At 41.2% G+C, this 72089-nt stretch overlaps 1 protein-coding gene across 4 annotated transcripts; it reads left to right on the plus strand.

Moving 5' to 3' along the window:
- The first annotated feature begins 22632 nt into the window (after positions 1–22632).
- PSKH1 (protein serine kinase H1) lies at positions 22633–56542 on the plus strand. 4 transcript variants are annotated; one of them, XM_073659302.1, is made up of 4 exons: positions 22633–22926; positions 40852–41001; positions 42456–43465; positions 54962–56542. In XM_073659302.1, the coding sequence occupies exons 3-4, from the start codon at positions 42530–42532 to the stop codon at positions 55277–55279; spliced, it is 1254 nt and encodes a 417-aa protein (XP_073515403.1). In that variant the 5' UTR covers positions 22633–22926; positions 40852–41001; positions 42456–42529; the 3' UTR covers positions 55280–56542. The 4 variants fall into 4 exon arrangements, with proteins under 4 accessions (XP_073515403.1, XP_073515402.1, XP_073515404.1 ...); XM_073659301.1 differs by lacking the exon at positions 40852–41001; XM_073659303.1 differs by lacking the exon at positions 40852–41001 and having other exon boundaries at positions 22633–22849.
- The last annotated feature ends 15547 nt before the right edge of the window (positions 56543–72089 follow it).

The raw sequence follows: 72089 nt of genomic DNA on the forward strand, positions 1-72089 counted from the left end.
ATATACACTATGTACTATATATGCCCCTTCTATCCCGGCCCTGTGTATTATATACACTATGTACTGTATATGCCTCTTCTACCTCTGCCCTGTGTGTTATATACACTATGTACTGTATATGCCCCTTCTATCTCTGCCCTGTGTATTATATACACTATGTACAGTATACGCCCCTTCTGTGTATTATATGCACTATGTACTGTATGTGCCCCTTCTATCTCTGCCCTATGTATTATATACACTATGTACTGTATATGCCCCTTCTATCTCTGCCCTGTGTTATATACACTACTATCTCTGCCCTGTGTATTATATACACTATGTACTATATATGCCCCTTCTATCCCGGCCCTGTGTATTATATACACTATGTACTGTATATGCCTCTTCTACCTCTGCCCTGTGTGTTATATACACTATGTACTGTATATGCCCCTTCTATCTCTGCCCTGTGTATTATACACACTATGTACTGTATATGCCCCTTCTATCTCTGCCCTGTGTATTATATACACTATGTACTGTATATGCCCCTTCTACCTCTGCCCTGTGTGTTATATACACTATGTACTGTATATGCCCCTTCTATCTCTGCCCTATGTGTTATATACACTATGTACTGTATATGCCCCTTCTACCTCTGCCCTGTGTATTATATACACTATGTACTGTATATGCCCCTTCTATCTCTGCCGTGTGTATTATATACACTATGTACTGTATATGCCCCTTCTATCTCTGCCCTGTGTGTTATATACACTATGTACTGTATATGCCCCTTCTATCTCTGCCCTGTGTGTTATATACACTATGTACTGTATATGCCCCTTCTATCTCTGCCCTGTGTGTTATATACACTATGTACTGTATATGCCCCTTCTATCTCTGCCCTGTGTGTTATATACACTATGTACTGTATATGCCCCTTCTATCTCTGCCCTGTGTATTATATACACTATGTACTGTATATGCCCCTTCTATCTCTGCCCTGTGTATTATATACACTATGTACTGTATGTGCCCCTTCTATCTCTGCCCTGTGTGTTATATACACTATGTACTGTATATGCCTCTTCTATCTCTGCCCTGTGTATTATATACACTATGTACTGTATATGCCCCTTCTATCTCTGCCCTGTGTATTATATACACTATGTACTGTATATGCCCCTTCTATCTCTGCCCTGTGTATTATATACACTATGTACTGTATGTGCCCCTTCTATCTCTGCCCTGTGTATTATATACACTATGTACTGTATATGCCCCTTCTATCCCTGCCCTGTGTATTATATACACTATGTACTGTATATGCCCCTTCTATCTCTGCCCTGTGTATTATATACACTATGTGCTGTATATGCCTCTTCTATCTCTGCCCTGTGTATAATATACACTATGTACTGTATATGCCCCTTCTATCTCTGCCCTGTGTATTATATACACTATGTACTGTATATGCCCCTTCTATCCCTGCCCTGTGTATTATATACACTATGTACTGTATATGCCCCTTCTATCTCTGCCCTGTGTATTATATACACTATGTACTGTATATGCCCCTTCTATCTCTGCCCTGTGTATTATATACACTATGTACTGTATATGCCCCTTCTATCCCTGCCCTGTGTATTATATACACTATGTACTGTATATGCCCCTTCTATCCCTGCCCTGTGTATTATATACACTATGTACTGTATATGCCCCTTCTATCTCTGCCCTGTGTATTATATACACTATGTGCTGTATATGCCTCTTCTATCTCTGCCCTGTGTATAATATACACTATGTACTGTATATGCCCCTTCTATCTCTGCCCTGTGTATTATATACACTATGTACTGTATATGCCCCTTCTATCCCTGCCCTGTGTATTATATACACTATGTACTGTATATGCCCCTTCTATCTCTGCCCTGTGTATTATATACACTATGTACTTTATATGCCCCTTCTATCTCTGCCCTGTGTATTATATACACTATGTACTGTATATGCCCCTTCTATCCCTGCCCTGTGTATTATATACACTATGTACTGTATATGCCCCTTCTATCTCTGCCATGTGTGTTATATACACTATGTACTGTATATGCCCCTTCTATCTCTGCCCTGTGTATAATATACACTATGTACTGTATATGCCCCTTCTATCTCTGCCCTGTGTATTATATACACTATGTACTGTATATGCCCCTTCTATCTCTGCCCTGTGTGTTATTTACACTATGTACTGTATATGCCCCTTCTATCTCTGCCCTGTGTATAATATACACTATGTACTGTATATGCCCCTTCTATCTCTGCCCTGTGTATTATATACACTATGTACTGTATATGCCCCTTCTATCCCTGCCCTGTGTATTATATACACTATGTACTGTATATGCCCCTTCTATCTCTGCCCTGTGTATTATATACACTATGTACTGTATATGCCCCTTCTATCTCTGCCCTGTGTATTATATACACTATGTACTGTATATGCCCCTTCTATCTCTGCCCTGTGTGTTATATACACTATGTACTGTATATGCCCCTTCTATCCCTGCCCTGTGTATTATATACACTATGTACTGTATATGCCCCTTCTACCTCTGCCCTGTGTATTATATACACTATGTGCTGTATATGCCCCTTCTATCTCTGCCCTGTGTGTTATATACACTATGTACTGTATATGCCCCTTCTATCTCTGCCCTGTGTGTTATATACACTATGTACTGTATATGCCCCTTCTATCCCTGCCCTGTGTGTTATATACACTATGTACTGTATATGCCCCTTCTATCTCTGCCCTATGTATTATATACACTATGTACTGTATATGCCCCTTCTATCTCTGCTCTGTGTATTATATACACTATGTACTGTATATGCCCCTTCTATCTCTGCCCTGTGTATTATATACACTATGTACTGTATATGCCCCTTCTACCTCTGCCCTGTGTATTATATACACTATGTACTGTATATGCCCCTTCTACCTCTGCCCTGTGTATTATATACACTATGTACTGTATATGCCCCTTCTATCTCTGCCCTGTGTATTATATACACTATGTACTGTATATGCCCCTTCTATCTCTGCCCTGTGTATTATATACACTATGTACTGTATATGCCCCTTCTATCTCTGCCCTGTGTATTATATACACTATGTACTGTATATGCCCCTTCTATCTCTGCCCTGTGTGTTATATACACTATGTACTGTATATGCCCCTTCTATCCCTGCCCTGTGTATTATATACACTATGTACTGTATATGCCCCTTCTACCTCTGCCCTGTGTATTATATACACTATGTGCTGTATATGCCCCTTCTATCTCTGCCCTGTGTGTTATATACACTATGTACTGTATATGGCCCTTCTATCTCTGCCCTGTGTATTATATACACTATGTACTGTATATGCCCCTTCTACCTCTGCCCTGTGTATTATATACACTATGTACTGTATATGCCCCTTCTATCTCTGCCCTGTGTATTATATACACTATGTACTGTACATGTCCCTTCTACCTCTGCCCTGTGTATTATATACACTATGTACTGTATATGCCCCTTCTATCTCTGCCCTGTGTATTATATACACTATGTACTGTATATGCCCCTTCTATCTCTGCCCTGTGTATTATATACAGTATGTGCTGTATATGCCCCTTCTATCTCTGCCCTGTGTGTTATATACACTATGTACTGTATATGCCCCTTCTATCTCTGCCCTATGTATTATATACACTATGTACTGTATATGCCCCTTCTATCTCTGCCCTGTGTATTATATACACTATGTACTGTATATGCCCCTTCTATCTCTGCCCTGTGTATTATATACACTATGTACTGTATATGCCCCTTCTATCCCTGCCCTGTGTATTATATACACTATGTACTGTATATGCCCCTTCTATCTCTGCCCTGTGTATTATATACACTATGTACTGTATATGCCCCTTCTATCTCTGCCCTGTGTGTTATATACACTATGTACTGTATATGCCCCTTCTATCCCTGCCCTGTGCATTATATACACTATGTACTGTATATGCCCCTTCTACCTCTGCCCTGTGTATTATATACACTATGTGCTGTATATGCCCCTTCTATCTCTGCCCTGTGTGTTATATACACTATGTACTGTATATGCCCCTTCTATCTCTACCGTGTGTTATATACACTATGTACTGTATATGCCCCTTCTATCTCTGCCCTATGTATTATATACACTATGTACTGTATATGCCCCTTCTATCTCTGCTCTGTGTATTATATACACTATGTACTGTATATGCCCCTTCTACCTCTGCCCTGTGTGTTATATACACTATGTACTGTATATGCCCCTTCTACCTCTGCCCTGTGTGTTATATACACTATGTACTGTATATGCCCCTTCTACCTCTGCCCTGTGTGTTATATACACTATGTACTGTATATGCCCCTTCTATCTCTGCCCTGTGTATTATATACACTATGTACTGTATATGCCCCTTCTATCTCTGCCCTGTGTGTTATATACACTATGTACTGTATATGCCCCTTCTATCTCTGCCCTGTGTGTTATATACACTATGTACTGTATATGCCCCTTCTATCTCTGCCCTGTGTATTATATACACTATGTACTGTATATGCCCCTTCTATCTCTGCTCTGTGTATTATATACACTATGTACTGTATATGCCCCTTCTATCTCTGCCCTGTGTATTATATACACTATGTACTGTATATGCCCCTTCTATCTCTGCCCTGTGTATTATATACACTATGTACTGTATATGCCCCTTCTATCTCTGCCCTATGTGTTATATACACTATGTACTGTATATGCCCCTTCTACCTCTGCCCTGTGTGTTATATACACTATGTACTGTATATGCCCCTTCTATCTCTGCCCTGTGTGTTATATACACTATGTACTGTATATGCCCCTTCTATCCCTGCCCTGTGTATTATATACACTATGTGCTGTATATGCCAATTCTATCTCTGCCCTGTGTGTTATATACACTATGTGCTGTATATGCCAATTCTATCTCTGCCCTGTGTGTTATATACACTATGTACTGTATATGCCTCTTCTATCTCTGCCCTGTGTATTATATACACTATGTACTGTATATGCCTCTTCTACCTCTGCCCTGTGTATTATATACACTATGTACTGTATATGCCCCTTCTATCTCTGCCCTGTGTGTTATATACACTATGTACTGTATATGCCCCTTCTATCTCTGCCCTGTGTGTTATATACACTATGTACTGTATATGCCCCTTCTACCTCTGCCCTGTGTGTTATATACACTATGTACTGTATATGCCCCTTCTACCTCTGCCCTGTGTATTATATACACTATGTACTGTATATGCCCCTTCTATCTCTGCCCTGTGTATTATATACACTATGTACTGTATATGCCCCTTCTATCTCTGCCCTGTGTATTATATACACTATGTACTGTATATGCCCCTTCTATCTCTGCCCTGTGTGTTATATACACTATGTACTGTATATGCCCCTTCTATCTCTGCCCCGTGTATTATATACACTATGTACTGTATATGCCCCTTCTATCTCTGCCCTGTGTATTATATACACTATGTGCTGTATATGCCCCTTCTATCTCTGCCCTGTGTATTATATACACTATGTACTGTATATGGCCCTTCTATCTCTGCCCTGGTATTATATACACTGTGTACTGTATATGCCCCTTCTATCTCTGCCCTGTGTGTTATATACACTATGTACTGTATATGCCCCTTCTATCTCTGCCCTGTGTTATATACACTATGTACTGTATATGCCCCTTCTATCTCTGCCCTGTGTATTATATACACTATGTACTGTATATGCCCCTTCTATCTCTGCCCTGTGTGTTATATACACTATGTACTGTATATGCCCCTTCTATCTCTGCCCTGTGTATTATATACACTATGTACTGTATATGCCCCTTCTATCCCTGCCCTGTGTATTATATACACTATGTACTGTATATGCCCCTTCTATCTCTGCCCTGTGTATTATATACACTATGTACTGTATATGCCCCTTCTATCTCTGCCCTGTGTATTATATACACTATGTACTGTATATGCCCCTTCTATCTCTGCCCTGTGTATTATATACACTATGTACTGTATATGCCCCTTCTATCTCTGCCCTGTGTGTTATATACACTATGTACTGTATATGCCCCTTTTATCTCTGCCCTGTGTGTTATATACACTATGTACTGTATATGCCCCTTCTATCTCTGCCCTGTGTATTATATACACTATGTACTGTATATGCCCCTTCTATCCCTGCCCTGTGTATTATATACACTATGTACTGTATATGCCCCTTCTATCTCTGCCCTGTGTGTTATATACACTATGTACTGTATATGCCCCTTCTATCTCTGCTCTGTGTATTATATACACTATGTACTGTATATGCCCCTTCTATCTCTGCCCTGTGTATTATATACACTATGTACTGTATATGCCCCTTCTATCTCTGCCCTGTGTATTATATACACTATGTACTGTATATGCCCCTTCTATCTCTGCCCTGTGTATTATATACACTATGTACTGTATATGCCCCTTCTATCTCTGCCCTGTGTATTATATACACTATGTACTGTATATGCCCCTTCTATCTCTGCCCTATGTATTATATACACTATGTACTGTATATGCCCCTTCTATCCCTGCCCTGTGTATTATATACACTATGTACTGTATATGCCCCTTCTACCTCTGCCCTGTGTATTATATACACTATGTACTGTATATGCCCCTTCTATCTCTGCCCTGTGTATTATATACACTATGTACTGTATATGCCCCTTCTATCCCTGCCCTGTGTATTATATACACTATGTACTGTATATGCCCCTTCTATCTCTGCCCTGTGTATTATATACACTATGTACTGTATATGCCCCTTCTATCTCTGCCCTGTGTATTATATACACTATGTACTGTATATGCCCCTTCTATCTCTGCCCTGTGTATTATATACACTATGTACTGTATATGCCCCTTCTATCTCTGCCCTGTGTGTTATATACACTATGTACTGTATATGCCCCTTTTATCTCTGCCCTGTGTGTTATATACACTATGTACTGTATATGCCCCTTCTATCTCTGCCCTGTGTATTATATACACTATGTACTGTATATGCCCCTTCTATCCCTGCCCTGTGTGTTATATACACTATGTACTGTATATGCCCCTTCTATCTCTGCTCTGTGTATTATATACACTATGTACTGTATATGCCCCTTCTATCTCTGCCCTGTGTATTATATACACTATGTACTGTATATGCCCCTTCTATCTCTGCCCTGTGTATTATATACACTATGTACTGTATATGCCCCTTCTATCTCTGCCCTGTGTATTATATACACTATGTACTGTATATGCCCCTTCTATCTCTGCCCTGTGTATTATATACACTATGTACTGTATATGCCTCTTCTATCTCTGCCCTGTGTTATATACACTATGTACTGTATATGCCCCTTCTATCTCTGCCCTGTGTGTTATATACACTATGTACTGTATATGCCCCTTCTATCTCTGCCCTGTGTATTATATACACTATGTACTATATATGCCCCTTCTATCTCTGCCCTGTGTATTATATACACTATGTACTGTATATGCCCCTTCTATCTCTGCCCTGTGTATTATATACACTATGTACTGTATATGCCCCTTCTATCTCTGCCCTGTGTATTATATACACTATGTACTGTATATGCCCCTTCTATCTCTGCCCTGTGTGTTATATACACTATGTACTGTATATGCCCCTTCTACCTCTGCCGTGTATTATATACACTATGTACTGTATATGCCCCTTCTATCTCTGCCCTGTGTATTATATACACTATGTACTGTATATGCCCCTTCTATCTCTGCCCTGTGTATTATATACACTATGTGCTGTATATGCCCCTTCTACCTCTGCCCTGTGTATTATATACACTATGTACTGTATATGCCCCTTCTACCTCTGCCCTGTGTATTATATACACTATGTACTGTATATGCCCCTTCTATCTCTGCCCTGTGTATTATATACACTATGTACTGTATATGCCCCTTCTATCTCTGCCCTGTGTATTATATACACTATGTACTGTATATGCCCCTTCTACCTCTGCCCTGTGTATTATATACACTATGTACTGTATATGCCCCTTCTATCTCTGCCCTGTGTATTATATACACTATGTACTGTATATGCCCCTTCTATCTCTGCCCTGTGTATTATATACACTATGTACTGTATATGCCCCTTCTACCTCTGCCCTGTGTATTATATACACTATGTACTGTATATGCCCCTTCTACCTCTGCCCTGTGTATTATATACACTATGTACTGTATATGCCCCTTCTATCTCTGCCCTGTGTATTATATACACTATGTACTGTATATGCCCCTTCTATCTCTGCCCTGTGTATTATACACTATGTACTGTATATGCCCCTTCTATCTCTGCCCTGTGTATTATATACACTATGTACTGTATATGCCTCTTCTATCTCTGCCCTGTGTATTATATACACTATGTACTGTATATGCCCCTTCTATCTCTGCCCTGTGTGTTATATACACTATGTACTGTATATGCCCCTTCTACCTCTGCCCTGTGTATTATATACACTATGTACTGTATATGCCCCTTCTATCTCTGCCCTGTGTATTATATACACTATGTACTGTATATGCCCCTTCTATCCCTGCCCTGTGTGTTATATACACTATGTGCTGTATATGCCCCTTCTATCTCTGCCCTGTGTATTATATACACTATGTACTGTATGTGCCCCTTGTACCTCTGCCCTATGTATTATATACACTATGTACTGTATATGCCTCTTCTATCTCTGCCCTGTGTATTATATACACTATGTACTGTATATGCCCCTTCTATCTCTGCCCTGTGTGTTATATACACCTATGTACTGTATATGCCCCTTCTATCCCTGCCCTGTGTATTATATACACTATGTACTGTATATGCCCCTTCTATCTCTGCCCTGTGTGTTATATACACTATGTACTGTATATGCCCCTTCTATCTCTGCCCTGTGTATTATATACACTATGTACTGTATATGCCCCTTCTACCTCTGCCCTGTGTATTATATACACTATGTACTGTATATGCCCCTTCTATCTCTGCCCTGTGTATTATATACACTATGTACTGTATATGCCCCTTCTATCTCTGCCCTGTGTGTTATATACACCTATGTACTGTATATGCCCCTTCTATCCCTGCCCTGTGTATTATATACACTATGTACTGTATATGCCCCTTCTATCTCTGCCCTGTGTGTTATATACACTATGTACTGTATATGCCCCTTTTATCTCTGCCCTGTGTTATATACACTATGTGCTGTATATGCCCCTTCTATCTCTGCCCTGTGTATTATATACACTATGTGCTGTATATGCCCCTTCTATCTCTGCCCTGTGTGTTATATACACTATGTACTGTATATGCCCCTTCTATCTCTGCCCTGTGTATTATATACACTATGTACTGTATATGCCCCTTCTACCTCTGCCCTGTGTATTATATACACTATGTACTGTATATGCCCCTTCTATCTCTGCCCTATGTATTATATACACTATGTACTGTATATGCCCCTTCTATCTCTGCCCTGTGTATTATATACACTATGTACTGTATATGCCCCTTCTATCTCTGCCCTGTGTGTTATATACACTATGTACTGTATATGCCCCTTCTATCTCTGCCCTGTGTTATATACACTATGTACTGTATATGCCTCTTCTATCTCTGCTCTGTGTGTTATATACACTATGTACTGTATATGCCCCTTCTATCTCTGCTCTATGTATTATATACACTATGTACTGTATATGCCCCTTCTATCTCTGCCCTGTGTTATATACACTATGTACTGTATATGCCCCTTCTATCTCTGCCCTGTGTATTATATACACTATGTACTGTATATGCCCCTTCTATCTCTGCTCTATGTATTATATACACTATGTACTGTATATGCCCCTTCTATCTCTGCTCTGTGTGTTATATACACTATGTACTGTATATGCCCCTTCTATCTCTGCCCTGTGTATTATATACACTATGTACTGTATATGCCCCTTCTATCTCTGCCCTGTGTGTTATATACACTATGTACTGTATATGCCCCTTCTATCTCTGCCCTGTGTGTTATATACACTATGTACTGTATATGCCCCTTCTATCTCTGCCCTGTGTATTATATACACTATGTACTGTATATGCCCCTTCTATCTCTGCCCTGTGTGTTATATACACTATGTACTGTATATGCCCCTTCTACCTCTGCCCTGTGTATTATATACACTATGTACTGTATATGCCCCTTCTATCTCTGCCCTATGTATTATATACACTATGTACTGTATATGCCCCTTCTATCTCTGCCCTATGTATTATATACACTATGTACTGTATATGCCCCTTCTATCTCTGCCCTGTGTGTTATATACACTATGTACTGTATATGCCCCTTCTATCTCTGCCCTGTGTATTATATACACTATGTACTGTATATGCCCCTTCTATCTCTGCCCTGTGTATTATATACACTATGTACTGTATATGCCCCTTCTATCTCTGCTCTGTGTATTATATACACTATGTACTGTATATGCCCCTTCTATCTCTGCCCTGTGTATTATATACACTATGTACTGTATATGCCCCTTCTATCTCTGCCCTGTGTATTATATACACTATGTACTGTATATGCCCCTTCTATCTCTGCTCTGTGTATTATATACACTATGTACTGTATATGCCCCTTCTATCTCTGCCCTGTGTGTTATATACACTATGTACTGTATATGCCCCTTCTATCTCTGCCCTGTGTATTATATACACTATGTACTGTATATGCCCCTTCTATCTCTGCCCTGTGTATTATATACACTATGTACTGTATATGCCCCTTCTATCTCTGCCCTGTGTATTATATACACTATGTACTGTATATGCCCCTTCTATCTCTGCCCTGTGTATTATATACACTATGTACTGTATATGCCCCTTCTATCTCTGCCCTGTGTATTATATACACTATGTATTCTATATGCCCCTTCTATCCCTGCCCTATGTATTATATACACTATGTACTGTATATGCCCCTTCTACCTCTGCTCTGTGTGTTATATACACTATGTACTGTATATGCCCCTTCTATCTCTGCCCTGTGTGTTATATACACTATGTACTGTATATGCCCCTTCTATCTCTGCTCTGTGTGTTATATACACTATGTACTGTATATGCCCCTTCTATCTCTGCCCTGTGTGTTATATACACTATGTACTGTATATGCCCCTTCTATCTCTGCCCTGTGTATTATATACACTATGTACTGTATATGCCCCTTCTATCTCTGCCCTGTGTATTATATACACTATGTACTGTATATGCCCCTTCTATCTCTGCCCTGTGTATTATATACACTATGTACTGTATATGCCCCTTCTATCTCTGCCCTGTGTATTATATACACTATGTATTCTATATGCCCCTTCTATCCCTGCCCTATGTATTATATACACTATGTACTGTATATGCCCCTTCTACCTCTGCTCTGTGTGTTATATACACTATGTACTGTATATGCCCCTTCTATCTCTGCCCTGTGTGTTATATACACTATGTACTGTATATGCCCCTTCTATCTCTGCTCTGTGTGTTATATACACTATGTACTGTATATGCCCCTTCTATCTCTGCCCTGTGTGTTATATACACTATGTACTGTATATGCCCCTTCTATCTCTGCCCTGTGTATTATATACACTATGTACTGTATATGCCCCTTCTATCTCTGCCCTGTGTATTATATACACTATGTACTGTATATGCCCCTTCTATCTCTGCCCTGTGTATTATATACACTATGTACTGTATATGCCCCTTCTATCTCTGCCCTGTGTATTATATACACTATGTATTCTATATGCCCCTTCTATCCCTGCCCTATGTATTATATACACTATGTACTGTATATGCCCCTTCTACCTCTGCTCTGTGTGTTATATACACTATGTACTGTATATGCCCCTTCTATCTCTGCCCTGTGTGTTATATACACTATGTACTGTATATGCCCCTTCTATCTCTGCTCTGTGTGTTATATACACTATGTACTGTATATGCCCCTTCTATCTCTGCTCTGTGTGTTATATACACTATGTACTGTATATGCCCCTTCTATCTCTGCCCTGTGTGTTATATACACTATGTACTGTATGTGCCCCTTCTATCCCTGCCCTGTGTGTTATATACACTATGTACTGTATATGCCCCTTCTATCTCTGCCTGTGTATTATATACACTATGTACTGTATATGCCCCTTCTATCTCTGCCCTGTGTGTTATATACACTATGTACTGTATATGCCCCTTCTATCTCTGCCCTGTGTATTATATACACTATGTACTGTATATGCCCCTTCTACCTCTGCCCTGTGTATTATATACACTATGTACTGTATATGCCCCTTCTATCTCTGCCCTGTGTATTATATACACTATGTACTGTATATGCCCCTTCTATCTCTGCCCTGTGTATTATATACACTATGTACTGTATATGCCCCTTCTATCTCTGCCCTGTGTATTATATACACTATGTACTGTATATGCCCCTTCTATCTCTGCCCTGTGTGTTATATACACCTATGTACTGTATATGCCCCTTCTATCCCTGCCCTGTGTATTATATACACTATGTACTGTATATGCCCCTTCTATCTCTGCCCTGTGTGTTATATACACTATGTACTGTATATGCCCCTTTTATCTCTGCCCTGTGTTATATACACTATGTGCTGTATATGCCCCTTCTATCTCTGCCCTGTGTATTATATACACTATGTGCTGTATATGCCCCTTCTATCTCTGCCCTGTGTGTTATATACACTATGTACTGTATATGCCCCTTCTATCTCTGCCCTGTGTATTATATACACTATGTACTGTATATGCCCCTTCTACCTCTGCCCTGTGTATTATATACACTATGTACTGTATATGCCCCTTCTATCTCTGCCCTATGTATTATATACACTATGTACTGTATATGCCCCTTCTATCTCTGCCCTGTGTATTATATACACTATGTACTGTATATGCCCCTTCTATCTCTGCCCTGTGTGTTATATACACTATGTACTGTATATGCCCCTTCTATCTCTGCCCTGTGTTATATACACTATGTACTGTATATGCCTCTTCTATCTCTGCTCTGTGTGTTATATACACTATGTACTGTATATGCCCCTTCTATCTCTGCTCTATGTATTATATACACTATGTACTGTATATGCCCCTTCTATCTCTGCCCTGTGTTATATACACTATGTACTGTATATGCCCCTTCTATCTCTGCCCTGTGTATTATATACACTATGTACTGTATATGCCCCTTCTATCTCTGCTCTATGTATTATATACACTATGTACTGTATATGCCCCTTCTATCTCTGCTCTGTGTGTTATATACACTATGTACTGTATATGCCCCTTCTATCTCTGCCCTGTGTATTATATACACTATGTACTGTATATGCCCCTTCTATCTCTGCCCTGTGTGTTATATACACTATGTACTGTATATGCCCCTTCTATCTCTGCCCTGTGTGTTATATACACTATGTACTGTATATGCCCCTTCTATCTCTGCCCTGTGTATTATATACACTATGTACTGTATATGCCCCTTCTATCTCTGCCCTGTGTGTTATATACACTATGTACTGTATATGCCCCTTCTGTCTCTGCTCTGTGTGTTATATACACTATGTACTGTATATGCCCCTTCTATCTCTGCCCTGTGTGTTATATACACTATGTACTGTATGTGCCCCTTCTATCCCTGCCCTGTGTGTTATATACACTATGTACTGTATATGCCCCTTCTATCTCTGCCCTGTGTATTATATACACTATGTACTGTATATGCCCCTTCTATCTCTGCCCTGTGTATTATATACACTATGTACTGTATATGCCCCTTCTATCTCTGCCTGTGTATTATATACACTATGTACTGTATATGCCCCTTCTATCTCTGCCCTGTGTGTTATATACACTATGTACTGTATATGCCCCTTCTATCTCTGCCCTGTGTATTATATACACTATGTACTGTATATGCCCCTTCTACCTCTGCCCTGTGTATTATATACACTATGTACTGTATATGCCCCTTCTATCTCTGCCCTGTGTATTATATACACTATGTACTGTATATGCCCCTTCTATCTCTGCCCTGTGTATTATATACACTATGTACTGTATATGCCCCTTCTATCTCTGCCCTGTGTGTTATATACACCTATGTACTGTATATGCCCCTTCTATCCCTGCCCTGTGTATTATATACACTATGTACTGTATATGCCCCTTCTATCTCTGCCCTGTGTGTTATATACACTATGTACTGTATATGCCCCTTTTATCTCTGCCCTGTGTTATATACACTATTTGCTGTATATGCCCCTTCTATCTCTGCCCTGTGTATTATATACACTATGTGCTGTATATGCCCCTTCTATCTCTGCTCTGTGTGTTATATACACTATGTACTGTATATGCCCCTTCTATCTCTGCCCTGTGTGTTATATACACTATGTACTGTATATGCCCCTTCTATCTCTGCCCTGTGTATTATATACACTATGTACTGTATATGCCCCTTCTACCTCTGCCCTGTGTATTATATACACTATGTACTGTATATGCCCCTTCTATCTCTGCCCTATGTATTATATACACTATGTACTGTATATGCCCCTTCTATCTCTGCCCTGTGTATTATATACACTATGTACTGTATATGCCCCTTCTATCTCTGCCCTGTGTGTTATATACACTATGTACTGTATATGCCCCTTCTATCTCTGCCCTGTGTTATATACACTATGTACTGTATATGCCTCTTCTATCTCTGCTCTGTGTGTTATATACACTATGTACTGTATATGCCCCTTCTATCTCTGCTCTATGTATTATATACACTATGTACTGTATATGCCCCTTCTATCTCTGCCCTGTGTTATATACACTATGTACTGTATATGCCCCTTCTATCTCTGCCCTGTGTATTATATACACTATGTACTGTATATGCCCCTTCTATCTCTGCTCTATGTATTATATACACTATGTACTGTATATGCCCCTTCTATCTCTGCTCTGTGTGTTATATACACTATGTACTGTATATGCCCCTTCTATCTCTGCCCTGTGTATTATATACACTATGTACTGTATATGCCCCTTCTATCTCTGCCCTGTGTGTTATATACACTATGTACTGTATATGCCCCTTCTATCTCTGCCCTGTGTGTTATATACACTATGTACTGTATATGCCCCTTCTATCTCTGCCCTGTGTATTATATACACTATGTACTGTATATGCCCCTTCTATCTCTGCCCTGTGTGTTATATACACTATGTACTGTATATGCCCCTTCTACCTCTGCCCTGTGTATTATATACACTATGTACTGTATATGCCCCTTCTATCTCTGCCCTATGTATTATATACACTATGTACTGTATATGCCCCTTCTATCTCTGCCCTATGTATTATATACACTATGTACTGTATATGCCCCTTCTATCTCTGCCCTGTGTGTTATATACACTATGTACTGTATATGCCCCTTCTATCTCTGCCCTGTGTATTATATACACTATGTACTGTATATGCCCCTTCTATCTCTGCCCTGTGTATTATATACACTATGTACTGTATATGCCCCTTCTATCTCTGCTCTGTGTATTATATACACTATGTACTGTATATGCCCCTTCTATCTCTGCCCTGTGTATTATATACACTATGTACTGTATATGCCCCTTCTATCTCTGCCCTGTGTATTATATACACTATGTACTGTATATGCCCCTTCTATCTCTGCTCTGTGTATTATATACACTATGTACTGTATATGCCCCTTCTATCTCTGCCCTGTGTGTTATATACACTATGTACTGTATATGCCCCTTCTATCTCTGCCCTGTGTATTATATACACTATGTACTGTATATGCCCCTTCTATCTCTGCCCTGTGTATTATATACACTATGTACTGTATATGCCCCTTCTATCTCTGCCCTGTGTATTATATACACTATGTACTGTATATGCCCCTTCTATCTCTGCCCTGTGTATTATATACACTATGTACTGTATATGCCCCTTCTATCTCTGCCCTGTGTATTATATACACTATGTACTGTATATGCCCCTTCTATCCCTGCCCTATGTATTATATACACTATGTACTGTATATGCCCCTTCTACCTCTGCTCTGTGTGTTATATACACTATGTACTGTATATGCCCCTTCTATCTCTGCCCTGTGTGTTATATACACTATGTACTGTATATGCCCCTTCTATCTCTGCTCTGTGTGTTATATACACTATGTACTGTATATGCCCCTTCTATCTCTGCCCTGTGTGTTATATACACTATGTACTGTATATGCCCCTTCTATCTCTGCTCTGTGTGTTATATACACTATGTACTGTATATGCCCCTTCTATCTCTGCCCTGTGTGTTATATACACTATGTACTGTATATGCCCCTTCTACCTCTGCTCTATGTATTATATACACTATGTACTGTATATGCCCCTTCTATCTCTGCCCTGTGTGTTATATACACTATGTACTGTATATGCCCCTTCTATCTCTGCCCTGTGTGTTATATACACTATGTACTGTATATGCCCCTTCTATCTCTGCCCTGTGTATTATATACACTATGTACTGTATATGCCCCTTCTATCTCTGCCCTGTGTGTTATATACACTATGTACTGTATATGCCCCTTCTATCTCTGCTCTATGTATTATATACACTATGTACTGTATATGCCCCTTCTATCTCTGCTCTATGTATTATATACACTATGTACTGTATATGCCCCTTCTATCTCTGCCCTGTGTATTATATACACTATGTACTGTATATGCCCCTTCTATCTCTGCCCTATGTATTATATACACTATGTACTGTATATGCCCCTTCTACCTCTGCCCTGTGTATTATATACACTATGTACTGTATATGCCCCTTCTATCTCTGCTCTGTGTGTTATATACACTATGTACTGTATATGCCCCTTCTATCTCTGCCCTGTGTATTATATACACTATGTACTGTATATGCCCCTTCTACCTCTGCACTGTGTGTTATATACACTATGTACTGTATATGCCCCTTCTATCTCTGCCCTGTGTATTATATACACTATGTACTGTATATGCCCCTTCTATCTCTGCTCTATGTATTATATACACTATGTACTGTATATGCCCCTTCTATCTCTGCTCTGTGTGTTATATACACTATGTACTGTATATGCCCCTTCTATCTCTGCCCTGTGTGTTATATACACTATGTACTGTATATGCACCTTCTATCTCTGCCCTGTGTATTATATACACTATGTACTGTATATGCCCCTTCTATCTCTGCCTGTGTATTATATACACTATGTACTGTATATGCCCCTTCTATCTCTGCCCTGTGTATTATATACACTATGTACTGTATATGCCCCTTCTATCTCTGCCCTGTGTATTATATACACTATGTACTGTATATGCCCCTTCTATCTCTGCTCTATGTATTATATACACTATGTACTGTATATGCCCCTTCTATCTCTGCTCTGTGTATTATATACACTATGTACTGTATATGCCCCTTCTATCTCTGCCCTGTGTGTTATATACACTATGTACTGTATATGCCCCTTCTATCTCTGCCCTGTGTATTATATACACTATGTACTGTATATGCCCCTTCTATCTCTGCCCTGTGTGTTATATACACTATGTACTGTATATGCCCCTTCTATCTCTGCCCTGTGTATTATATACACTATGTACTGTATATGCCCCTTCTATCTCTGCCCTGTGTATTATATACACTATGTACTGTATATGCCCCTTCTATCTCTGCCCTGTGTATTATATACACTATGTACTGTATATGCCCCTTCTATCTCTGCCCTGTGTGTTATGTACACTATGTACTGTATATGCCCCTTCTATCTCTGCCCTGTGTGTTATATACACTATGTACTGTATATGCCCCTTCTATCTCTGCCCTGTGTATTATATACACTATGTACTGTATATGCCCCTTCTATCTCTGCCCTGTGTGTTATATACACTATGTACTGTATATGCCCCTTCTATCTCTGCCCTGTGTGTTATATACACTATGTACTGTATATGCCCCTTCTATCTCTGCCCTGTGTTATATACACTATGTACTGTATATGCCCCTTCTATCTCTGCCCTGTGTATTATATACACTATGTACTGTATATGCCCCTTCTATCTCTGCTCTATGTATTATATACACTATGTACTGTATATGCCCCTTCTATCTCTGCCCTGTGTATTATATACACTATGTACTGTATATGCCCCTTCTATCTCTGCTCTATGTATTATATACACTATGTACTGTATATGCCCCTTCTACCTCTGCCCTGTGTATTATATACACTATGTACTGTATATGCCCCTTCTATCTCTGCTCTGTGTGTTATATACACTATGTACTGTATATGCCCCTTCTATCTCTGCCCTGTGTATTATATACACTATGTACTGTATATGCCCCTTCTACCTCTGCACTGTGTATTATATACACTATGTACTGTATATGCCCCTTCTATCTCTGCCCTGTGTATTATATACACTATGTACTGTATATGCCCCTTCTATCTCTGCTCTATGTATTATATACACTATGTACTGTATATGCCCCTTCTACCTCTGCCCTGTGTATTATATACACTATGTACTGTATATGCCCCTTCTATCTCTGCTCTGTGTGTTATATACACTATGTACTGTATATGCCCCTTCTATCTCTGCCCTGTGTATTATATACACTATGTACTGTATATGCCCCTTCTACCTCTGCACTGTGTATTATATACACTATGTACTGTATATGCCCCTTCTATCTCTGCCCTGTGTATTATATACACTATGTACTGTATATGCCCCTTCTATCTCTGCTCTATGTATTATATACACTATGTACTGTATATGCCCCTTCTATCTCTGCTCTATGTATTATATACACTATGTACTGTATATGCCCCTTCTATCTCTGCCCTGTGTATTATATACACTATGTACTGTATATGCCCCTTCTATCTCTGCTCTATGTATTATATACACTATGTACTGTATATGCCCCTTCTACCTCTGCCCTGTGTATTATATACACTATGTACTGTATATGCCCCTTCTATCTCTGCTCTGTGTGTTATATACACTATGTACTGTATATGCCCCTTCTATCTCTGCCCTGTGTATTATATACACTATGTACTGTATATGCCCCTTCTACCTCTGCACTGTGTGTTATATACACTATGTACTGTATATGCCCCTTCTATCTCTGCCCTGTGTATTATATACACTATGTACTGTATATGCCCCTTCTATCTCTGCTCTATGTATTATATACACTATGTACTGTATATGCCCCTTCTATCTCTGCTCTATGTATTATATACACTATGTACTGTATATGCCCCTTCTATCTCTGCCCTGTGTATTATATACACTATGTACTGTATATGCCCCTTCTATCTCTGCTCTATGTATTATATACACTATGTACTGTATATGCCCCTTCTACCTCTGCCCTGTGTATTATATACACTATGTACTGTATATGCCCCTTCTATCTCTGCTCTGTGTGTTATATACACTATGTACTGTATATGCCCCTTCTATCTCTGCCCTGTGTATTATATACACTATGTACTGTATATGCCCCTTCTACCTCTGCACTGTGTGTTATATACACTATGTACTGTATATGCCCCTTCTATCTCTGCCCTGTGTATTATATACACTATGTACTGTATATGCCCCTTCTATCTCTGCTCTATGTATTATATACACTATGTACTGTATATGCCCCTTCTATCTCTGCTCTGTGTGTTATATACACTATGTACTGTATATGCCCCTTCTATCTCTGCCCTGTGTGTTATATACACTATGTACTGTATATGCACCTTCTATCTCTGCCCTGTGTATTATATACACTATGTACTGTATATGCCCCTTCTATCTCTGCCTGTGTATTATATACACTATGTACTGTATATGCCCCTTCTATCTCTGCCCTGTGTATTATATACACTATGTACTGTATATGCCCCTTCTATCTCTGCCCTGTGTATTATATACACTATGTACTGTATATGCCCCTTCTATCTCTGCTCTATGTATTATATACACTATGTACTGTATATGCCCCTTCTATCTCTGCTCTGTGTATTATATACACTATGTACTGTATATGCCCCTTCTATCTCTGCCCTGTGTGTTATATACACTATGTACTGTATATGCCCCTTCTATCTCTGCCCTGTGTATTATATACACTATGTACTGTATATGCCCCTTCTATCTCTGCCCTGTGTGTTATATACACTATGTACTGTATATGCCCCTTCTATCTCTGCCCTGTGTATTATATACACTATGTACTGTATATGCCCCTTCTATCTCTGCCCTGTGTATTATATACACTATGTACTGTATATGCCCCTTCTATCTCTGCCCTGTGTATTATATACACTATGTACTGTATATGCCCCTTCTATCTCTGCCCTGTGTATTATATACACTATGTACTGTATATGCCCCTTCTATCTCTGCCCTGTGTATTATATACACTATGTACTGTATATGCCCCTTCTATCTCTGCCCTGTGTATTATATACACTATGTACTGTATATGCCCCTTCTATCTCTGCCCTGTGTATTATATACACTATGTACTGTATATGCCCCTTCTATCTCTGCCCTGTGTATTATATACACTATGTACTGTATATGCCCCTTCTATCTCTGCCCTGTGTATTATATACACTATGTACTGTATATGCCCCTTCTATCTCTGCTCTGTGTATTATATACACTATTTACTGTATATGCCCCTTCTATCTCTGCCCTGTGTGTTATGTACACTATGTACTGTATATGCCCCTTCTATCTCTGCCCTGTGTATTATATACACTTTGTACTGTATATGCCCCTTCTATCTCTGCCCTGTGTATTATATACACTATGTACTGTATATGCCCCTTCTATCTCTGCCCTGTGTATTATATACACTATGTACTGTATATGCCCCTTCTATCTCTGCCCTGTGTATTATATACACTATGTACTGTATATGCCCCTTCTATCTCTGCCCTGTGTATAATATACACTATGTACTGTATATGCCCCTTCTATCTCTGCCCTGTGTGTTATATACACCTATGTACTGTATATGCCCCTTCTATCCCTGCCCTGTGTATTATATACACTATGTACTGTATATGCCCCTTCTATCTCTGCCCTGTGTGTTATATACACTATGTACTGTATATGCCCCTTCTACCTCTGCCCTATGTGTTATATACACTATGTACTGTATATGCCCCTTCTATCTCTGCCCTGTGTATTATATACACTATGTACTGTATATGCCCCTTCTATCTCTGCCCTGTGTATTATATACACTATGTACTGTATATGCCCCTTCTACCTCTGCCCTATGTGTTATATACACTATGTACTGTATATGCCCCTTCTATCTCTGCCCTGTGTATTATATACACTATGTACTGTATATGCCCCTTCTATCTCTGCCCTGTGTATTATATACACTATGTACTGTATATGCCCCTTCTATCTCTGCCCTGTGTATTATATACACTATGTACTGTATATGCCCCTTCTATCTCTGCCCTGTGTATTATATACACTATGTACTGTATATGCCCCTTCTATCTCTGCCCTATGTGTTATATACACTATGTACTGTATATGCCCCTTCTATCTCTGCCCTGTGTATTATATACACTATGTACTGTATATGCCCCTTCTATCTCTGCCCTGTGTGTTATATACACTATGTACTGTATATGCCCCTTCTATCTCTGCCCTGTGTATTATATACACTATGTACTGTATATGCCCCTTCTATCTCTGCCCTGTGTATTATATACACTATGTACTGTATATGCCCCTTCTATCTCTGCCCTGTGTATTATATACACTATGTACTGTATATGCCCCTTCTATCTCTGCCCTGTGTGTTATATACACTATGTACTGTATATGCCCCTTCTATCTCTGCCCTGTGTGTTATATACACTATGTACTGTATATGCCCCTTCTATCTCTGCCCTGTGTATTATATACACTATGTACTGTATATGCCCCTTCTATCTCTGCCCTGTGTATTATATACACTATGTACTGTATATGCCCCTTCTATCTCTGCTCTATGTATTATATACACTATGTACTGTATATGCCCCTTCTATCTCTGCCCTGTGTATTATATACACTATGTACTGTATATGCCCCTTCTACCTCTGCTGTCTGCGCTTTCCCGGATGACCCATATACCCATCACGCGCTGATCCTCTATTACAGCGCAGCAGCGCCCTCTCTGGTCACGCACCGCTGACACCGCCCCCTGCACATACGACGCTGGATTCCCGTGACGTCACTGGGCTTTCTTTCGCGCTCCAAAGAACTTTATGGTGTTGTTGCCATGACTCTGCTCAGCTCCGTGGGATAATACCTGACGTCACACAACTTCCGCTTTGAGAAAGTTCACGGCAACTTGTGAGCGCTGCAATGTTTATCATCATCTCTCTGGGCCGCTACCTGGGAGGGCGCAGATGAGAGAGGGCGGCGCGGGGAAGGTAAGGCCGGTGACACTGCGGGACCGGGATGTGACAGGACCGTGGGCTGTACGAGGACACGTACGAGGGCTGGGCAGGTAGGTGCCCCCTGTGTGAGCCTGCCTCCCTGTTGTCTCCTGTCTGCACATCCGCCCTCCCTGTGCCGGCTCCCCTCTCCATAGATTCTTATAAGCACCAGCTGCCATCTCCTCCTCCCCTCTCCATAGATTCTTAGAAACACCAGCTGCCATCTCCTCCTCCCCTCTCCATAGATTCTTAGAATCACCAGCTGCCATCTCCTCCTCCCCTCTCCATAGATTCTTAGAAACACCAGCTGCCATCTCCTCCTCCCCTCTCCATAGATTCTTAGAATCACCAGCTGCCATCTCCTCCTCCCCTCTCCATAGATTCTTAGAAACACCAGCTGTCATCTCCTCCTCCCCTCTCCATAGATTCTTAGAAACACCAGCTGCCATCTCCTCCTCCCCTCTCCATAGATTCTTAGAAACACCAGCTGCCATCTCCTCCTCCCCTCTCCATAGATTCTTAGAAACACCAGCTGCCATCTCCTCCTCCCCTCTCCATAGATTCTTAGAAACACCAGCTGCCATCTCCTCCTCCCCTCTCCATAGATTCTTAGAAACACCAGCTGCCATCTCCTCCTCCTGTCCACAGATACTTATAAGCACCACCTGCCATCTCCTCCTCCCCTCCCCTCTCCATAGATTCTCATAAGCACCAGCTGCCATCTCCTCTCTCAGTAATGTGACAATCTTTTGTCACTGACTACAGCTTGTACGGATGTGACTTCAGAGTGAATGATTGCTCCAGGAGGAGGGAGAAGCAGAGTTCTGTGCTAAGATCTATTACAAAGTTGCTTATTTTTATTTTGTGTTCTATTGATTTATGAAGGAATATAATTGAAGTAATGGTTACTCTTTAAATGGTTTGGACATGGGACATGTTGTCTGCATATGTCATCATTGTCAGGATTAAAGATTTGGTGCTGTGTAGAGATGGCGGCTACCAGAATGTACTGCACCCATGGGACTAAAGATCTGAGAGCAATCGGTGTGTGAAAGATGCGGGTCACAGCGGTGAATGTGGCCGCAGCCAGGATTGGAGAGGTGGCCCGGCTTGCTCTACTCTCCATTGTTTTCAGTAAAGGCTCATTCAGCAGCTGTCAGGTCGCTTATATAGCACCGACCTATTCCACAGCTCATTACAGACATCATCATCACTGTCCCCATTGCGTCTTACAATCTACATTCCCTATCATTATATCTTTGGAGTGTGGGAGGAAATCGCAGTATACGCTGGGAACAGTGCTCTTACACCAGCTGGAGAGCTACTAACCAGAATAAGACTGCGAACTTCACATCAGCATCTGCTGATTGGCTGCAGCTGTCACGTGACATAACGAGCGCTATGTGACTGCTGGCGGACATAAGTATGTGTTTTTGTTTTGTGAGTGATACTCCAGTTCTTAAAGGGGTTGTCCAGGAGTGCTAGCTGCCTGTTCTACCCGGCGCTGGCTCAGAGGGCTTGTGGACTGCTCCTGAAGGTGATTCTGTTGCTCCACATCATCAGAGCTTCTCTTCCTCTTCCTGGATGTGACTGCAGACTTCATGCTGGTTGACAGCTGGCTCCCTGCAGTTGGGCATCCGCTGTCATGCCCTGTCAACGAAGCGGAAGAGGCCACTGCTCTGTCTGTCAATGTGATGCAGCAGGAGCCACTGAATCGCGGGCAGGCACGGTCTGTGACCTCCCTGTGCCGGCAGAGATCGGTGCCAGGCACAACAGGCAAAAAAAATGGAATTGTCCTGGATAACTACTCTTAAAATAGGGTTGTATACTAAAGGGAATCTGTCACCCCTGGGAGATATCAGACCTCTACTATGGGCATACAGGGTATAGAAAGGTAAATCTATACATACCTGTATGGCCCATGGTGGAGGTCTGAATGCAGAGAAATTAAGTTTCATAAAATGTTTTCACATGCTCCCCCGTTTGCTTATCTGTTTTGTCCACAATTATGAGTGGAATTTCTGAAAGACTAGGACACCAGTTGGGGTTCGGACCACCACTCTCCACTGTGGCCACAAATGAGCACTTGAATTTGTGGAAACGGCTGCAACCGCATGTGCTTAGGTATGAGACTTCCATAAATGTGTCTGAAAGACTATAGTCAACAGACACATGAAAACTCCGACCATGGATGACAAAAAGGAGCGAAGGCGTGCAAATAAAGATATTTCATCAAGTGATAATATCTAATTTCAGGAACAAGACAGGTGGGCACAAAAGGGGTCAGTGCATAGCTCACACAAATATACAATCAAATGTATACAGCCATAGGTCCAAAAAATATATATTCAGTATAGTAATTGATTTACAGGACAAAGAGAATGTTGTAATAGTAAAAAGATTGATACAATCCACATCAATTGTATATTACTATAATCACAAATAACCATATTTCTCTACAAACCACAAAGATTGTGAATAATCATGGCACAAAAGGCGATGTAAATCAGTACTCAACGCTCCTCTTCTCGGCTGATTCTTCACAGATACAGATGAGCAAGTCAATTTGCAGGACATTGACCCAGCGATGAGGTCAGTAATGTGGCAGCTGGACAGGAGTCTTGAGAATGGCCTCTGATCTGCTGCCTCTGTGGCTCCTCTTTTGGTTAGCTGGTCTAGTGCTATGTCATCATTGTGGCATAATGTACACATGGCGTGGCATCAGGCTGGCTGCCGGCAGTTAGGCGGTGGATCGCAGAGCTGTTAAGCCATCTTGGCATACTGAGCTGGCCATCGGACCGGGATCCTGCAAATTAATTCATATCCGGGTCTGCCAGCTACAGTAGCATGGTCCAAGAGGCTTCTGTCAGCGTTAAGCCACGGCTCCTCTATCAGTATTTAGTCAGTATTCGGTCAGTATTTTTTCTCAGGAGTGGGAGCCGAAACCAGGAGTGGGTGATAAATACAGAATTGATGACTTGTTTCTATTATACCTTTTCTTTGATTGTTCCTCACCTGGTTTTGGCTCCCAATCCTGAGAAAACATACTGACCGAATACTGATAGTGGGGCCGTGGCCTTACACTGATGGGTATAATGCATGTGCATTGCAATGCATTATATCAGCAATCAAAGTAATAAAAGTTAGAGGGACTAAGTTACAAAGGGAAAAAAATGTAAAAATATAAAATAAAGCTCAAAATAAATGAAAAAAAAAAATACTGTACCAATAAATATGTATATTTATGTAAAAACAAACTAAAAAGGACACATTTGGTATCGTGACGTCGAGAACAACTCTACCTGTAAAAATGTCACACTGGTTAACCCTTTCATTCAACATAGGTTTTTTTAGGTTGGTAAAAAAAAAACCAAGGCAAAAAACTATGCGTTTTCATCATACTGACGAACAAAAAGTGGAATAAAATGTGATCAAAAAGTCTAACGGAAATAAAGATGGTATCACTGGAAACTAGGGCTGTGGAGTCGGTAAGCCAAAACTCCGACTCCTCAGTTTCCATGAGACAGAGTCCACGACTCCGACTCCCTCATACATGGCTCATGTGTAAGTGATAAATTTACTGCAGCACAGATTCATCTCAGCTAAAAGTCTAGACCCTCAGATCAGGAATAGGACAGACATTTATAGGACATTTCATAACTTTCCCAAATTCTTATGAAAAAATATTCCCCACAAACTTCCATCGAACTACTGTACCCAATTTATTATGTATTTTAGGAGTCTGAGTCGGTCCATTTTATACCGACTCCGACTCCACAGCCCTGTTGGAAACTTTATCTTGTGCCGCAAAAAACGAGTCAAATAGCGTTCCTTCTGTTCAGAGTCTCGCCATTTGCCTAAGCAGTTCTGCACACCCACATATGGGGTATTGCCACATTCAGCAGAAATTGTGTGATAAGTTTTTGTGCCGTTTTTACCCATCTTCCCTAGTGAAAATATAAAATCTGGGGCTAAAACAACATTTTTGTGGTGGAAATGTAATTTTTTTTCTTTACTTCCCAATGGTATAAAACTGTGAGTCACGTGGTGTCCATATGATCACTGCACCCCTAGATGAATTCATTGAGAGGTGTAGTTTGTAAAATGGGGTCACTTACAGGCGATTCTGCTGTTCTGGTACCTCAGGGATTCTTCCAGTTGGTCATGGCACCCGCAAACCATGACCGTAAAATCTGCACTATAATATGGCACTCCTTCCTGTCTGAGCTTTGTACTGTGCCTGAAAAGTATTTCCCGATTTATATGTAGGGTATGGGCGCACTCAGGAGAGATTGCACAACAAACTGTGAGATCCATTATTAAGCCCTTATAAAAATTAAAAACTTGGGGCTAAAACAACATTTTAGTGGTAAAAATATAATTATTTTTTCTTCACCGCCCAATGGTATACATTTCTGTAAGGCACATGTGGCTCACTGCACCCCTAGATGAATTCTTTGGCGGGATGTAGTTTGTAAAATGGGGTCTCTTAGGAGGGGTTTCTGCTGTTCTGGCACCTCATGGGCTCTACCAATGTGACATGGCACCCTCAAACCAGTTCAGCGAAATCTGAACTCCAATATTGCTCTTCTTCCCTTCTGTTATTTGCACTGTGCATCGAAAGTTATTTCCGACCTCATATGGAGTATTGGCGTACTCAGGAGAAATTGCACAACAAATTGTACCTTTCATTTTCTCCTATTATCCCTTTTGAAAACAGAATCATAGAATCATAGAATGGTAGAGTTGGAAGGGACCTCCTGGGTCATCTGGTCCAACCCCCTGCTCAAAGCAGGATTCACTAAATCATCTCAGACAGATGTCTGTCCAGCCTCTGTTTGAAGACGTCCATTGAAGGGGAACTCACCACCTCTCGTGGCAGCCTGTTCCACTCATTAATCACCCTAACTGTCAAAAAGTTTTTTCTAATATCTAATCTGTGTCTCCTCCCATTTAGTTTCATCCCATTGCTTCTAGTCTTTCCTTGTGCAAATGAGAATAAAGATGATCCTTCTACAATGTGACAGCCCTTGACATATTTGTAGACAGCTATTAAGTCTCCTCTCAGTCTTCTTTTTTGCAAGCTAAACATTCCCAAATCCTGCAACCGTTCCTCATAGGACATGGTTTGCAGACCAGTCACCATTCTGGTCGCTCTTCTCTGAACTTGCTCCAGTTTGTCGATGTCTTTTTTAAAATGTGGTGCCCAAAACTGTACACAGTATTCCAGATGAGGTCTGACCAAAGAGGAGTAAAGACCGATAATGACTTCACGTGATCTAGACTGTATGCTTCTGTTAATACATCCCAGAATTGTATTTGCCTTTTTTGCTGCTGCATCACACTGTTGACTCATGTTCAGTCTATGATCTATTAGTATACCTAAGTCTTTTTCACATGTACTGTTGCTTAGCTCTATTCCTCCCATTCTGTATATGCTTTTTTCATTTTTATTGCCCAGATGTAGTACTTTGCATTTTTCCCTGTTAAAAACCATTCTGTTGGTTGCTGCCCACTGCTCCAGTTTATTTAGGTCTTTTTGAATCCTCTCTCTCTCTTCTCTAGTATTAGCTATCCCTCCTAGCTTTGTGTCATCAGCAAATTTAATCAGTTTACCCTCAATTCCTTCATCTAAATCATTGATAAAGATGTTGAACAATACAGGTCCCAGGACGGAGCCCTGTGGTACCCCACTTGAGACATTCATCCAGCTGGATGTGAAGCCATTTACAACCACCCTTTGAGTCCGATCACTAAGCCAGTTATGAATCCACCTAACAGTTGCCTGGTCCATTGCATACTTGGTCATTTTTTCAATAAGGATGATGTGAGATACTTTGTCAAATGCTTTGCTGAAGTCAAGATATACTATATCTACAGCATTTCCCTGATCCACCCAGTCAGTGATTCTGTCATAGAAGGAAATTAAGTTAGTCTGACATGACTTGTTAGTTACAAACCCATGCTGACTCTGGTTAATCACTTCATTCTTATCCATGTACTTACATACATGTTGTTTAATAATTTGTTCAAAGATCTTTCCTGGTATAGAAGTCAGACTCACCGGCCTATAGTTCCCTGGGTCCACCTTCTTCCCCTTTTTGAAGATAGGAACAACATTTGCTCTTCTCCAGTCTTCTGGGACTTCTCCTGTTCTCCAAGAATTTTCAAAGATTATGGAGAGTGGTTCTAAAATTTCTTCTACAATCTCCTTCAGTACTCTGGGGTGTAATTCATCTGGACCTGGAGACTTGAACTCATTTATGTTAGCTAAATATTCCCTCACAATCTTTCTGTTTACTGATAACTTGGATTCCTCTATTCCTTTAAAAGGACAGTGAAGATCAGTTGATGTTACATTTTCTTTCTGAGAGAAAACAGATGCAAAATAGGAATTAAAAAGTTCGGCTTTCTCAACATCCTCTCTTACCATTTCTCCATTTTCATCCTGTAAAAATCCTATAGCATCTTTGACTTTTCTTTTACTTTTGACATACCCCCAAAATCCTTTTTTATTGCTTTTGACATCTCTTGCAAGCCTTAATTCATTGTCAGCTTTAGCTAACCTGATACGTGCCCTGCAGGATCTGCAGACTGCATTATAATCTTCTTTAGATATGCCTCCCTCTTTCCATTTAATAAACATTTCTTTCTTTCTTTTTAGCATGTGTTTAAGTTCTGTGTTCATCCATCCTGGTTTCCTTAAATGCTTCCCATTCTTCCTACTTTTCGGGATTGTTAACGATTGTGCTTTGAGAATCTCATTTTTAAAAATTTCCCATCCTTCCTGGACATTTTTGTCCTTAAGGACATCCAGCCATTGGATCCCTCCTATTCTCTTTCTGAGTCTCTTAAAATCTGCCTTTCTAAAATCTAACCTTGAAGTTTGAGTCTTCACATGTCTTCCTCCTCTAGTTATCCAAAATTCTATAATAGCATGATCGCTGCCTCCTAGGGTCCCAGCCACCTTTACCTCCTCAACCATTTCCTCCCTGTTTATAAGGATTAGATCCAAAGTAGCAGATCCCCTTGTTTTCTCCCCTACCTTTTGGAAGATAAAGTTGTCCGCAAGAGAGGATAAGAATTTGCTTGACCTGTTAGTTTTACTTAAGAGAGATTCCCAACAAATGTCTGGATAGTTGAAATCTCCCATGACCACTACGTCATATTTTTTGGAGAACTTGGTCATTTGATACATAAAGAGTTCATCCATATCTTCAGCTTGCCCAGGTGGCCTGTAGTAAATGCCTACAATGGTGTCCTTTCCGTTGTTCTCTCCTTGTATTCTTACCCAAACAGTTTCCACAGAACTCCCAGTCTCTGAAGCTTCAATCTCTGTGCAGATATACGCTTTTCTAACATACAATGCAACACCTCCTCCTCGTTTATCAAGTCTGTTTCTTGCAAATAAGTTGTATCCTTTTAGCCTTTTATTCCAATCATGTGTATCGTCCCACCAAGTTTCAGTGATTCCAAAGACATCATATTCCTTTTCCTGCATTAGTAGTTCCAATTCTCCTTGTTTGTTGCCCATGCTTTGTGCATTTGTATAAAAACATTTTAGTTTGTGATTGGTTTCTCTTCCTCCCATATTTTTATTATTTAGATTTTTTTGTCTTTGTTCTTCTTTTCCACTTCCAGTAGCAGAGATCTCAATAGTATTTGTCAGCTGTATGGCTTTTTCTGGCCTTTTGCTTCCCTTCCCACATTGTTCTAGTTTAAAGCTCTTCTGATGAGTGTAGCAAGGCGACTTCCAAATACATGTTTTCCAGTCTTTGTAAGGTGCACCCCATCTCTAGCAAGTAGTCCATCGTATAGGTAATTCATTCCGTGATCCAGAAATCCAAATCCTTGTTGACGGCACCATCGACGTAGCCAGTTGTTCACCTGTAGAATCTTATTCCACCTCATTGTTCCATGGCCATCCACTGGGAGGATGGATGAGAAGACCACCTGCGCTCCCAATTCTTTCACTTTCTTGCCTAAGTCTTCAAAGTCACTGCAGATGGTTTCCAGGTCCTTTCTTGCGGTGTCATTTGTCCCCACATGTATTAGCAGGAATGGGTAGTGATCTGTAGGTCTGAAGAGTCTTGATATCCTGTCAGACACCTCTTTAATTTTTGCTCCTGGAAGACAGCATATTTCTCTTGAGGTTATGTCTGGTCTGCAGATAGCGGCCTCTGTTCCTCTTAACAGGGAATCCCCCATGACCACCACTCTCCGTTTTTTCTTCACAACATTCTTCTTTCTCCATCCAGGAGGATTCTGAGGGCTTACAAGGTTATTCATTGCTGGCAAAGTCTTATCTTGCTGTATTTCTTCATGGTTCTCCTGTGTGAGAGCCTGGTACTGGTTCCTGAGCAGTATGGGTGCTGACTGCCTCTCGATCCTCCTGCTTCTGTGGGTCACATGCTTCCATTCCTCTGTTTCGTCAGGTGCAGTTCGAATTTCTTCTCTTTCTGAATCATGAAGAGATAATTCTGCTCTGTCTAAGAACTCTTCACCTTCCTTAATGATTTTCAAGGTAGTTAACCTCTCTTCTAGATTTCGCAACTTTTCCTCCAACAGGGACACAAGCTTGCATTTCTGGCATGTGAAGTCTGGCTTTTCCACTGGCAAGTCTGTGAACATGTAGCAGGATATGCAGCTCACCAAATGGCTCCTGGACTCTTCCATGTTCTTGTTGTTAATGTTCTGAAAACAGTGAAAAAAGCTTAAAAAAAAAGCTTCAAAATGCGCGCGCCGGTAGGCGCGCGGTTTACCAATGTCCTCTTTTCAGCTCCAACAGCCAAAATCCAGTGTTCTTTGAGCTCGCGGAGACTCTTCACTTACCCCAAAATGCAGTGGGAATATGCAAATTATCTCCTCAGGACTCCTCCCCTGGTTTACCGATGTCCTCTTTTCAGCTCCAACAGCCAAAATCCAGTGTTCTTTGAGCTCGCGGAGACTCTTCACTGACCCCAAAATGCAGTGGGAATATGCAAATTATCTCCTCAGGACTCCTCCCCTGGTTTACCGATGTCCTCTTTTCAGCTCCAACAGCCAAAATCCAGTGTTCTTTGAGCTCGCGGAGACTCTTCACTTACCCCAAAATGCAGTGGGAATATGCAAATTATCTCCTCAGGACTCCTCCCCTGGTTTACCGATGTCCTCTTTTCAGCTCCAACAGCCAAAATCCAGTGTTCTTTGAGCTCGCGGAGACTCTTCACTTACCCCAAAATGCAGTGGGAATATGCAAATTATCTCCTCAGGACTCCTCCCCTGGTTTACCGATGTCCTCTTTTCAGCTCCAACAGCCAAAATCCAGTGTTCTTTGAGCTCGCGGAGACTCTTCACTGACCCCAAAATGCAGTGGGAATATGCAAATTATCTCCTCAGGACTCCTCCCCTGGTTTACCGATGTCCTCTTTTCAGCTCCAACAGCCAAAATCCAGTGTTCTTTGAGCTCGCGGAGACTCTTCACTTACCCCAAAATGCAGTGGGAATATGCAAATTATCTCCTCAGGACTCCTCCCCTGGTTTACCGATGTCCTCTTTTCAGCTCCAACAGCCAAAATCCAGTGTTCTTTGAGCTCGCGGAGACTCTTCACTGACCCCAAAATGCAGTGGGAATATGCAAATTATCTCCTCAGGACTCCTCCCCTGGTTTACCGATGTCCTCTTTTCAGCTCCAACAGCCAAAATCCAGTGTTCTTTGAGCTCGCGGAGACTCTTCACTTACCCCAAAATGCAGTGGGAATATGCAAATTATCTCCTCAGGACTCCTCCCCTGGTTTACCGATGTCCTCTTTTCAGCTCCAACAGCCAAAATCCAGTGTTCTTTGAGCTCGCGGAGACTCTTCACTTACCCCAAAATGCAGTGGGAATATGCAAATTATCTCCTCAGGACTCCTCCCCTGGTTTACCGATGTCCTCTTTTCAGCTCCAACAGCCAAAATCCAGTGTTCTTTGAGCTCGCGGAGACTCTTCACTGACCCCAAAATGCAGTGGGAATATGCAAATTATCTCCTCAGGACTCCTCCCCTGGTTTACCGATGTCCTCTTTTCAGCTCCAACAGCCAAAATCCAGTGTTCTTTGAGCTCGCGGAGACTCTTCACTTACCCCAAAATGCAGTGGGAATATGCAAATTATCTCCTCAGGACTCCTCCCCTGGTTTACCGATGTCCTCTTTTCAGCTCCAACAGCCAAAATCCAGTGTTCTTTGAGCTCGCGGAGACTCTTCACTTACCCCAAAATGCAGTGGGAATATGCAAATTATCTCCTCAGGACTCCTCCCCTGGTTTACCGATGTCCTCTTTTCAGCTCCAACAGCCAAAATCCAGTGTTCTTTGAGCTCGCGGAGACTCTTCACTTACCCCAAAATGCAGTGAGAATATGCAAATTATCTCCTCAGGACTCCTCCCCTGGTTTACCGATGTCCTCTTTTCAGCTCCAACAGCCAAAATCCAGTGTTCTTTGAGCTCGCGGAGACTCTTCACTTACCCCAAAATGCAGTAGGAATATGCAAATTATCTCCTCAGGACTCCTCCCCTGGTTTTGACGTTTTTTTTTTTTTTACAGGTACTATGGTACCCGGGTCTGGAGGAGAGTCTTCTTTTCTCCAAACCCAGGTACCATCCGCACATTGAATCGCATAATATCCACATGTACAGATGCAGTGATGCGGATATTAAGTGATTCAATGCAAGTCAATGGCGGCAAAAACGCAGCTCTTACGCAAAATAATTGGTAGTGCTGCGTATTTTTCCGCAGTGATAATCCGCACCGGAAATTTCCGCAGCATGTGCACAGCACATGCGGATTATCATTGGGGAACATTGCAGACCTTCTACCAAGCGTTTTGTAAGCGTTTCTGCAATGGAATTGCTGCTGCGGAAACGCTTAAACGCATAGTGGGCACACAGCCTTAAGTGGAAAAACCATGGTAATTTCCATTGACTCAGCCCAATGTTATACAATTCTGTGAATTGCCTCAGGGTTAAAAAATGTTTACTTCTCCCATATATGAATTTCTCAAGAGGTGTAGTTTCCAAAATGGGGTCTCTTGTAGGGGTTTCTGCTGCTTTGGCATGTCAGGGGCTCTTCAAATGTGATTTGGCATCCGCAACCTATTCCAACCGAAATTACGCTCCAGAATTCCTTTTTTACCCCTGACGTGTGCCGGAGTATCGACGTACTCAGGAGACATTGCACAACAAATTTTAAGGTTCATTTTCTTCTGTTACCTTTGTGAAAAGGAAAAATTTGGGGCTAGAGCAACATTTTTGTGGAAAAAATGTATTTTTTCATTTTCATGGCTCAACGTTATTGTGGGTTCAAGGTGCTTACCACACATCTAGATAAGCCTTGAGGGGTGTAGTTTCCAAAATGGGGTCACTTGTGGGGTCTTCCACTGTTTAGGCACATCAGGGGCTCCCCAAACGCGACATGGCATCCGCTATCTATTCTAGCCAATTTTGTGCTCCAAAAGTTGAATGGCGCTGCTTCCCTTTTGATCTCTGCATCCAAGCAGTAGTTTTCCACCACATATGGGGTATCGGTGTAACATAGTAACATAGTTTGTAAAGCCGAATAAAGACTTGCGTCCATCAAGTTCGACCTGTTAGTTCTGTAATTGCTAAAGTTGATCCAGAGGAGGGCAAAAACCCCAAATGATTTGGCCAATCTTCACCTGAGGAAAAATTCCCTCCCGACTCTGAAACCAGCAGTCAGAATAAATCCCTGTATCAACCTACTATTTTATTTTATTTTTAAGTATATGCTGAAATCTGCCTGGTATCTAGAAATGCATCCAGTCCCCGCTTGAACTGGTGTAGTGAATCCGACATTACCGTCTCCTCACTCAGTGAATTCCATATTCTCACTGCTCTTACCGTAAAGAACCCCTTCCTATGCTGGTGCTGAAACCTTTTCTCTTCCAGTCTTAGTGAGTGCCCTCTTGTTACCGTAATATACCTCCTTTTGAACAAATCCCGGGCAAGATCTCTATACTGTCCGCTAACATATTTGTACACATTTATTATGTCCCCCCTCAACCTTCTCTTTTCCAGGCTGAATAGTCCTAGTTTTGCCAACCTCTCTGGGTATTGCAGTCCCCCCATTCCCTTTATTAATTTTGTTGCCCTCCTTTGTACCTTTTCAAGCTTGTTTATATCCTTTCTATATATTGGGGCCCATAACTGAGCACAGTATTCCAAGTGTGGTCTGACCAGTGCTTTGTACAGTGGAAGAACAATGTTCTCATCCTTTGCAGCTATACCTCTTCTGATACATCCCATTACCCTGTTTGCCCTTACAGCAGCGGCCTGACTTTGGGCACTCCAATTTAGTTTGCTATCAATCAAGATGCCCAAGTCCTTCTCCATCTCTGAATTCCCCAATGATTTCCCATTCAGTGAGTACTGGTGACTTTCATTTTTCCTTCCCATATGTATGACCTTACATTTCTCCTCGTTAAACCTCATTTGCCATTTAATGCTCCACCTACCCAGCTTATGCAAATCCCTCTGTAGGTCTGCACTGTCCTCTTTTGTATTAATTGTTTTACATAACTTTGTGTCATCTGCAAATATTGATATTTTACTATTTATCCCGTTGACTATGTCGTTAATAAAGATATTAAATAACATTGGGCCTAGTACAGACCCCTGTGGTACCCCACTAGTGACGCTTACCCAATCTGAGTATATTCCATTTATAACCACCCTCTGCCTTCTATCCTTTAGCCAGTTAGCTACCCACTTGCAGACATTTTCCCCCAGCCCCCATCATTCTCATTTTGTATACCAACCTATTATGTGGCACGCTATCGAACGCTTTTGAGAAGTCGAGATACACGACATCCACTGGTTCCCCCTGATCTACTCAAGAGCTAACCTCCTCGTAGAAGTCAATCAGGTTTGTTTGGCAGGAGCGATTCCTCATGAATCCATGTTGGTTCGGGATTAAAAGATTATTAGCATCAAGATGCTCCGTAATTGCCTCTTTAATGAAGCTTTCAAAAATTTTGCCCACAACGGACGTCAGACTCACCGGCCGATAGTTTCCGGCATCACTTTTCGCTCCCTTTTTGAATATTGGCACTACATTCGCCTGTCGCCAATGAAGTGGTACAGACCCAGTCTCAACAGAGTCCTTAAATATAAGATATAACGGTCTGTCTATCACATTACTTAGTTCCCTTAGTACCCGTGGGTGTATGCCATCAGGTCCTGGTGATTTGTTTATTTTAATGTTACTGAGGCGTTTCTGTACCCCAGCTTGGGTTAGATTTGTCATACTTAGTGGAGGATTAAGTTTGTCACTTCTCATTTCTCCTGTTAGTTCGATTTCCTTTGTGAAAGTTGTCGAAAAAAAATTATTTAATAGATTAGCTTTATCCTCATCTTTCTCTATGATTTTGCCTTCCTCACTTTTTATCGGTCCAATATTATCCGATTTAATCCTTTTACTATTTATATACGTAAAGAACAGTTTGGGATTTGATCTACTTTCCCTAGCAGTACGTCTCTCTGTTTCCTCCTTCGCTATTTTTATTTGTTTTTTACAGGTTCTCGTTTTTTCCTTGTAACACATTAGTGCCTCCTTACTGTTTTCCTGTTTTAATCTCTTGAATGCCTCTTTTTTGCTATTTAACGCCCCTTTTACGTTCTTGTTCAACCATATTGGTTTCCTCTTATTTCTGGCCCTTTTATTCCCATACGGTATATATCTCTCGCACTGAGTATTCAGAATTCTTTTGAAGGTTTCCCACTTACTATTCGTATTCCTTTGATTAAGAACTTTGTCCCAGTGAATAAGTTGAAGGCTTTCTTTCAGCTGATCAAACTTCGCCCTCCTAAAGTTTAATGTTTTTGTTGTTCCCTTATTGATAACCCTACTGAAGGGCATTTTGAAGTCGATAATATTATGGTCGCTATTACCTAGGTGCCCCCCTATGTGTACCTCAGTTATTCTATCAGGCCTATTAGTCAATATTAAGTCCAACACGGCCTTCCCTCTCGTTGGTTCCTGCACTAGTTGGGAGAGATAATTATCCTTAATATTTGTCAAGAACCTTTTTCCTTTCTGAGATCTACAGGTTTCTGTTTCCCAGTCAATATCCGGGTAGTTGAAATCCCCCATTACAATCACTTCATTATGTTTTGCTACTTTGTCTATTTGTCCTAATAGCAGATTCTCATTCTCCTCTGTTATATTGGGTGGCTTATAGCAGACCCCCAGTAATATTTTATTATTATTTTTAGTTCCCTCTATCTCTACCCACATGGACTCGACCCCCTCTTCTCCCTCTCCTATATCTTCCCTTAGTCTGGGTTTTAGACATGACTTTACATATAAGCAGACTCCTCCGCCTTTCCCCTGTTTCCGGTCCCTTCTAAATAAACTATAATCTAATAAATTTACCGCCCAGTCGTAGCTATCGTCTAGCCAAGTCTCTGTTATACCTACGATGTCATACCTCTCCTCCGATATAAGCGCCTGCAGCTCATCCGCCTTATTGGTCAGGCTTCTTGCGTTGGTCAGCATGCAAGATAAAACTTTGGGGTTATTTAGCATCCTATTCTTCTCTAACGATCTAAAGGCCCTGTCACACATAACGAGATCGCTAGCGAGATCGTTATTGCGTCACGGTTTTGGGATCGCTGGGGAGATGTCAAACGTGCAGAACTTACCAACGATCTCGGCCGCCCCAACGATCTAACCAACGATCTCGGCGGTCGTTGGGACGCTTTCACACAGCAGCTATTTCAACGATCCACACCTTGATAGGGACTGTACTGTGTCAGAAAGGCGTACATAAAATTACTTTTCCGCGCCCCCCTCATCTTCAATTGGAGAACGCTACTACATTCTGATTGGGTGGCCTTGGTTTAACACTGCGTCTCCGGTCAGATGGGATCTCCACTTCATGTCCATTAAAAATGGAAACTCATTTGAGACCCCAAACAATACTTACCTCGCTAAAGATGCCTGATTTCTTCAAAGTAGAGTCACAGCCGGAGAACGCTGGTGGGATCTGAAAAAAAACAAGGACGCAGTAGCGACCACCAATCGGAAACGAGGAGCGCATAAAAGTCCAATTTATGCAGCCTATATGTCTCAGTTCTGAATCGCTAACGAGGTCGTTGATAAGGTGTCAAATACAGTGATGCACACTGCCCTGCTGGAGAGCAACGACCCAGGAATGGTCCAGGAAGCTTTGTAACGATCAGCGATCTCACAGCAGGGGCCTGATCGTTGCTACCTGTCACACATGACGAGATCGCTAGCGAGATCGCTATTGCGTCACCAAAACCGTGACTCATTAGCGATCTCGTTATGTGTGACGGGGCCTTAACTGTACTATCCCCACCCCCCTCTCCACCCTCATTATATTCACTTCTCCCCTTCCCCCTTGCTTGCTTCACATCCCACCTATTTCCTTGGTCCCCCCCCCCCCCGTCTCTAGTTTAAAAACTCCTCCAACCTATTAGCCATCTTCTTCCCCAGCACCGTTGCATCCTCCCCATTGAGGTGCAGCCCGTCCCTACGGTAGAGCCTGTAGCCGACCATGAAGTCGGCCCATTTCTCCATGAACCCAAACCCTTCTGCCTTGTACCAACTCTTTAGCCACTTATTCACCTCCCTAACTACTCAGAAGAAATTGCACAACACATTGTATAGTCCATTTTCTCCTGCTACCCTTTTGGAAATGTTCTATATTTTCATAAACAGAAATCATATCCAAAGTTTACCACTAACATGAAGTACAACATGTTACGAAAAAAAGTACATCAGAGTCAGTGGGATCCATTGAAGCGTTCCTGAGTTATTAACACAGAAAGCGACAGTGGTCAGAATTAAAAAATTGGCCTGGTCAGGAAGGTGAAAACAGGCTTTGGGGGTGAAGGGGTTAATTTCACTTAAAGTACAGAATGGATCACTATTCGCTATTCTTTGAATCTGACGAGAGCAAGTGGGCAACTCCTTGCAGAGGCCTTTACAAGGGAACGTTACACCAGTCCAACTCCTGGGAATATGGTGTGTGTGTGTGTGTGGGGGATGGAGTGGCCTAATCTATGGTAACTGGACCCTCTAGTCTTCATTCCATGTCCACTAACAGCTCGGCGGTACATTGATTTGGTGGTAGAACCAGTGGTACAGACATTTCTCCAAGGTGCTGTGTTTCAACATTGCAGCGCCAGGCGTATGTTGCTACTTTGGGCAGCCTGTGTGGCCCCAACAATCTACCAGTGGTGCCTGCCACCTAATGAATTTGCTGCATTTTATATCTGGCATGCGCCAGTGACTGGAGTAACATTTCTGGTGTAAGCTAAGTTGCAACTTTTGATGAATTTATCAGGCTGACTGGCATTCTTCACAATGGTGGAGCTGACCAAAACTGTCATGAGAACCCCAAAAGTTACACCTTTTTTTGGCACAACTTTGTGTGGCACAACATTTGAAGGTGTTTAAATCCAGTATTCTGGCAAAAACACCTCCACAGATCGGGCCCCTTATGTTATTTTTGTGTTAATTTGCCATATTATTGGTGTTTTGATTCCCTCAGCTTGACAGCCCATTAAATTTGTATTGTAACAACCAAGTTACACAAATAGCATTGTGCAATGTGGAGCAAGCTAGTCTGGAGCATTTGTGGCCGCTTGCTGTAGGGTGATGGTCATGCCACTTCAAGGAAGGACACAGAGAAGTTTTTATTCCCCTTGCTCTGCGATAACCAGTGACCCTTGGGTGGTCACTTCATATACAGTGCCCCGGGCTCTCTGCACCCTATCCTCTCACTTCTGACAACATTAGGATCCAAGCAGGGGGCTACTTAAGAGGAGAGGAGTCCTCACTCAAGAGGAGAGGTGTGATGGTGGGGAGTTTTCATTGCTGACTAGCCAGGACAAAGTACTGACAGGTCTTAGGCACTGCAGTATACGAGTTCTGCAGTGCACGAAACCAGCAATCAAAGTAAAAAATATTCATATCCCACAGTGGGAATAAGTGGGAAAAAAAGTAAAATAAAATGTGTACAAAAAAAAACCCCAATAAAAGTGCAGCCTTTGTGATAAAACAAAAATATACTAAAAAAACAGTGCACATAATTGGTATCGCCATAACGGAATGGCCCAATCTATAAAAGTGGAACATTGTTCATTCCGTAGGGCGAACTCCATAAAAAAAAAAAAACAACGCCAAAAATGTTGCTTTTTCATCATACTGACACAAAAAAATTGAATAAAAAGCAATAAAAAAAGAGAGAGAGACAGAATGTTTTAAGGCATATTTATTACTTACTGCAAAGTCAAAAGTTTACATAAATTTCATTAGTATTACGTACCATTGCCCTTAAACTGAATGACTGGGTCAAACGTTTGGGATTTCCTTCCACAAGCTTCTCCCAATAGTTGGTCGGAATTTGGGCTTATTCCTCCTGACAAAAATGGTGTAACTGATCCAGGTCTGTAGGTCGCCTTGCTCACACCTGCCTTTTCAGATTTGCACATAAATTTTCAATAGGATTGAGATCAGGGCTTTGTTATGGCAACTCCAAATCATTGACTTTGTTATGCTTAAGCCACTTTGTTACCATTTTGGCAGTATGCTTCGGGTCATTGTCCATTTGGAAGACCCATTTCCGCCCAAGCTTTAACTTCTTGGCTGATGTCTTGAGATGTTGCTTCAGTATTGCCACATATAATCTTCTTTTCTCATGATGCCATCTATTTTGTGAAGTGCACCAGTCCCTCCTGCAGCAAAACAACCCCACAACAAGATGCTGCAACTCCCATGTTTCTCAGGTGGGATGGTGTTCTCACTTTTTCCTCCAAACATAACGATGGTCATTATACCCAAAAAGTTCAATTTTAGTTTCATCAGACCACAGGTCATGTTTCCAAAAATGAACGTCTTTGTTCCTGTGTGCATTTGCAAATATTAATCTGGCTTTTTTTTAGGTTTCTTTTGGAGTAATGGCTTCTTCCTTCTTCTTCCCATGTTGATACAGGACTCGTTTCACTGTGGATATTTACACAAGCTTACCAGCTTCCGCCATCATCTTCACAAGGTCTTTTGCTTTTGTCCTTCGGTTGATATGCACATGTCGGACCAAAGCACGTTCATCTCTGGGACACAGAACCCGTCTCCTTCCTGAGCGGTATGATGGCTGGACATTCCCATCTTGTTTGTACTTGCGTATAATTGTTTGTACAGATGAACGAGGTACCTTCAGGTATCTTGAAATTGTACGCAAGGATGAGCCAGACTTGTGTAAGTCCACAATTCTCTTCCTGATATCTTGGCTCATTTCTTTAGACTTTACCATGATGCTACACAAAGAAGCAGTGTGTTTCATGTGTGCATTAAAATACATCCACAGGTGTGTCTCTAACTCAGATGTTGCCAAAAAAACTATCAGAAGTTTCCAAACACATTACACCATCTTATGGGCAGTCCAGAATTGTTTAAAGGCATAGTAATATTAGTGTATATAAACTTTTGACTTTGCAGTAAGTAATAAAAATGCATTAAAACATTCTCTCTCATATTATTCTGGCATTTGGAAAATATTAAAAATTATGATAATCCTAATTGACCTAAAACGGGAAAGGTTTATTCTTATTTCATGTCAGATATTGAGAAATACATGCATATGTGTCTTTTTAGATAGTGTAATTTCTGGTTTCAACTGTATCCTGGTCAACACCAGTTATTCAGAGCCAAACAGCTGCTCATCTCAGTCAATGTAATACCATCAATATGGTATCATTGAAAAAAAGAGATGACACTTATCATTTGTGGTCCCTGATTATTTACCCGACGCGTTTCCCCCTGCGTCATCCAGGGTTGATCAGGGGATCGATGGGAGCCCTCAATCTCTCTCCATGTGTCAAGATAATGTGAAGTTTTATATTTTCATCAATGCTGGAGAATCCTTCGCTTTTTTTTTTTTGTCACATTACCACATGAAGTGACCATGTCAGAATTGTAAAATTTGGCCCAGTCATTAAGGGTTTAATGATCCTTAAAAACCACTTGAGAATGGAGGTCCGCGTGGGAGGGTGGGGGGTTCTGTCCACGTTGGCATGTGACTATTGATCCTTTAACAGTTTCAATAAGTATATTTTTATAGGAATGTATTTATTGCTGTTAAAGGCCCTTGTTCAAGTGCTGTGCTGTCTGTAGGTATTTTGTTTGCGTCTGTTCACACCTGTATAGTGGCTTCTGATAATGCAACTGTTTTTCTGTGAATATGGCACTGTGAACAAAGTGTTGTCTGAGGAACGTGTTCGGCTTTTTCTTATTATTTTATGAAAGCTTCAGAGAAAATCCTCATTGTAAATTGATGTGAAGATGCAGCGTGACAATGCATGGTGCAGATTGCACTGCGGATTCACCCAATGCTAAGGGCGATTTGCCTCATTTCTGCAATTAAATCTGCAGTGGATACTTCCTCTGGGAACTTTACGCGTTACTTTGCCAGAATAGTTACAGCTAATTTTAGGGTTTGTAGGTTTCTTAAAATATATAGATTTTTTTCTCTGAATGATAACATAAGAATTATTTTTCATTACTATTCCTTACAAATACCTTTTTTGTTTTTTTCCCAAGGTGCAGTTGATGCGAATACATCAGTTCATTTATATTTTCATACACAATGCCACATGGAAGACTGAGTTTTTCCCATGATGGGCTGTGGGACAAGCAAAGTGCTTCCCGAACCTCCAAAGAACATTCAGCTGGATTTAGTGAAAAAAGTAGAACCTTACCTCGCCCCAAAGAATGACCAATACAAGCATTTTATTACAGACCATGGACGAATAGACACTAAAGGGGCTTCTCCGGCTCCTCCCTACTCCAATGGCTACCCACATAGTCATGCCGAAACTGCTGATCCCCGGAGACATAAAGTAGCTAAGTATAGAGCTAAATTTGATCCAAGGGTAACTGCAAAATATGATATTAAAGCACTTATTGGTCGAGGAAGCTTCAGCCGCGTCATCAGAGTGGAACACAAAGCCTCTAAGCAGCCATATGCTATTAAGATGATTGAAACGAAATACCGAGAAGGTCGGGAGGTTTGTGAGTCTGAACTCAGCGTCCTGAGGAGAGTGCGACATACGAATATCATCCAGCTCATTGAAGTGTTCGAAACACAGGAAAGAGTCTATATGGTGATGGAGTTAGCGACCGGTGGAGAACTTTTTGACCGAATAATTGCCAAAGGCTCTTTCACCGAGCGGGATGCCACTCATGTACTCCAAATGGTTTTGGAAGGGGTGAAATATTTACACACACTTGGGATTACACACAGAGACTTGAAGCCAGAAAATCTTCTTTATTATCATCCAGGAACAGACTCCAAAATAATGATTACGGATTTTGGTTTTGCAAGTGCTAGAAAAAAAGGGGATGATTGTTTAATGAAGACGACCTGTGGAACACCCGAATACATCGCTCCCGAAATTCTTGTGAAAAAACCTTACACAAATTCTGTGGACATGTGGGCACTAGGAGTCATATCCTATATTCTCTTGAGTGGCACTATGCCATTTGAGGATGATAACAGATCACGCCTGTACCGACAAATTTTAAAGGGAAAATACAGCTACTCGGGAGAGGTAGGTATTTTTATCTTTATTTAAGTTAAATAATTTGGCCATTTATAAAACAACTGATCACCTATCCTCAGGATAGATGTTAGAGTGCTAATATCTAGGGATCCAACCTAAAGTTCCTAGTTTGAGAGAAGTGATAGCCTCTCATGCACACCATCCCTTCATGAATTCTCTATGGGAGTGATGGAGATGACCAACCGCTGCACTCAGCTGTCTTCATCGCTTCCATAACACTGAACTGAGTGGTGGTGACCATGAGGAACACCCAAGTCTCTACATCCAAATGGAGGACTCCAGCGCTGTCTGGATCCGTCAGGCTCCTAGTGATCAGAAACTTACTGTATCACCGACCTAGGTTGATGGGTGATGAGTTAACATTGTGGGACATGCCCACATCTATAAAAAAAAAACAAAAAACAACATTGTCCACAGTTAAGAACATAAAGAAAGAATGAAGTGGATATATAGCCACAACTTTTTGATATATTTGCACATGTCAGGAATAAGAACGTACCATATGTTTGACATGCCTTGGTTTTTGGAAATGGTTTTCTATGCTGGAATTTGTTACTGAATATTTTACTAGATGCTAATAAAGAATACTGGAATTTAATTTATAAATATCGACTTGGAAGTTGGGTGCCCATTTCCTATGTCTTATCTGCAGACCTGCTGAGCAGTGGAGCTGTTTCATACTTCCAATTAATCACATTTATTATGGAACAAGTGAGCTGGTTTCTCTTTTCTTCGTGGCCCATTTGTATGAGCCAGTGTCAGCATCGGAGCAGATCATCCCACCTAAACAGATGATGTGCTGCCCACAACATGTACTATATTATCGTATTAATGATCATCCTCATCATTGCTCATGTAAAACAGGCTGGTAAACTACTCGAATATAGTCGATCAGTATGTGTTACTTTCTTAAGCCAAAAAACAGGCATGAAGGGAACAATAGATTCCCCCCCCTTAGACTAGTTGCACCAAATTTATTATCAAGCATGCCCACTCTAATAGATATGACTAATCTTTAGAGACTTGATAGTCTTAAAGTGTGCCAGTTTTATAAGATCAACTTCAATGTTTGATTTAATTTCTTTTTAATCAAAGTCCCATTAAAGGGAACCTGTCATGTCCCCAAACACTAATAACCTGCAGATAAGGGGTTAATCTGCAGGTTAATGGTGATCTAAAGCTGTGTGGCCGGGGCGGGGGGGTAATGCACTTTACCTGGCAGCCTCCGGCTTTCAGTCATAGAGTAACGGCCGTCCCAGCTTCAGTCACCGCTCAGTACATGGTGAATAAAGTTTCTTTCCTCCTGGCAGCCAGTCTTTTAGTGCTTTTAGAACTCTATTAACCTGCTGACTATCCCTACATATGCAGGTTAATAGTGTTGTTACGATGTTGCATGAGCTTTGTTTCGCCATTACTGGTATGCCAGTGGAAAACGCCTAAGGTGTCAGGATGTGACTGCTGTTAAGCTGCACATTTAGGTGAAGTGTAAGATTTTCATGTGCTTTACATGTACTCGCTGCAAAACCATGTGAGGCCTGGTAAGGTGGTGTACAATTGCCATTATCACATCCATATTTTCTTATTAAAAGGAAAAAAAATCATATATATATATATATATATATATATATCTATATTACACTGCTCAAAAAAGTAAAGGGAACACTTAAACAACAGAATATAACTCCGAGTAAATCAAACTTCTCTGAAATCAAACTGTCCACTTAGGAAGCAACACTGATTGACAGTCAATTTCGCATGCTGTTGTGCAAATGGAATAGACAATAGATGGAAATTATTGGCAATTATCAAGACAACTTCAATAAAGGAGTGGTTCTGCAGGTGGGGACCACAGACCACATCTCGGTACCAATGCTTTCTGGCTGATGTTTTGGTCACTTTTGAATGTTGATTGTGCTTTCACACTCGTGGTAGCATGAGACGGACTCTACAATCCACAGAAGTTGCTCAGGTAATGCAGCTCATCCAGGATGGCACATCAATGTGAGCTGTGGCAAGAAGGTTTGCTGTGTCTGTCAGCATAGTGTCCAGAGGCTGGAGGCGCTACCAGGAGACCAGCCAGTACACCAGGAGATGTGGAGGGGGCCGTAGGAGGGCAACAACCCAGCAGCAGGACCGCTACCTCCACCTTTGTGCAAGGAGGACCAGGAGCAGCACTGCCAGAGCCCTGCAAAATTACCTCCAGCAGGCCACAAATGTGCATGTGTTTGCACAATCGGTTAGAAACCGACTCCAGGAGGGTGGTATGAAGGCCCAACGTCCACAGATGGGGGTTGTGCTCACAGCCCAACACCGTGCAGGACACTTGGCATTTGCCACAGAACACCAGGATTGGCAAAGTCGCCACAGGCGCCCTGTGCTCTTCACAGATGAAAGCAGGTTCACACTGAGCACATGTGACAGAGTCTGGAGACTCCGTGGAGAGCGATCTGCTGCCTGCAACATCCTTCAGCATCACCGGTTTGGCAGTGGGTCAGTAATGGTGTGGGGTGGCATTTCTCTGGAAGGCCGCACAGCCCTCCATGTGCTCGCCAGAGGTAGCCTGACTGCCATTAGGTACTGAGATGAGATCCTCAGACCCCTTGTGAGACCATATGCTGTTGCGGTTGGCCCTGGGTTCCCCCTAACACAGGACAATGCCAGACCTCATGTGGCTGGAGTGTGTCAGCAGTTCCTGCAAGATGAAGGCATTGAAGCTATGGACTGGCCAGCCCATTCCCCAGACTTGAATCCCATTGAGCACATCTGGGACATCATGTCTCGCTCCATCCACCAACGTCACGTTGTACTACAGACTGTCCAGGAGTTGGCGGATGCTTTAGTCCAGGTCTGGGAGGTGATCCCACAGGAGACCATCCGCAACCTCATCAGGAGCATGCCCAGGCATTGTAGGGAGGTCATACAGGCACGTGGAGGCCACACACAATACTGAGACTCATTTTGACTTGTTTTAAAGACATTACATCAAAGTTGGATCAGCCCGTAGTGTGTTTTTCCACTTTTGGGGGTGACTCCAAATCCAGGCATCCATTGATTAATAAATTTGATTTCCATTGATGATTTTTGTCTGATTTTGTTGTCGGCACATTCAACTTTGTACAGAACAAGTATTCTATGATATAGATAGAGAGATATCTCGCACACTTTACCTGCAGCGCGGCTCCTGGCATGTATGCCCCCCCTTCATCCCTCTTCCTGGTATGTATGCCCCCCTCATCCCTCTTCCTGTTATGCTTGGCACCCCCTACACGATGCACACAAAGAAATAAACCATTCTACTCGCCTCCTCTCTCCTCCAGCGCTGAGTCCCGCTCTGCTGCCGACACTGATCTCACTGTGTGAGCCGTGTATGGCGTAACTGCCATGCACCCTCACCCTGTGAGATGCTGTGCCGGAATAGTCACTGCTCCCCACGCCGGGACTGTGCGCGTGGGGAGCAGTGACCATTCAGTCTACTTAATATCGCACACAGTATACCCGCAGCGCGGTTCCTGCTGGGGCTCTGCGGTTTTTGTGCCCGCTGTTAAAGACCAAGAACATTCACTACAACCCACTCCCATGGGCATGGGTTGTGGTGAATATTCATTGTTTGTTAATAGCTGATTAAATGCAAAGTGAATGAAGAAAAGAGAAATCAAAATCACGTCAATATTTGGTGTGACTGCCCTTTGTCTTCAAAACAGCGCCAAATTATCTTCTTCTATGTACACTTACGGTTCCAAACATCTTGGAGAACTTAGCACAAATCTTCTCTGGATGTAAGCTTGCACAATAAGGTCAATAAGAACAGACCAGTATTTGTATAACCCACGCTGTTTTACCCGCACCCTGTGTTGTCTGAATAGTGTTACGTCCAGTGTCGGACTGGGGTGTCTGGGGCCTCCAGGGGGAATTGACTCTAGGGGCCCACCCTACACCTATATGCAAATGCCTGTTAGCGGTTATCCCTGTTATAGTGGAGCATCGACTGTAAATTGCCACTATACCGTAATTGGACATCCCAGTTAGTTTGCAGTAAAGGGGTTCTTTGGTTAAAACCAAATTATCACCGATCCATGGGCTCCACAGTGTAGGTGATCACTTATTGATCGTTTGGGTCCGAACATAGGTGCGTTTTTCAATCGGAAGAATGGGGAAGTTTTATCCCTGACAGGACACTTATTCCCATTTTAAAATGCAGCGGCAGGTAGGACATCTGACCGCAGCCTCATCCATTCTCTTTGGGGCTTCCAGAAAAAAAACAAGAACAACCACTGAGGGAATGAATGGATCAGTGATCAAGTCGCACATGCTGCTCCTGTCTAATAGGGATAAAAACTCCACATTCTACCACTCGGGTCCCAGCATTCAGACCCCCACTAATCAATAATTTATAACTTATCCTGTGGAGAGGTGATTACTTGTTTTCCCCGGAGAACCCCTGTAAGCGCATCTTGTTCCAGGTGTTTAATCACTAGTGGAAATAAAGAATATTCTCCTAATTAATGTCAGCGAGAACAAATGACCGCCATACACAACCCAATCCACTATACCAACACCAATAGTACCACATACAAGGGAGAAATACTGCCACACCATGGCCAGACCACATATTACCAACACATAGTGACCGAATAATACTACAATCAAGGAAGAAATACAGTGACACTTGTGACCAGACCACATATTACCACCACATAGTGACCGAATAATATCACATACAAGGGAGAAATACCACCACACCATGACCAGACCACATATTACCACCACGTAGTGACCAAATAATACCACATACAAGGGAGAAATTCCACCACACCGTGAACAGACCAGATATTAACAGCATATTGCGTCCAAATAATTCCCCATCATTGCTCTCTCCCCCCTTCTCCATCATTGCTCTCCCCCAGCTTCTCCATCATTGTCATATCTCCCCCACCTCCTCCATAATCATTGCCATTTCTCCCCCCCACCTCGTCCATCACCATTACTCTCCCTCATCCCCCCACCTCCTCCATCACCATTGCTCTCCCTCTTGTCCCCCCCCAACCTCCTCCATCACCATTGCTCTCCTTCATCCCCACCTCCTCCATCACCATTGCTCTCCCTCATTTCCCACCCACCTCCTCCATCACCATTGCTCTCCTTCACCCCCCCCCCACCTCCTTCGTCACCATTGCTCTCCCTCATTTCCCACCCACCTCCTCCATCACCATTGTATTAGTTAAAAAAAAAAACAATGCTTCCCCGACAGCATCCTCCTCTGCTTCCTGCCTGGCATCTTTCTCCCTGAAACAGGCGCCTGCTGCATGATTATGTCCTCAAGGAGCGCGAGCCTGTGTCAGGGAGGAAGCGCTGGGCAAGAAGCAGAGGACGGATCCCTCCGCTGCCATTTTCCTCCTGTCAGCAGCGGAGCTAGAGGGATTGCTCCCTGCCCTCCGCACACTGAGGTCAATCTGGCCATGGGCCCCCCGGAGCCTGGGGGTCCAAGAAGGAGGCCAGATTGCCTTTATCAGGCGCACTGCAAGGGCTACCCCCTCCACCTTTGGGCCCCGGTGCAGGTGCATCGGCGGCCATGTTAACCAGCAGGCCCCCGTGCGTCCTGCTCGGGGGCCCGCCGAGGACCCAGGCCCATCGGAGAATTCTCTGGTGTCCTGGTGCCCCAGTCCACCCTGGTTATGCCCGAGACCCCGGGTCTTCACAGGGTGCATAGCCTTAAACTCTCTTTGAGAGTTATGCAGGACCCGCCGACACCAGAGCCGACCTCCAGCACCCAGAAGCGTATCTACGCAGCGGTTCTCCCAAGAATATTTCTATATAGGTGTTTCTCCCAATGGTAATTGCTCTTGATACCACACTGTTGGTTGAAAACAAGTTGTAATGTCATCCTGAATGTGTTGGGGAATCAGGGAGATGAAACTTTCCCAAGTTTCAAAAAAGGACTGTACCCTTCCCTCCTTATGCAAGGAGGCCTCAGCCCAATCCATCTGAAGTAGAAATGACGACAGTTTGTCTGGAAAGATCTTGAAAGGAGGAGCTTGGTCGTGGATTCATACCTGCAGAATGGCTTTAATACCGGCTGCCGCCACCACCAAATGTAGTAGTTATGTGCCCCTGGAGAGCATGTATATTTATCTGGCTTTAAGTATCCAAAGATGGCCCATAGAGGCTCATCAGGAGTAAAGTTTGTCAGATGCGTGGTACTGAACTGTCACACTCTGTCCCAAAATGGGTGAATGACCGGGCATGTCCACAAGCAATGGAACAAATTGGCTTCGGGAGAGTGGCACTTAAAACACATGAAGGTTGTGTACAGCCCCATTCTATCAAACTATATTCAACTTTACAAATCACTGATAGCAGCTCGCCGAGGATACACCAGGCGAGCCATGCCATCACCAAAGAGAACATTCTATTATGGAAACAGTCCCCATACAATAAAAGGTAACCGTTATAACGAGTTCTATAAATCATCTCACTGCAGTATCTCCAGCAAGATGGAATCTTCTTTCCGCCACCTCTGGGTCTTCGTAAGTAGTTACACGATCTCCATCTTGGACTTTCAGTTTAGCTGGGTGGAGTAGCTGAAATCTAATATTTTCTTCAATCAATAGACGACAGACAGGTACAAATGCCTTACATTTCTGAGCTACAGCCACAGAGAAGTCCTGGAAGATTAGAATCTTAGAATCATAGATAGTCCGTTCTTGTTGCCATCAATATGCTCTTAAGACCTTTTCTTTCACAGCCCAGTTGAGGTATTTTGCTATAACCGGGCGAGGTCTAGTACTTCTGTTGTCTCGGGTAGGCCTTGGGGGACCTAGTCTATGCGCCCGTTCTATCATCATTGGGTCTTTACCAAGGTCCAACTGGAGGGCAGCAGGGAGAACTTTGGTAAGGTATTCCATAAGACGTTCACCACCCACTGATTCCGGGATGCCTACAAAACGCAGATTGCTACGGCGATCTCTGTTTTCCTAGTCCTCCAGCTTATCACGCATTTCTCGCTCTGTGACTTGACCTTGTTGGAGAGAGATCCTCAGTTCTGTAAGCTCAGTCTCTTTGGACTGGACTCTGTTTTCCAGTTCTGCAATTTTTTGAGAATTGGTGGTAATTTGAGCCGTGGCTGTAGTGATGGAAGCATGAAGAACGTCAACCCATTTGTCAAATAGTAGCATCAGTAGCTTGGAGACTTCTTGGGCCACCAAAGTCACCTGTATAGATTCTTGCATAGAGGATTCAGAGCAGCTGTGTAGTGGAGAAAGCTGTGGCGGGGGTAAACTGTTATCCATCAGTAACACAGGTGGGTTCCCCAGCAATGGTGAAGCTGGTTAATGGTGTGAGCCTTTAGCGAGCTATTCAGGTAGTTTCAAGGTGGGTTTACTTTTGTGTATTGTAGATGGCGATTGTGTACTGAGCAGTAGAGGCACTTGCAAGCGGGTGGATTTCCTTGCTTGGGTTTTTATTACATATTTGTCCATTACAATTCCCCACTAGTAGGGGAAAGTAGCAGGTCAGTGGGCAGCTGGGGAGGTTAGCGGATTAACAGGTCACAGGCTGCAATGGGTTGGGGAGTAGGAAGACTGTCATAGTCCTATTATAATATCATGGTCTTGGGCGGTGGGATCCAGGCAGGTAAGACGTGATGCTTATGTGCCGCACATATCCCCAGACAGTAGGGTAGAGAATATCCATGTGGCCGGCAGGTAATGTGTCATGTGATCTATACACAGAGCTTCCGGAAAGAGAAAAGGGCTGCAGCCCCTGCAAGTCAGCAGTATCAGGGGGGAAAATCCCCCCACACAGTCAGATTATTTGCTGATAGTGGTGGTAGTCAGCTGATATGGCTGTATAAGCAGGAGCTGGTTTAATAGGCGGTCATGCTAGATGTCCCGCTCCCGGAAGTCCTCAGTGCAATATTTTTGTTATGCCTGTGCACAGTTATAGCAGTCTTGAGTACTGTCAGTAATTATTGATAATGTAGTTATGGTGAATGGTCACTAGATGGCAGCAACTCACAGTGCCGAAGTCATGCAGGACTTTCCAGTAATCTTACAAAGCAATCAGGCCACAATTCACTACAGGGTCACAGCTCCACAAGAGTGGTATCAGAGTCTTCCCCTCCATGAGATACAGCCCTCCATGAGCTCTAAGGTTTATGGTGGAGCCCCAAACTCACTGGATTGCAGGGATTCCAGCAATGTCATTTCGTATAGTCTAGGACTGATCGCCTTTTCTCGTTGTCAAGAAGGAATTTTTCCCCTGTGACACAAATAAGCTGAATGTGTCCTGGGGTTTTTGCCTTCTTCTGGTTCAACAGATTTAGGCATAGGGATTTTAGTAATACTATTATTAGAATCACAAGATCACAAAATATAAAACTAATTACATTTTTTTTAATTGTAATAGTGCTGCAATAATTAATACATTTGTGAGGCCTAGTCCCAGTAAGTTAGTAAGTTAGTGAAGTGTTAGTGTAGGGAGTACAATTGGGGGAGAAAGGTTGATCATGATGGACCTAGGTCCTTCAACCTACGTTACTGTGTTACTTGTAGTAAAATCTGATGACCAGCATATGGCGGTAGCTAATAAAGAATGAAAGTATCACAGGAAAATAATGTACAAAATGTCTGATATAAAGATTACACTTGTAGTTTCTTTTGATGTGTTAACAATAACTCTTGTTTCAGAGATAGGAATAGGTAAATTACTGTAATGAAATTGCAGATATTCCAGGATGTTTCCCCTGACACTGGTGGTAAAATGGCACCAAACTTTAGTGAGGGAGCAAATCTAATGATGATTATAGTCTCTTTATTGTCAAAAAGATTCTGCCCAGCACTGTGCTGATTAGGTGCTGAAAAACCTTGAGTTAGGGTCAAAATAGGCCGTGAGGTGGAGCGGTGCGGAGAAGCTGCAAGGAGCAGCACAACTCCGTCTCCTCTACTGTTTTGCAAAATGGTGGATTTTGGCACCAAAGTAGGAAAGGGAGATGTGTCCCCACCAACAACACCAAGGAAGAACCGATGGCAGACGATTGAGGGGGAGAGAACACCAGTAATATTAGATTGCCTGAGTCTGTTATAGGCAGGCTGGGGAAGGGGACTTTCACGAAGGCTCATGGAGCAGCTTCTGTAACTGGAGAATCCTCTACCTCCTCTCCTGTGCTCAGTCACTGCTCGTGTCCTCTCCTCTGCGATGAGCTGATGCCGCTCTCCCGGATCCCGGCACACTCTTCTCCACAGATCAGGGCCTTTCTCCAGGTTAGTCTCTCCAACAGGGACGGAGATGTCAGTCCCAGTCACTTGCAAACTGCGATGCAGTGGGTCCTCTATTCCTCCTCCGCTCCACCACACGTGTCACACCAGGTTTCTTCTTACTCCCGGGCGAGCAGGGGAACTCTGTAAAGGAGCTAGAGTTGTGATAACTAAATTAAAAGACAGCTAATCAGCTTTTTTTAGGGCTTAGGAACAGGAGCTTGTTCAAGATGCATTCTTTCTCGTTCATGCCTAGGCCACGCATCAGTCCCACTGGTTACTGGCAATTCTAAACTGATACTACCACTGGACGACTTACGATTTTAAAAGGTTGTAGATATGATATGTGTTTCATTTGCTGCACTAAGTTTCTTTGATCAACCATTACATCTATGGTCCACAACGTTGTCCATTTCTTGGTTTCCTCCGTGATGAGAAATGCGGCAGATACTTATCCATCATGCAATACCTTCAGGGAGCCATCTAGTTGGCTCCAAATTTATTCTGCAGCAGGACAATGATGCCCCAACATGCAGCCGATGTCATGAAGGACTATTATCAGCATTTGAAAAACAAGGATGATCTGGCGATCTGGCCACCACAGAGCCCTGGCCTCAACATCATCAAGTCTGTGTGGGATTAGATATATAGACGGAAGGATTTGTGCAAGCCTACATTGACAGAAGATCTGTAGTACATTCTTCAAGATGTTTGGAGCAACCTCCCTGCTGAGTGCCTTCAAAAAGTGTGTACAAGTGTGCCTAGAACAATTGATGCTTTGATGTTGTTTTTAAGGCCAAAGGGCGCCACACCAAATATTGATTTAGATTTTGTTTCTTCATTCACTTTGCGTTTTGTTAGTTGATAGAAATGTTCATAGTTTATTTTGTATTTTTGAAAATACAGTGTGTTTATAGGTATAGAATATATAATAATTGAGAGTATTCAGTGGTTGATTCCTATTAATGGCTGACTTAAAAGATGGTAACAAGTAGCAGCTTTCAAGACTACTCGGGTCTCTTCATCAGGCATAGAATAACATAAAATCTAGAGAGTCACATATTTATACACAACAGAACAGAATAGTGCCGTAATAAGACAAGTGACGTGAAGCAGAACTATCAGTATGGGAAGGGGAGAAACAGTTGTGTATTATTCAAATAGTAGAATAAACTTAATTTCTTTTTTGTTTTTGCATTTTTGCCAAAATTAAAGAGAACCTATCAAATCCCCATACAATTGTAAACTGCTCCCATGCCGTTAGTTGTTTAATTACATATTCCCCTAATATGTTTTCTGTGTTTTAGAACTGCATACATTTGAAAAAAATCAATATATATCCAGCAATCAGTCGATGCTAATGAGCTAGGACTTGTCCGATGAGGCGTTACTCACTGGGGCACTTCCGGGTTCAGTAGTAATGCTGCCTTATTAATGGTCCTTGCTCTGCCAGTGTCTGCACAGTGTGCGCCCCTCCTGATATCACTTCCCGTGTAACGGCTCTGCTATACTGTGGACTATTTGTAGAGCTGAGACCAACCAGGATGAGCACAAACTGTGAAGACATCGGCAGTGCAGTGACAGTCAGTAATGTCCACAGGACGTCCTTTTAATATGAAAATGAAACGCTATATATGTAGAAAATCAGCCAGCTGACCAGTAACACACCATTCTCTTGTTCCAACAGCTGAGCAGGTTCTGGGAGGCTGCACGGATAGCTTGATGGACATTCATGGCAGGAAGTGAGGTTAAAATCCAAAAAAACGTTATTTCATATGTATTTATACCTCACTCCTGCTGTTGGATGAAACCCTGAGGCTATGTGCACACAGTTTTTCGAGGAGTTTTTTGGGTAGGAAACTGGCCGCATATTCTCTAAATCTCAAAACTCCTCAACAACTTTGAATGTCTGCTCTGAATATGCTACAAAAAGACTCTGTGTGCACATACCTTCATGTGTGTTTACCAAAACGTGGCCCCTACATGAAACGATCTGGTTTCACAAAAAAAAGCTCAGCCTCCTTCGGATCGTGCAAGCAAAAAAAATAAGTTATGACTGTCAAAATGTAAACAGGACAAGTGAAAAATTGGTCATGTCCTCAGCCCAAATTGTCCCAGTCCTAAAAGGACTAACATCCAGTCTTTTGATATTGATAGTTGGGGTTACACTTCAAAAACTGTTGAGTGTCTGTGAAATGTTGTCTACTCAAACCATTATGTTTTTAATCTGCAGCCATGGCCAAGCGTTTCCAACTTGGCCAAAGACTTTATTGATCGTCTGCTTATGGTGGAGCCGTCTGAGAGAATGAGTGCAACACAGTCTCTTAAGCATCCCTGGGTAGTGAGCATGGCTGCATCTTCATCTATGAAAAATCTGCACAGATCCATCTCTCAGAACCTACTCAAGCGAGCATCATCCCGGTGTCAGAGTACAAAGTCTGCCCAGTCTGTTCGTTCCAGTCGGTCAACAAAGTCCACAAAGTCACGGCGCGTGAGAGAGCGAGAATTGCGGGAACTTAATTTGCGATACCAACAGCACTACTACGGATGAGCACATTGCACAATGTTATGGTGATTGACGTTTCCAGTGCCTTCTGTTACGGACCAATGCTTACTGAACGTGAACCAGCAGATTCATGATGTTACATCAGCGCTGGGCAAGAAAATGTAGAATTAACCAGCACCTTACACCTCTCCAAGCAACTCAGACCCAGCCAACACCGTGCAAAGTATGACTGAGGAACTTGGGTGGTTATAGTAAGTATGGTGCAGTGTGGATATTGTGTTTCTGGAGCATTACCTATGTAAAGCGTTATGCTATGAATCCAAGGAAGAAAATTTTAGCAGCCACTTTTGGATATAAATGAATTAATGTGATCCTCCGGGATCTCGCAAAATAATCAGATTTAATTTCATCAGTGGCCAAATGCGATCCTCCTCGGTAAACATTTTCCAGAGAAGTTGACACTTTAAGGCCTTCATGCACATAAGATTAAAGTTGGCCAAAATAGCCGTCCACTTGTGTATCGGGCCCCTGACTCTGAGGGATGATGAGACAGAGAAGGATCAGGAACATTTGTTCTCAGGGGAGATGTTTGGCAGCGGCTTTCTCTCCTTTCCCGATTGAGAACATGTGACCGCTGCCCCAAGCCGAGCATTCATGTGAATGGGGGACCCGTCAGTCAAAGTTGTAGGCACTTAGTGCTCGTTTTGTCAATAACTAATATAAATTGGGACCTTTAGTGGAAAAGTGTACTTGCAACAGTTTTCACAAGCATGTATAGCTGATTTGGTGAAAAAGAAAGAAATATAATTTCTCTGCTAGGAAGTTTGTCCGGGAATTTATTGATGGCCTATTTGTAGTACAGGTCATCAGTATCAGATTGGTGGTAATACAACCTCCCACATCCCCACCCATCAGCTGTTACTAGCTCTGGTGGCACCCGGGTGCAGACATTGAGCAGAGCTGAATACCCGCTGGTCTGTATCTGGAGTAGTCGCTAATGTGCAGTTCTGGATTGTGGATGCTAGACCCATATGGCTGTGCTGCTTGGCTCCATTCAAGGTCTACATCCCGCCACTGCTGATCTGTGGGGGTGCTGAATGTCGTACCTCCACTGATAACATATTTCGGATAAGTGAAGAATATTACATTAATATTATATGCTCGGACAACCTCTCTACTGCCTAAAAGGCATTTAATGAAAGTATTATTTCTGTGAACTTTGATGAAACTATTTGAAAACGTCGGACCAAAGAAAAGTATTGTATGAACTATGCAAAAAAACAACAAAATAAAAGGCTGCAGACTGCATTACGTGGTAAGCATTGTCTTAAACTATAGTAGAGAACCTGAGACCCTCCTAAAGTTCACACTGTTCTACAAAATGTACAATTAGGGGAGGAAGGTTGAGCTTGATCGACCTAGGTCTTTATTCAACCTACGTTACGATGTTACTGATTCAGGATTCTGTCCTTTCCGTTCCAAAGTTATACCCCCTCCCCGTTAACAGTGGTGCAAATATTCCCTTCTACCAACTGTGCATATAGCACAGAACCTCGCTGGGGCGTTTTGCTTTTTCTCCTCTATGGCAGAAGTTCTGTGCTATACACACAGTTGATTAAAGGGAGAATTTGTATTGTTACTTCTGGGGGGACATAACATAAAAAACTGTCCCAGAATCAGTGGAGAAGCAGAGATTGCAGGAGGTACTCGGCTTAGATTAAAGAATTCAGTGAAAGGTCATCTTTAAAGGAGAAACATGCAGTTTCTTGTGGACATTTCAGTTCTATCTATATTTTTTCCAGGAACATTTGATCTGCAGATTGCATCTTATAGAGCAGTGTGAGCTACTGTAAGTAGATTTATACAGTGACCTTCCTTTAATTTAGCATTTGATAATCCAGAAATTAGAATACATTTTAATTGTTTACAACACTTGATGAATTTCCCAAGAAATATCCGTGTTCTAAGTGGGAGAATCAACCTGCAATCCATGGACCAGGTCAGTAATCTGTGAGCGATGGATGCGATGCCTGTGAATCTCCTCACTTCTCAGCATTCTCTTATTCTTCTGTGCCCTTTATTCCAAAGTTATATTCTCCGGCGATAAAGGAGCAAATATCCCTCCTTCTCAACTTCTCCATGGCCGTGTTTTGATTGGCCAGAAGAAGTAAACGCCCACAGAGAGGTTCTGGGGTATACGCCCAGTTGGTTGAAGGGAAAATTTGCATCATTATTTAATGGTAAAAACTGTTACCAAGTCAGAGGAGCAGCATCAATTGGAGGAAGTACTTGGTTCAAACATGAAAGATCCAGTGAAACGTCTTTAACCCCTTTACGACTTATGACGCATAGGTACGTCATAGGGCGCCTCCCCCTTTTTGGTGCAGCCTCCGGTGATGAACCCACACCTTTTCGGGCACATAACTTGCCCATCACATGATCGTGGGCCGCCAATGGGTTGGCATGACAACCCGGGGTCTGCAGGAGACCTGTGTGGTTGTTATTGCCAAACTGCTGTGAGTGCTGCCCAGTGGCCGTTGCTCATAGCAGGTGAGCATTTTTGTTACACATAGCAGAGCTGAAGCCCTGCTATGTGTAACACAAGCGATCTGATAATCGTAGCTACAAGTCTCCCATGGAGACTATTGAAGCATGTAAAATGAAAAATCCAAAAAATGTAAAAATATAAAAAAAAAATTCTAAAAGTTCAAATCACCCCCCTTTTGGCCCCGTTCGAAATAACACTATATATATTAAAAAAAATAAATATATATATATATATATATATATATATATATATATATATAAAAAAAATATATATATATATATATATATATATATATATATATATATATATATATATATATATATATATATATATATATATATATATATATATATATATATATATTTTTTAATATATATATATATATATATATATATATATATATAATAAAAAAATATATATATATATATATATAATAAAAAAAAATATATATATATATATATATATATATAATTTTTTTATTATATATATATATATATATATATATATTATATATATTAAAAAAAAAAATATATATATATATATATATATATATATATATATTTTTTATATATATAATATATATATATTTTATATATATATATTAAAAAAATGATAAAAAAAATATATATATATATTTTTATTATCATTTTTTTTAATATATATATAATAAAAAAAAATATATATATATTTTTTTTTAATATATATATATATATATTATATATATTAAAAAAATATAATAAAAAAAATATATATATATATTTTATTATATTTTTTTAATATATATATAAAAAAAATATATATATATATTATATATATATATAAATAAAAAAAAAAATATATATATATATATATATTTTTTTTAATATATATATATATTTTTTTTTATTATATATATATATATATATATATATATATATATTTTTTTTTTTTTATTATATATATATATATATATATATATATATATTAAAAAAAAAAAAATATATATATATATATATATATCTATCTCCAAAATACACACATTTGGTATCGCTGCTTTCAAAATCTCCCGATGTATCAATTTAAAAAAAAATGAATCCGATTGGAACAGCATAACAAGAAAAAAGAATCAAAACGCCAAAATTGCCGTTTTTGGTCGCTGCAATATTGCAATAAAATGTAATGACGGGCGATCAAAACATTGTATCTACCCTAAAATGTTATAAATAAAAACGTCGGCCCGGCTTGCAAAAAATAAGCCTCCATCCGGCCACTGGTCTCGGAAAATGACACCTTTTTTCTTTTCACAACATAAATAAAAATAAAGAACCTATACATGTTTGCTATATACAAACTCGTAATGACCTGGGGAATAATAATGGCAGGTCAGTTTTAGCATTTAGTGAACATGGTAAAAAAACAAACAAAAAAAAACAAAAAAACAATTGTGGAATAGCACTTTTTTTGCAATTTCACTGCACTTGGAATGTATTTCCTGTTTTCCAGTACATTATATGGTAAAATCAATGATGTTGTTCAAAACGACAACTCGTCCCGCAAAATAACAAGCCCACACCTGGCTTTATTGACAGAAAAATAAAGTTATGGCTCTGGGAAGAAGGAGAGCAAAAAAACGAAAACGCCAAAAACGTAAAAACCCCAGGGTGGTGAAAGGGTTAATTCCCTGCCCCTTCTGCAATCATGTTCAATGGACAGTTCTGTTCTGTGATTGACCATTAGACCTATGTTTGCTCACACAGGGATGCTTGTCAATGAGTCAGACCACCCATTATACTCAGGAATGTAAAAGTTATTCTGAATATTTTCCCACAAAATTTAATGTCAATTTGCTCCGCTCCTCCTGCTCTATAAGCGCTACCTGCCGATAGGAAAGTGTCTTTAATGTGATGAGTTCACTGTGCTGATTTCAGCAAACTCACCAATAAGTGTACTTATAAATGACTGCAGCAATGTGTATTATTTCCTGAATACCTCTTAAATAAAAATATCTATATATAGATATATATATATACATATATATATATATATATATATATATATATATATATATATATATATATATATATATATATATATATATATATATATATATATATATATATAAGAAATAAGTGACTTGGCAAATAGTCTTGATTTAATATTGTGTCAACAGCACATATGCAGAGCTATATATCTCCATGGTTACATGCTGCAAAATCTCTTTGGAGAGTTTGATGCTGAAATTCTTAGATATTTCATCATTCTCTCTACTAACACACAGCTACAGTTGTCCTCAGCTTTGTCAACTTTGGTTTTGTTTTTTAATATGCAGGTTTCCTTGTTCCAAAGGCAGAATTCATCGCTCCACATTAGAATGTGGTTATGTGCTTTCAGTCACTATCCTACGTTTGTGTGTGTATAATAAATATATATATTATTCACATACACACCCGTACAGTAGTGACTTAAACAGGGCTGTGGAGTCGGTAAGCCAAACCTCCGACTCCCTCATACATGGCTCATGTGTAAGTGATAAATTTACTGTAGCACAGATTCATCTCAGCTAAAAGTCTAGACCCTCAGATCAGGAATAGGACAGACATTTATAGGACATTTCATAACTTTCCCAAATTCTTATGAAAAAATATTCCCCACAAACTTCCATTGAACTACTGTACCCAATTTATTATATATTTTAGGAGTCTGAGTCAGTCCATTTTATACCGACTCCACCAAAATGGACTCCGACTCCAACTCCATAGCTCTGGACTTAAAGCACATAACCAAAAATACACAAGAATGGCTAAGACTGGAAAAAATGGACTGTTTTATACATATACACAATATGTAGATCTCAAATGTTCTCTTCGCATAGGCTATTTGCTGCCGAGAACAATGATTTTTTTTAGCTAGCTAATATTTCTTTGGAAATAGACTTGTACCTTTTAGACTGCTTGTGCTAGGTGATAGTAGCACCTTTTTTGTTGGTTTGTCCAAATAGCTCTATTGTTATTGACATTGTGAACAAGTAACATGGAGAAAAATTGGCCTTTAAGCATCACAGCCACCATTCATAGGCTAATTAAATTTGTGTGACCTCTGAAAAGGCTGGGACAGTTGAGTATAATTAATCACAGATTAGCTTGATTTTGTTACTTGTTCCATACTTGGTTATGCCTCACCTCCTGCAAGCAGAGCTGTGCTTGACTGATCAGCTACATTCTGTTCAAAGCACAGACTGCACCTATGTTCTGTGTGTTGAATGTTACTAGCTGACAGTCACATGACCATATTTGACTTTTGAAGCGGAGCAGAATTTTAACACCAAGTAAATGTTTCTTAAACATAGATTATACAATGGTTTAATTTGTCAACAAAAACTTAAAATATTTAAAGGTGCCATAAATGTTGGCTACAACTGTAGTAAAAATGTGTAGTCTGTGCCCATGAAGACACTGGTCTGCATAGGTGCTGTATACTCAAAATGGTTGCAAACGGCAAAGTTGCCAGTTACTTAATTTTTGCATGATGGTTTTTATTTAAATCTTCAAAAGAACCTTGAAAAGATTTACAATTCCATTACTAGCGCTGCAAGGCCCCATACGTCATGGTATTTGCATTACATATATATGATCAACTATTCTGTAAATTCAGATATCTTTTTAAATAAAAACTACAGAACGTTTAGCAAACGACAAACGGGAGAATAAACCATTAACTGACATGAAATGAATGGTGGAGAGAAGCTTTGTCAGTTGTCTGAAATGTGAAACTATTTATAAATCATACCACTTCTTCTTTATCTGTTTTATAATCTTCTAGTCTTAATAAATTTGATTAACTTTAGATGATATGTTGCAAAATGATCTTTGTATCATAGCAAATTTTGCATGAATTGAAGCAAACCCTTTCTGTATGTGTTTTCTTTATTGCATAACATTTAATGAGTGCCAAAATTTATTCTTGATTTTTTTTTTTTACATTGTTATAGCATTTAATCTGTATTTGGCCCAATATTTGGTAAATTATGATAGAAACAAACCTAAAATGTAATTGAACATCCATCTCTGTTTTATACACAATAAAAGTAATTTACACAGAAGTAAAGTGTATGCATGTCTCCTTATTTGTGCAGATATGGTGATGTCCTCAAGTTGTCAACATAAGCATTAAAGGGAACCTGTCATGTCCCCAAATAGGGTTAATCTGCAGGTTAACAGCAGTGCTCAGCTGTTTGGCTGCTTTTGTTTTTTTTTATCCACCATAAGAGTCCAGAGATATGGGGCTTTTTATTGCTATTTTTTGTCGTTACAAGTGCTCATAGGGTAATAATGCAGAGGATCCTTTAAGACAGGTCCCCTTGTAATGACCATAAAAAGTAGAACTAGATTAAAATGCCCATATCTCTAAAACTGTAAGGCCGGATAAGAAAAACAAACTAAAAATCCCTCAAAACTATACTTGGGGGAGCAGCGGGAGTAAAATAAGAAAAAAAACTGCTTAACCTGGTAGCAGGTCCTCTTTAAAGAAAAAAAAAGCAGTAGTCAGCTCACCGATCCCTTGTCGCTCCCATTCCAGTGCTGCACCGTCCTCCACCGCTCCCGATCTTCTGCCGCAGTGATGCCGTTTTTATCACCGGGAGATATCACCACTTCAGCCAATCACTGACTAGCAGATCACCGTTGCAATACACCACTAATTCTACACTGCTATGTACTATATAGCTCCCACTCCCAGAATTAGGGTGCGTTGAATACCATGCCTTCCCTAGAGCTGAAAATTAGATGTGTGAGGTGCGAATTTTGGAAGAGCCCTGCTTGCTGCTCCAGAAGACACCAGATTGCATTAAAGGGGTTGTCCAGTAATTTTAAAAATATGCCAATGTCTTTTAATGATAAATAGAAGCTACTCTCTAATTACCTCCTGGTGCTGTTTCTGCCTGTGAGGGGCGCTATCACTGGCCGCTCACAGGCAGCACGTGACCCCTGGCTGCAGCCGGCGCTGACGTCATGACAAGTCCAGGCTGCAGCCGAGGGTCCCTCTTCCGCATTCCACCGGTGGCTGCTGGTTTGTGGGCGGGGTCACCCCGCGCGTCACACCCGGCATCCACCACGCGCTCTCCCTGTCCCCATTCATTGGGAAAGCGTGTGGTGGATGCTGGGTGTGACACAGGGAATAACTCCACCTACAACCCAGCAGCCACAGCGGGGACCCTAGCGCTGAGTCACGCCTCACTTGATGTCACATCAGCAGGGGGTCATGTGCTGCCTGTGAGTGGCCACCGATAGCGCAGCTCACAGGCAGAAACAGCACCAGGAAGTAATTAGAAAGAAGCTTCTATTTATCATTGAAACACATTGGCATATTTTTAAAAGTACCGGACAACCCCTTTAAAACTCACTAACAAATTCAGTTTTTCTTTTAGACCATTTCACAAGTCTTCCCTGCGTGAAATGATTTCTGTAAAGCCACTGCTGTCAAACACTTTAGTGGGTGGATTGCCAGCCTTGCCCACGGTGCTCTGTGCTAATTTTACTTTTTGACATGAAGCTTTTCTCCAGAACTAAAGATATGACTCTTCTTAGATCCTCTTCAAGGACCTTTGCCTAATTTGGAATGTATTTCTAATCTGACAAAGTCCTAATAATAAATCTGTACTGGGCTTGAAACATTGAGTGAACCTGTCTTAATGATTACATTGTTAGAATAAAAATGATCATCAAAATGTCTAGATTTTTGTAAGTATACACTCAACATTGAAATTGCAACATCAGAAAAGAAGTTGCTAAACTATGGAAATCACAGGATAGATTGACCTGCAACCAATATGCAAATTATGGAAAAATTGAAAGAAGCATCCTCCCATCAACATTTTCATTCTTTTAATATATTGCAGTCATCATATTATACAGCATTGTGTACTTACAATTGCTCATTTTTCCCTTCTACCCTGTTAATTCTTCCCTTTTCCATTAGGTCTATGACATCACATGATGAAAAAAAAATCTGACTAGCTGAATCCTTCTAAGCTCTACGTAGAAACAGGAGGTCAATTTTCCCTGCATAAGTCATCATTGCAATAGTCCCTGGCAGGGGGGACGAGCAGAGCAGTTGGGTCAGGAGTTTGTGGGATCACCCATGCAGGGAAGAGAGACTTCTTATTTATACATAGAGCAAAGAAAAGAGAAGAATTAACTGGGGAAAAAAAGGCGAAATGAGCAATTGTAAGCACTCAGTGCTATATAGATATAGCATGATGATTGCAATATATTAAGAGGATAAAAACTTTGATGGGTGGTGCTTCTTTAACCCTTTCACAACCTGAGATTTTCCTTTTTTTGTTTTTGCTCCCCTTCTTCCCAGAGCCAGAATCCCCCCACCCCTAGTCAATATGGCCATATGAGGGATTGTTTTTTGTGGGATGAGTTATACTTTTGAACAACACAATTGAGTTTATTTTTTATTTAAGTGGTGGAAAAAAATCCAAAGTTTTTATAAAAAAAAAAAAAAAAAAAAATTGGCGCCATCTCCCGAGACCCGCAGCATCTCCATTTTTTTGGGGATCTGGGGCCGGGTGAGGACTTATTTTTTCCGTGCTGAGCTGACGTTTTTATTGATACCATTTTGTGGTAGATACAATCTTTTGATCACCTGTTATTTCAATGTTGTGGCGACCAAAAAAATGTAATTTGGGCATTTACATTTTTTTTCTCGTTCCACCTTTTACCAATTGGATTAATTATTTTTATATTTTGATAGATTTGGCGAGTCTGAACGCAGCGATATTAAATGTTTGTTTTTTATTCTTTTATTTTGACTGGTGCTAAAGGATGGTGATTTGAACTTTTATTTATTTTTTTTTTAATTTTTAAAAACATTTTGTTTTTACTGGCTTCAATAGTCTCCTTAGGAGATTTAAAGCTGCTATCTTCTGAACACTTGTGCTACACCTAGCGGGGCTTCAGCCCTGCTGTGTGTTGCAGAAATGATAATCTGCCATGAACGCCGGCCACGGGGTGCCACTTGTAGCAGATCTGCAATGACAAGCATGGGGTTCTCCTGCAGACCCCCGGTTGTCATGCCAACCCATTGGCGCCCCGCAATCATGTGACAGGGGCACCAATGGGCAGAGTTTGTAGCTCGCTTCTGGCGCGTGCTTGTTAAATACTACACCTGAAGAAGGCAGTAATCCACTGCCGAAACGCGTTGTGATTATTATTCCTAATAAAGGCTCTGTTTAGAAGAATCCCTCGTTTTACTAAATTCCTCCACTTTGATCACCGACCGCACTTTTCCCATTCTCCTTGTTAAATACTACTGTCAGATCGACAGCGGCATCTAACTTAACAGCGGCGGGTAGATCACGATTCCCCGCTTCTGTCAGCTTCAGTTGTCATGTGCCTGAAAAGATGTGGGCTCCTGCATTAAAGGGAGATACACAACCTCTGACGTACATATACGTCAGGTCGTGAAGGGGTTAAACAAAATCTTCATAACATCTCGATTTATTCAGTATGTGGTATGAGCGTCAATCTTAGAAAAATCCTCATACTTACTTGTCTTGGCTGCCATCAATGAGATTAATAATGGTTCTCCGAGGAATGTTCTGTCATGCTAAATGCACTAGGACAAATCGTCAAGATCTGCTTCTGGCAGCTCCCATTGCAATTGCCGACTAATGAAGTCCCAGATGTAGTGATGAGGGAGCGTGCTCGTCACTGCTCGCTACTCACCCGAGCAGCAGGGTGCTAGAGATGCTCGTTACTCTGCACACGTGCATTAGAAAAATACTCGCAATCTCGAGTTTCTGCCAGTCACTGTAATACCGTAGCCATGTTGGTAGTGGCATTACTCTGATTGGCTGGCCGCATAGCATCATCGTTTCTATATAAGACCCAGGATCCTACAGTCTACCCCGGAAACAGTCCGAGTAGGGAGAGCTGCTCCTGAACGAGGGAGAGAATTTTAGCTGCGCTTAAGCAGGGATTCGACCACATTTTATATTTTTCAACTACAACAACAGTCCTTAGGGCTAATTCTAATTAAAATTAATACTGCTGTTATCAGTAGAGTAACACATGAGTACATATGGGTAATGAGAAGTCAATGTATATATATATATAAAGTATGTTGTTTAGAGACTATGAATACCCAACCGAGGACCAAAAACTAACCATGCGGACAATCGAAGACATAAATATTAGGGAGGAAGGGAAAAAAATTCCAAAAAAGTCCAAATAGATAAGTGAAAAAAATGATTTTTATTAACCCAGATGTGAACAAGAATTTCAAGAACAAGGGTATGTTGAAATCAATTGCGAAAAGGCACCAAAACAGGAGTACAAAAGAAATTAAATTGATTTAAGGAATTTGGATAATGATTATTCCAGCGCTATCTGGTAAAGCCAGACAGGATTGCATACATTGTATATATAATATATAGTCCATGATACATACAGTAATTAAATAAAGTGCAAGTACCTATATAATATAAATAGATCCCATATTCAATGTTGAAAACTGAAGGTTATGGCGTAAGAACATGCTGTGCAGAGAATATCAATAACTATATCCAAAAGGATCAAAGGTATATCACAATGATGAGCAGCGATTATACAGCGGGGGGAAAAAAGTATTTAGTCAGCCACTAATTGTGCAAGTGTTCCCACTTAAAAAGATGTGAGAGGCCTGTAATTGACATCATAGGTAGACCTCAACTATGAGAGACAAAATGAGAAAACAAATCCTAAAAAATCACATTGTCTGATTTGGAAAGAATTTTTTTTCAAATTTTGGTGGAAAATAAGAAGTATTTGGTCAATTACAAACAAGCAAGATTTCTGGCTCTCACAGACCTGTAACTTCTTCTTTAAGAGGCTCCTCTGTCTTCCACTCTTTACCTGTAGTACTGGCACCTGTTTGAGCTTGTTAGCAGTATAAAAGACACCTGTCCACAACCCCAAACAGTCACACTCCAAACTCCACTATGGTGAAGACCAAAGAGCTGTCGAAGGACACCATAAACTAAATTGTAGCCCTGCACCAGGCTGGGAAGACTGAATCTGCAATAGGCAAGTTGCTTGGTGTGAAGAAATCAACTATGGGAGCAATAATTAGAAAATGGAAGACATACAAGACCACTGATAATCTCCCTCGATCTGGGGCTCCACACAAGATCTCACCCTGCGGGGTCAAAATGATCTCAAGAACAATGAGCAAAAATCCCAGAACCACACTGGGGGACCTAGTGAATGACCCGCAGAGAGCTTGGACCAATTTTACACAGGCTACCATCAGTAACACACTACGCCGCCAGGGACTCATCCTGCAGTGCCAGATGTGTCCCCCTGCTTAAGCCATTACATGTACGGGTCCATCTGAAGTTTGCTAGAGAGTGTTTGGATGATCCAGAAGAGTATTGGGAGAATGTCATATGGTCAGATGAAACCAAAGTAGAACTGTTTGGTAGAAACACAACTCGTCGTGTTTGGAGGAGAAAGAATGCTGAGTTGCATCCAAAGAACACCATACCTACTGTGAAGCATAGGGGTGGCAACATCATGCTTTGGGGCTGTTTCTCTGCCAAGGGACCAGGACGACTGATCCGTGTACATGAAAGAATGAATGGGGCCATGTATCGTGAGATTTTAAGTACAAACCTCCTTCCATGTGCAAGGGCATTGAAAATGAAATGTGTCTGGGTCTTTCAGCATGACAGTGATCCCAAGCACACCGCCCGGGCAATGAAGGAGTGGCTTCGTAAGAAGCATTTCAAGGTCCTGGAGTGGCCAAGCCAGTTTCCAGATCTAAACCCTATAGAAAACCTTTGGAGGGAGTTGAAAGTCCGTGTTGCCCAGCGACAGCCCCAAAACATCACTGCTCTAGAGGAGATCTGCATGGAGAAATGGGCCAACATACCAGCAACAGTGTGTGCCAACCTTGTGAAGACTTACAGAAAACGTTTGACCTCTGTCATTGCCAACAAAGGATATATAACAAAGTATTGAGGTGAACTTTTGTAATTGACCAAATATTTATTTTCCACCAAAATTTGAAAAAAAATTCTTTCCAAATCAGACAATGTGATTTTCAGGATTTGTTTTCTCATTTTGTCTCTCATAGTTGAGGTCTACCTATGATGTCAATTACAGGCCTCTCACATCTTTTTAAGTGGGAGAACTTGCACAACTGGTGGCTGACTAAATACTTTTTTTCCCCACTGTACATAGACTATGACTGTGTGCTGGTACTAAGAATGTCAAAACATCAGCCAAAATAACAGTTGTATAGAGGGAAAACGTATACTCACAGTGGGGCAATTTCAAATCCCGCTCCTTAATAACACTCACCATGACGCGCATTTCGGCTTCCTGCCTTCGTCAGAAGTATACGTTTTATACGTGTGAGTATACATTTTCCCTCTATATAACTGTTCTTTTGACTGATGGTTTGACATTCATTCCTTGGAACGCAATCATAAATACACAGCCACCAACCCACAGGCCACAATACTAAAAGGCTTGCCCCGGTTTGGACATGCAGCAGACCATTGTAGAACTTGGCTTGGCCATGCGGACTGCTTACAGTAGCATCAGCAACATGCGGCCTTCCATTGTGTTGAAAAACGGGTTCCCTGGACACATTGGAGAAATGGCAGTACACCTGGTTCCACAACCAAGTTACTGTGATGTTGAACTGTTAATGTATCTGGAATGAAGACTGGAAGCTTCCATACCATCCCACACCATAATCCTGAGAATAAGACCAGTGTGACGTTCCCTCGCGAAGACATATTTATGGCATTGCCCACATGGTCTTCAGACCAGTCTCTGGCTATCATTGCGTCCAAGACAAAAGCAGGACTTGTCACTGAAGAGGATAGACCTCCATTCCCGCTTCCATTGCCATCTTGCTCTGCATTATGATAGTCTTTGATAGTGGTGGTGAGGTCAGTGTTGAGATTGTGTCATGGAACCAGTGATCCAGGAGCCGTTTTTCTACACGACGCCAGGCCACATATTGCTTGTGCTACTGTGTGCAGCCTGAGTAGCCTAAAATTGCTACCATGACTAGCAAACTCTCCGGACTGGTCTCCCATCAAGCACGTCATTGGTCGGCAATTGCAAAGGGAGTTGCCAGCAGCGGATCTTGATGATTTGCCCAAGTACATTTAGCGTGGCAGAACATTCCTCAGACAACCATTAATAGCTTGATAGCAGTCAAGATGAGTAAGTGCAGGGATTTCTGTGTGCTCATACGCCATACTGAATAAATCGAGATGTTTTGAAAACTTTTTATTTCCATTTTTTCAGCATTTGCATGTCATTAATATTTCTTTCCATCCTGTGATTCCAACCATTTTTCTTTTTTTCATCATTTGCATTCCATTAACCCCTTAGTGACAGTAAATTTTAGCCTTAAAGGGGTTGTTTGGTCTAAAACAACAAGTTTGCAGTCACCCCGTGACTGCAGACTTGTGTATCCATGCGGTGCACACGTTGTGCGCTGTGAGGATTCTCTGTCAGCGCACATTAATTCTCCGGCATCGCTTGCATTGAGTGCTCCGGAAGCAGTCTATTTGGATTCTGGCCGGGAGTATGCATATTGCATACTTGCAGTCATGTGACCGCCGTTCCTGGTGCTGACGCCAGATAATCACATAGTGTCTGCAGACTTGTAGTTTAAGACCAGACAACCCTTTAACCCCTTTACCCCCGAGGGTGGTTTCCACATTAATGACTGGGCCAATTTTTACAAATCTGACCACTGTCACTTTATGAGGTAATACCTCTGATATGCTACAACGGATCCCCCTGCTTCTGAGATCGTTTTTTCGTGACATATTGTACTTCATGATTGTGATAAAATTTCTTCGATATCACTTGTGTTTATTTGTGAAAAAATCTGAAATTTGGCAAAAATTTTGAAAATTTCGCAATTTTCAAAATTTGAATTTTGATGCCCTTAAATCAGAGACATGTCACACAAAATAATAAATAAATAACATTTCCCATATGTCTACTTTACATCAGCACAATTTTGGAATCAAATTTTTTTTTCATGATTTCTCATTTTTACAACAAAATTTACAACACCTTTTTTTAGGGACCACATCACATTTGAAGTGACTGAGGGGCCTTCATGACAGAAAATACCCAAAAGTGACACCATTCTTAAAACTGAACCCCTCAAGGTGCTCAAAACCACATTCAAGAAGTTTATTAACCCCTCAGGTGCTTCACAGGATTTTTTGGAATGGGGAAGAAAAAACATGAACATATAACTTTTTTTCACAAAAATGTTACTTTAGACCCATTTTTTTTATTTTTGCAGAGGTAACAGGAAAAAATGGACTTCAAAATTTGTTGTGCAATTTACCCTGAGCACGCAGATACCCCATACGTGGGGAAAAACCACTGTTTGGGCGCACGACAGGGCTCAGAAGGGAAGAATCGCCATTTGACTTTTTAATGTAAAATTTGCTTGAATAATTAGCGGACGCCATGTTCCATTTGGACAGCCCCTGATGTGTCTAAACAGTGGAAACCCCCCACAAGTGACACCATTTTGGAAACTAGACCCCTCAAGGATTTTATCAAGTGGTATAGTGTACATTTGGAACCCAGAGGTACGACAGAATTTGATAACATTAGGTCATCATATTGAATAAGTTGTCATTAGTCTTGAGCGCAAGTGGTCGCTACTTGAGTTTGCATCGGGTACTCAGGTATGCACCATGTATCACGGGTGCTTGAGTGACGAGTCCCTGCCCCGCATGTTTCACGGTTGTTAGACACCCAAAAAAAAAAACATGGGGAGATCGCTCGTGCATGGCAGGCGATCCCAGCAACTTGTTTTGGCCGTGAAGCATATGGGGCAGAGACTCAAGCATGTCACTCAAACACCCGCGTTACTCAGTGCATACCCAACCACCCGATGCAAACTCAATTAGCGAGCACTTGTGCTCAACACTGGTCACCATATCATCATAATTTTTTTTTCTTTACTTTTGAAAAAATCCCAACCCTAACCCCAACTCTAGCCTAGCCCAACCCCAACCCTAGCAAAACCCTAACCCTAGCCCAACCTAACCCTAGAGTTTATTTTTTTTACGCCGTTCCTCGTGCGGTATAAGTGACTAGACGACTTTATTCTTCGGGTCGGTGCGATTACAGCGATACCAGATTCATATCGGATTTTTATGATTGACAGCTGTCACACACTAAAAGACACTTTTTTTTTGCAAACTAGTTTTTGCATCGCCATATTTTGAGAGCTATAATTTTTCCATATTTTGGCCGACAGTCATCTAAGAGCTTGTCTTTTGCAGGACAAGTTGACGTTTTTATTGGTACCATTTTCGGGCACGTGATATTTTTTGATCGCTTTCTATTCCGATTTTTGGGAGGCAGAATAAACAAAAACCAGCAATTCTGGATTTTTTTTTTTTATGCTGTTCCGCGTTTGGTAAAATTGATAAGGTTGCTTTATTATTCGGGTCAGTACTTTTACAGCAGTACCGCATTTATATAGTTTTTTTATGTTTTGGCGCTTTTACACAATAAAAACTATATCTAGAAAAAATAATTTTTTTCTATTGCTTTATTCTGAGAGCTATAACTTTTTTATTTTTTGGATGATGGAGCTGTATGGTGGCTTGTTTTCAGCAGTACCATGTTTATTTACATTCGTCTTTTTGATCGCTTGTTATTCCATTTTTTGTTTGGCGGTATGATGATAAAGCATTGTTTTTTTTGTTTTTTTTACCGTGTTCACTAAAGGGATTAACTAGTGGGACAGTTTTATAGGTCAAGTTGTTCCGGATGTGATGATACCAAATATGTGTACTTTTATTGGTTTATTTATTTTTTTTCATAATAAATAAATATTATGGGTACAATATATTTTTATTTTTTAGGGATTAATTTTTTCATTTTTTTTTTTATATTTTTACAGTTTTTTTTTCGTTTTTTTTCACTTTCCTACACTTTTTTTTTACTTTTACACTTTGTCCCACTATGGGACTTTCACTTTTTGCAGCCTGATCGGCTGCATGGCATAGAGAGCAGCAGCTCCCTATGCCATGCAGCCTGTCAGCGCTGCACACAGGAAGACATTACTTTGGTCATGCACTGCGCAAGACCAAAGTAACTTCCTGCCTCCTGGTGACCCGGATGTTGTCATGACTACATCGGGTCATCATCACAACATCCGTGAGCCGCCACAGACATCGCTGGACGCCGTAGAGGAGGTGAGTACCGGTGCTTACCTCCCCACTTGCCCCCACAATGCTGCGATCGACTTCGATTGCAGGGGTTAATGTGCCGGGAG

The sequence above is a fragment of the Phyllobates terribilis genome, unplaced genomic scaffold (genome assembly GCF_046119375.1).
Source record: "Phyllobates terribilis strain yellow unplaced genomic scaffold, ASM4611937v1 Scaffold_13__5_contigs__length_258822181, whole genome shotgun sequence".
In the NCBI taxonomy this organism is placed as follows: Eukaryota; Metazoa; Chordata; class Amphibia; order Anura; family Dendrobatidae; genus Phyllobates; species Phyllobates terribilis.

Excerpts from the sequence above, each read along its gene's own strand:
- PSKH1 (XM_073659302.1), top strand. The coding sequence starts at position 42,530 with ATGATGGGCTGTGGGACAAGCAAAGTGCTTCCCGAACCTCCAAAGAAC. Across the intron at positions 43,466-54,961 it reads AATACAGCTACTCGGGAGAG|CCATGGCCAAGCGTTTCCAA; the intron begins GTAGGTATTTTT and ends TTTAATCTGCAG.